At 27.9% G+C, this 62,459-nt stretch overlaps 1 protein-coding gene across 1 annotated transcript; it reads right to left on the bottom strand.

Annotated features, from left to right (window-relative positions):
- Positions 1 to 20,397: 20,397 nt before the first annotated feature.
- LOC127287954 (calmodulin) lies at positions 20,398 to 47,294 on the bottom strand. The gene is made up of 4 exons (XM_051315113.1): positions 47,053 to 47,294; positions 38,666 to 38,840; positions 29,128 to 29,370; positions 20,398 to 21,409 (listed from the first exon to the last, which is right to left on the bottom strand). The coding sequence occupies exons 1-4, from the start codon at positions 47,053 to 47,055 to the stop codon at positions 21,381 to 21,383; spliced, it is 450 nt and encodes a 149-aa protein (XP_051171070.1). The 5' UTR covers positions 47,056 to 47,294; the 3' UTR covers positions 20,398 to 21,380.
- Positions 47,295 to 62,459: the final 15,165 nt, after the last annotated feature.

Raw genomic sequence — 62,459 nt, 5'->3', positions numbered from 1 at the left:
AATTTGTCAGAATTAAAATTTAAAAAATTTACGTCCTTGATTCTGAAATTCCCCAAATAATTTTTTCTTGATAATATTCCTATAGAATTATTATTATAAGGAATTAATAAAGTGAATTTAATATCAAATAACATTAATTATTCAAAGTAAAATACTTATTAACTAATTTTTGTTTCGTATTATATCTTATAATTTAAGTTAATTTGTGTGTACCGGAAGTTCGTTCAAAGTCGAAAGACATGAACTATGAATAATAAATACGAATACTTATTAACTAATTAAATTTAATTAAAATTAAAAAAATCGACTTTTTCGGAATGTAAATCGACTAAAACGACTTTTTTTGCGTCTTAAAGTGGATCCTAGGCCTAAAATAATAATAAACAAAATAAATTAATAACAATTTGACAAGCTAATTTTTTAATCACTTATATCTAACCGACAGAACATTAGTAATTTATGAAGGTTTTATAAATTTCTAAAGATCTTCTACTTCCTTGCTATGAATGTTTTAATAGTAATTTTATTAACTCTTTTATGAGTTTTAGTATTTTCTTATACCAACAGTTTTTCCATTTTAATACGTTATTTTCAATTGTAATAATTACTTGAAATTTCTAAAATATTTTCTTTCAGTGCAACCTATAAATTAACTATTAAAAATAGATTTTTCAAATTAATAAAAATTATAAAAATGACTCAAACTTAGATAAGAAAAGAAGATATATTACATATTTTCAAATTTATAAAACAATAATGGTATTTCTTTGGTTTTTCTAGTCAGAAGTTATTAGTTTTTGAATTTTTCATATTTTTACAGTATAAAATTAAAATGTTATTAATAAAGAAAAATATAAAAGAAAATTGAAGGTATTTAATATTAAGTAGGTAATATTTAATTTAAAAATATTTAACTTTTCAGAAAAATATAATGAAAAGTTCTTTAATTTTAATATTTTTACAGATAAGTTAAGGAATCAAATTTCCCAAAACATTTTAGACTGTTTTACATAATCATAATAATATAATTATAATATATAATATTAGTAATTTGAAAATTTATTTTTCATAGTCAATTTTTGAGGTGTTAAAGCCCAACGGCAGCTGTGGAAATTTTTCGCTGTGGTTTTAAAATCGGGCTGTTCAAATAACTTCTATGAAGTGTTTAAAAATTTTTCAGAAAATTGTCTGCAGCGGCTCTTTTAGTGAAACCTAAATGGACTGACCCATGTGATTTAATTTTCCATTAAAAAATAACGAGTCCTTGCTGTGAAGGTTCGAATCCTAGGAGAAATTCTGTAGTGACCAGGCCAGCTGAGGGGCGATTATCTATTTCCTCGCGTGAGAGAAGTGTGTACCCCTACCAAGCGACTCACTCTTGCTGAGAGGTTCTCGGACCCATTGCGTGCCACGAGCGTCGTTAGCACCATAGGGCGTTAATCACTTTTTCTCAAAAAATAAAAAATTTCTTAATTTCAAACTTTTAATATTGTCCATTATTTATTTAAAAAAAAAAGTTAAATTTTGTAGGAATAAAATTAATTCATACTTTTATGATAATTTCGAATTACTCAATTTTTTAAATTAATTGAAGTTGATTTAAAATATGTTTGGGTCCAACAATATAATTATATAATAATAAATTAAATTTTAATTTCTTGTATTACAAGTAAAAAATTATTACAATTTTATATTTAATAATATTATGAAATTTGTTACAAACAAACCGCAGTTCCTCTATTCAAAATTAAAAAAGAAATTTATAATTGCATTTAGTACACTTTACAAAAAAGTGTTCCCTGATTTTTTTCAAATTTGTTTATCAAGCTGTTTGCGAGATAAGAATTTTAAAAAATTTTAATTATTTAACGTCTTTAAAAATGCATCGATTTAAAAAGTTTTTTTTTTGAAATTGTGTGATTTTGAAAATTCAATACAAAAAATTCTTTAAAAATAATGTACTATATTATTTGCAATTTAAAGGTTAAAATTTCATTTTTAAAACTGTTTATAGGGTAACTGACCGTTATTGTCACCTTAAGCTGAATTTTCGACTTCATGAATTAAATTAGCATTTAAAAGATATAAAAGAATCTATGTCATTTATGATATTATATCGATTCAAATTTTAATGCATAATTCCGAAAACTTATCACTTTTTATTAAAATTATGGTAAAATGTTCAAATTAACAGAAATTTCTTTTGTATTCGCTCTGTTCCAGTTATTGGCACCCCACTTATTAATACCTTTAAATTTTACAAATTAATAATAAAATTTTACTGAAAACTATATTTAGACTTCAAGAACATAATATCAAAATGTAAAAAATATAAAAACAAGTGTGATATTTCTTGTACTAAAGAAATTAGAGTGAAAAAGTTTTTAGTTCTCACTTTTTTCGTAGAAGTTAAAAATCACCTGTACTTGCACCAGTTATTGGCACTGGATAAAAGTTTATACAATTTTTACTATTTACAAATTAAATATTTACTTATGATTAATAAATTATATATTATACAATGCAAAATTTTTAACAGAATTGAATAGAAATACGCAAAACAAAGTAAATAGGAAGAATTTCGTGAATTTTAAATAAAACAATGCAAGGTGCCGATAACTATTGCATGCAGTGCCAAAAAATGGAGCATTTACCCTATCCTTCAATTTTTTTAATTTAAAAAAAACCACTTCCTTTTACAAAAATTTTAAACATGGTCTTCTTTTGATACTACATTTATTACTCACTTGCTTGGTGTAAAAAATGACACCTCGGAATTGTTTTGAAAAAGATGACAAGTCGAAATCGAAATGGAGCTGAAAAACATGACATGTCGTTTTTCGGTTTAGAGAAAATGACACGTCAAAAAACGAAAATTTTTTCATGTTTCGGTTGGTACCACTGATTCAGTGGTATTAAAATGTGCATTAATTTAATCACGTTAAAATTTCCATTTTTTTAATGGGGTTTAAAACTTTAGTTATAAATATGGGTGATTCTACAAACGAAGGACGAAAATGAAGAAAATATGGACACAACATTTTTTTCTCATTTAAGGTCTGAAAAGTACTTTAACTTCAAGTTAATGACACACTAAAAAAGATATCTGAAAGTGGCCAGACAAAATATTAAAAATTACAAAAGTTATGGTTGTTTATAAACAATTTATATCCAGGAAATTATAAGATCGTGTATAGAAAATTCACATTAACACAAAAAATAATGGATGAATTTATACAAAATTTATTACTCGGGGGTTTTCGGGGTCGCTGATTACGAATCCGAGGTCAGTTTTTCAAAATTCAAAATGGCGGATCCAACATGGCGGAGTTTTTTTTAAATCGTTCGGATTTGCTTGAAACTCTCTACTGGGGGGTTTTTGGGGTCGCTGAAAATGAATTCAGTGTCAGTTTTTCAAAATTCAAAATGGCGGACAAATATTTAAACTCACTGGAAATTACTAACTTCAGACGAATATATTAAATTTTTTCAAAAGTTGTCCGCCATATTGGATCCGCCATTTTGAATTTTGAAAAACTGACGTCGGATTCGTAATCAGCGACCTCGAAAACCCCCAAGTAAAGAATTTTACAAGGATCAATAAAAGGTATCGGTTTAATTACTAAATTGTTTACATAATTTGTTTATAACAAATTACGTGTGTTCTACTAGAACATAATTTTACAAATCACAAATCTGTAGGAGTACTTTAAGTGTCTAATAATAAAAAATATTTCGATTTTGTTGTGATATTCGTACGATTAACGCAGGAAAAAGGTGCTTTTTATTTGTTTATTTATATTAATATAATAATATATACAAAATGAAAATTAAAGATTGGGGTTTAGCAATATCTTAAAAATTTAGTGAGGATTATTTTAAGTCAAGAAAGTCGAAAAATGTTAAAAAATTATTAGTTTTACGCTGTTTTTAGTGCTTAATGTATATCCTGTCTCAAAAGTGCCAGACGAATGAGAATTTGGCAGTTTTTTTTAAAAAAAAGGTAGAAACAACATTAAATAAAAAAATAAACAATTCTATCCGATAGAGAATTCAAAGTTGCAATACATAAGCCTATAAAAGGACCTAAAAATAATATTTTTTTCAAAAAAATAGATGCCAGACGAATGAGAATTTGTCTGGTCACAACGCAATCTTGCGGTCACAAATTGAGAAATCTTGGTTAATAGAATAACAAATTAAATAAAACGCGCGTGGTATCACATTTAGTTTAGTTTAATTAACAACAATAACGAACTGTAACTTCATTAGAATGTTGATTTTTAATAATTTTAACGTGTTTTCAACTGCCAGACGAATGATAACAAAATCCAGGGACAAAATTCAAGAAGATATTTTATAAATAAGGTATAGAGTAATGTCATAATTATTTCCATATTAATAATCTACAACTATTCAAAATTACTAATCCAGTATGAATTTTCCGCTAAACACTTGAAAAATAATATTTTTTCACAATATGAACTGTCAATTACACTGCGGGACATGCCAGACGAATGAGAATTTAGCACTTTGATGTGTATTTTTTGCAAGAAATATTTTTTTTCATCGGCTGCTTTTTAGTGCCACAATAGAAACAATTTAAAAAAAATTTTTTTATCAAAATTAATATACAAAATAAGCTTGACCACTCATAATTCCCTCGTTTGTAGAATCACCCATATATATTACACGGAGAGACTAGCAAAATACTTCATAAAACCTGTAGACTATAATAAAATTGCACACAAATTGGAATAGAAATTACTATAGTCTATAGTTTCATCAAGTATGATGCTAGTAGAATTTTCGATTTCCTACAGCAATATTTGACAATGTAACCTTATTTCCGCTACTTGTAAATCTTATTAGTAATTTTTCCAACCGGCAGTCTCTCCGTGGATTAAATTTTACTATTCTCTAAATCTGAATAAGTGAAATTTCACTTAGAATGTTTCAAAAGTCTTCCACGTATATGCACTTAAAAATAAGTGATTTTCATATACATTTATTTTTCTACGTGGAAGACTTTTGAAACATTCTAAGTGAAATTTCACTTATTCAGATTTAGATAGATGTGAAAAATCCTTTAAAAAACACATGTTAAAGCTAGAATTATATCCCTGTTATTTGAACCTTTATTTTTTAGAAAAGTAATTAAATATTTAAAATAAATAATATTATTTTTTTATTATTATTATTATTATTTAATATTTAAAATAAATTATTTAAAATTATTATATGAATAGAGAGCAAGATTTTACTTTTATTATTCTCGATTATTTTAATATCTTATTACGTGTTTTTAAAAAATGTAATATATATATTTCTTTGACAAATGAATTTAAGTTTCGCGCTCAGTGGTACCAACCAAAATTTCATTTTAAAAATGTTCTTTTTTGTCGTGTTATTTTCTTCAAAAACAAAAAACGATATGTCATGTTTTTTAGTTCTATTTCGACGTGTAATTTTTTTCAAAACAATTCCGAGGTGTCATTTTTTTACGCTAAGCATAAACGTTGTATATTTTGATGCTCTTATTACAAAAATTGTAGTGAAAATATTTGCAAATTTGATTTTTATTTTTAAAAAAATTTCAAATTTTGGATTGTTTTTCGTCGCCACAATGAGAACCTCCCCTTAACTATATACATGAAAACAGTAAGTCTAATTATTTTTCTATAACTAATAGTTGAAAGAAGCATTCTTTCAACGCTTCTTTCAACAAGTTACATAAATCCTAAAAATAGCTATTTTCAACAATAGTTTTAACTATTATAATGTTTTAAATATAAGCCATTTAAAATCACATGACAATTATTTCTACTACAAATATTATAGTAATTAAACAAGCTTAATTTAAAAAAGTTGAATCTTTTTATGAGATTACTTTATGAATCTAAAAAATATTAAAAATTATTTTTTTTAAATAAACAATAAGGTTTCATTCTTTGGATATTTCTAAAAAGAAAGAGACTAGTCCGACCAAAAATTATTGATTTTTCTAGATTTAACAGTAAATTTACGAAAAAATATTATTTTTAGCTTTTTAAAAACATGGGAAGTACCTATGAGGGCTTTGAAATATGGTAATATTTCGTTCTTTTGCCTACTTATTTAATCCTAAGGATTGACAGCAAAGAAATTTTGAATCCCTTTCTTTAAACCCTTTTGTCCACGCAGGGCCTTTCCGAAGGTCCTTCCGGCAAGACTGTAACGTTCTGTGGTTAAGTATTTTAGGTACACTGTAAAAAATATTTCTTGTAACATTACCAGTTTCTACGTAGGTCCAAAATCTTACCTACTGTGAAAGTGGCATAAGTACATAAAACAGTATAACAGCATCTAGAATGGGGAATTTTACTTTTAGAATTTGTAAATTTACATCTCGTAGTGTAAAAGTACACCACACGGTAATTTTAAAGATTATACACTCAAAAAAATTCATGGTAAATTTGACTAAATTTTAACTATTTCTCCTAGTTCCACGAGGCGCCTATTAACAAAAAGTAGTTGAGACAACTATGTAAAAACGGTTAAATCAACTGTAAAATTTAGAAAAAAAAACTACTCAAAGTAGTAAAATTATTATTATTACTACTAGTATTGAGATCCATTTTTTCACCCTCTCCCCTACTACTTTCGTTTATATATGCCTTATATTATTTAATTTTTGGATACCTAACAGAGGAAAATCCGTAAACGCTGGGGATTGAACGCACGACCCTAACATTCGCAAGCCGACAACTTAATCATCTAACCACGCACGCACGCTAAGATGGCTTGCATGATATTTGAGGACATTCTTTCAACTACACAAATTATAAAAATAACTATTTTTAATACTTATTTTAATTACATAAAACAGTAAGTCTAATGGTTTTACTGCATCTAGAAAGAAATGGTTTCTTCAACTACATAAATCATAAAAATATCTATTTTCAACACTTATTTTAACTACATGAAAACAGTAAATCAAATTTTTTTCTGCAACTAATAAGAAATGTTTCTTTCACCTACACAAATCCTAAAAATAACAATTTCTAACAGTAGTTTTAACTATTAAAATGTTGTAAAGCCATTTAAAATCACATGACTGTTATTTCAACTACAAATATTAGTAATTTTGAGTAGGTGAAATTGACTACTAAAATTTAGTACCAACAACTGTCTGAGTTTAGTTTAAATGGTTCTGAATATGGTACTTTTAACTGCTTTTTTTAACTACATATTTTCAGTCATTTTTACCAATGCTATTTTTTGTGTGCAATCGTATTAAAAATATTTTAATTGAAATTTATTTTTATATTACAAAATTATTACTTTTCTTCATTGCAATGAAAAATATGTGATACAAATAATCAAATTTATATAAACATTTATTTGAAACAAATTATTATTATTTGAGTTACAATATATAATACTAATATATTAATATGTGTGTGACGAGATATGAATAAAAAGGAATATATTGAGCAAAAAATTTTAGGTTACATTGCGTTTCATATCGGGTCACATAAATATATATATATATATATATTATATTAATAATATTATTAAAAAACGAAAAGTAATTCACAACACCTAAGTATTATCATAACTATTACTTTTAAAGTGACAAATGAGTATACTTACTTTTATATGCAAAAGTGAGAAAATTGTATTTGTTTCATTTTCAAAGTTGAAAAACTACTGGGTTTTTTAAATTTACTATTTTGAGTGGGTTTATTTAATTTTTAAAAATGTAAATTTGCACAAAAAAATGTGACATCACAATTTTGTGTACTTGTACATTATGGAGTACTTTTGTCGCTTTCAAAGAGGGTTCATTTTTTTACCTACTTGGAAACTCACACAAAAGCAATTTAAGCTTGTACTATTACAACGTTCTGTTTTTTTACCACTACGAAAATTGTAAAGTTACAAGTTCGATTGTACTTATTTCTAAATTTAAAAAGTATAAATATCTCACTGAAAATAGTAAAATTAAATAAATTCTAAACTGTAATTTAACTATTTCAAAATGTAAATTATTTTTATTTTTTACAGTGTATATGGTTTCCACAATTAAATTAACTTTGCAGGTATTTTCCTACAATTTTCGTAATTAGCCCATTAAAATACATAAAGGTACAAAGTATCAAAAAAAGCCAGAAAGATTTTAACAGAATTCAAAATTTCAAAAATTTTAAAAAATTCCAAAAATATTGAAAAAATTATTTCTCTACGATCGGAACATTTTTTGTAGAAAATTAAAAAAAAAATTTAACCAAAATTGAAGGTGTCAAAATCAACGATATGTTGGAATGGCGTGGACTCCCATATATACATATTGACTAACGTACCATGGTTTAAGGACAGGTGTGTTTTTGGATACTCATGTCAGCCGTTATAGACAATTATCGACTGTACTGAACAAACAATGTTTAAGAAATTATAATGTGGAATCAATAATAATGAAAGACAATAATAACTCAAAATAAGCATAAAAAGTTTAATAACATGTTTTAGGGGAGATTCGGGTAAGCTTTTTTGGTTATAAATTAGAGAATAATGATAAAAGTATTATTGTATAAGATTTTTTATAGTTATAATAATGTTACCAACACTTCTTAAAACAGTTTATTTTAAAATAAATTAGATGAATTTACGTCAGTTCAACACAAAAAATTTTATGCACTTAAAAAATTTAACTGAGATCTTCAACAACTCACACTAAAAAAAAAAGTAAAATTTTTACTCCAAATTCGGTATAAAAATTAACTGCAACAAATTTTATCCCAGTTAGAGGCGCCATTGTCTATGTGACTTAGCATTGGTTAAAATTATCCGCAACAAAACTTAGCGTCTTTTCTGTGGCTCAAGTAGAAATAATAGTACTGACATATATTACATTGGACCTGTCCTGGATCAAACAGGGCTGGTAACGCTCTTAGCTCCGGCTCACAATAACTGGATCAGTAGTGTAAGGCTTTACTGTTACAGTGCTAAAATTCGTACTAGCCCAGTACTGATTGTCAGTACTGAGCCCAAGTTCAAATCGTTATTAATCAATACTGTGCCATTGCTGATCCAGTACTGATATTTAATATTAAAATTCCTTAATTATTAAGACTTGAATTAAATTTATTGTCAATTTTCAGTAAATTTTTTTTCCTAATTTGAAACAGTAAACAAATTCTGACCAATTCAAATCTTTTATAGAGAGTGGTAAATAATATATTTTTACTATACTATTGTTAATTAAGACAAAATGTGACTATTTAATTGCAATCGCAATTTATTTTCATATATTATAGAAATAAATTACTTTAACGTTTGCTATATAAATATTATATTATATAAAAAATTATTTTTTTAATATAAAATAATATTAATATTTAATTTGACTGATATATATAATTTTTTTTTAAATTAAGGAGGTTCAACTCATTAACCTAACGCCAAACTAAAAAATAGTTCACAGAACTAAAATTTTATTTGTTTTTTAACTTTTGAACAAAATATTTGTTAATAAAATTCAACGTTTCACGTGTACGCACGCGTACGATTTAGCTTATAATTAATCGAAGTAATGCTGCAAGTACGCCCAGTACTATGAGTCATCTGAGAAAGCCTAACTAAAAAAGGAAGTACTGAAACCACCCTTAAAGGTAAGTGTTTGCGTACTTGTTTATTACAAAATACAAAGTGACAAAAGTTAAGTTTCTTTAAATTTTGTTAAAAAGTTACTTATTTGAAAATGTTTATTAAGTGTATAGGTCAAAAAAGTTAATGCGAGTTTCCCATTGAAGCTCTATGTAAAAATTGCACTTACTTTGACCTACCCTTAAGACGTCATCTTTCAGTAATGAATTAGACTTTTTGCCACTTTTCAATATATTCATATTTAACAGAGGTGTGCAAATAGCTCGAAAAGTCGTTTCGAGCTATACCTTTTTTCGAGTCGAGCCGAGCTTCCTCGAAGTATCGAGTACTCGAATGCTTTCTAATTCTTAATTTTACTCGAAAACTCGAAATTTTCGACCGTATTGAAAAACCCTGTACAAGATCTTGTACAATTTCGGCACGAGAATTTGGAACAAGTTCTTGTACGAGAACTTGTACAAGATCTTGTACAAGTAAATATATTTAATATTTGTATACAAGAAAATGTTCTTGTACAAGTTCATTAAAAAAATTTGAGATTTTAATAATTTAGAATTATTAAAACCTTTTACTTAAGCATGCCAAAAATTATTGCGCAGCTGTAAAATACTAAGAAAACTACTGCGCAGCCGTTAAAGTTTTTAATTTTTATTAAACGAAGACATAAATGAACCTGTACGAGAAAATGTACATGTTCTTGTACATTTTCTTGTATACAAATATTAAATATATTTTTGTACAAGATCTTGCACAAGATCGTGTACAAGTTCTAATACAAGAACTTGTTCCAAATTCTGGTGCGGAAATTGTACAAGATCATGTACATGTTCTTACCAGAACAGGTACAAGTTTAGCTACTGAACATGTACATTTTCTTGTACAAAATCTTGTACAGGGATTTTCAATAGGGGAATACTTGATTATATTCTAGTACTCGAAAATCCCGAGTGTTCGAATATAATCGGGTACTCGAATATTCTCAATTACTAAAAATTTCTAAGATCTCTATATATCCACGCAGTATATTTTTTAAATTCGTTTGTACAATTTTACACAAAAACAAGAAATACTTTTTAAATCTGAATTAGTAGTTTTCTCCTGCTGATTTGAGAACACGGAAAATTAGAGTACTTCAAATCGTTTGAGTACTCGAATAAATTCGAGCTGTTGAAACAACTCGGCTCGACTCGATTCGAAAAACTAAAAGCTCAAAAATACTCGATCGAGTTTCGAGCTTCGGCACACCTCTACAGCAATTTTAAGCTGGGAACCACTGAGACTGCAGTACTGATAAAAACAGGTTGGTAGATCTTGCCACGAAAATATGTCAAAGTGTATAAGATTAATTCCCAATGATGAGCAGGCCTTTTTAACCATCAGTTATATTCGCATTGCTCTTTTTTGTTATTTTTAGATTTTTCATTTTTGGTTAAAATAGCCATCACGTATGGCTGTATCTATTCCAATCATTTTGTAAAGTAATTCTGGTAGTATTAAGCAATTATTTCTATCAGTGTGCAAGCTTTAAATATTAGAGGTGCGCAAAAATCTCGTAATTTCTGAAAATACTCTATCGTGTTAACTCGATAGAGTATTTTCGAGCTTTTAGTTTTTTGATTCAAGTCGGCTTAGTTCGAGTTCGAGTCGAGTTGTTTCAACAGCTCGAAGTTTTTTGAGTACTCGAATGATTTCGAGTTCTCGAATCATCAGTAGAAAACTACTAATTCAGATTTAAAGAGTATTTCTTGTTTTTGTGTAAAAATGTACAAACGTATTTAAAAAATATACTGTGTGGATATAGTGATCTTTGAAATTTTCGAGTATTTGAGAATATTCTAGTACACTGAGAAAAAAATTTAGTGTTTGCAACAAAATTGTTTGGTTAGGCAATTTTGGTTCTTGTAGCCAAATTTTGGTTGGCTGAAACAAAGTCGTAGAGTTATCTCAACCAAATATTTGGTTAGGCCAACCAAATTAATTGGTTGAACATTTTTAAATTCCAACCAAAATTTGGTTACGACAATAAAATAATTTGTTTAACACAACAAAATAGTTTAGTCTAAAAAATCAAATGATCGTTTGTTGTCCTAACCAAAATTTGGTTGCGATAACCAAATAATTTGATTCGCTCTCAGCTCATAGCTTAAGAGAACAGTTAGTTTAAATCTCTCACAAGGATGGGTAGTCCAGTGGTCAGAGCTCCCGACCTTCAGTTTTAAAACAGAGGTTCGATTCCAGGCGGAAATGAGATTTTTCAATGTCCACAAATATTTCAGTTGGATAAATATAAATTCAATGTTAAATTGATAAATAAATAATGAAATAAATAAAAAAGATAAAGAGAAAAGAGATAAGGTAGAATAAAATTTTTTATTTTACAAAAAAACTGTTGGTTTGATCAACCAAACATTTTTGTTGACCTATAACAAAAAAATTTGGTTGAGCTAACCAAACATTTTTGGTATGCCAACAAAAAAAATTCAACCAAATAGTTTGGTTGCTTAAATACCATCAGTGCCCATACAGGATTCCATATAGGATCCCATATGGGGTTGAAATTTGAAAAATAATTTTTTTGAATATCTCAAAAACGGTAAGAGATACGTAAAATCGGACAAAATTTTGAGTTCATTTTAAATAAAGCAAAAATATTTTGTGTTTAAAACCTAAAATATGTCTCATATTTTTTTTTAAATAAGTATACTACATATTCCCATGTGGGATCCTATATGAGATCTTATATAGAATTCTATATGGACACTCATGAGATTTGTCTCATGAGTTTCCATATAGGATTTTCGTAAGATCTCATGTAGTATCTCATATGAGAAACCATAAGTGATCTTATATGGGATCTCATACGGGAATTTACAATAGGGATCATATGAAAAGTCTTGTACATGTTCTTAGGTATGATATTGTACCAAATCTTGCACAAGGACCTTACAGTGTAAGCTTACCTTATTAGCTTTACTGTGCAAGTTTACTGTGATGCGGAAGTTTTTAGATGACCTCAAGTTTACTGCAGGCTTACACGGTAACCTTACAAGCTCTACTGTTATTCTTACAGTATAACGTCACAGCAAGAAGGGTAATAAAAAATGTGGGAAATGATGTGGGAATGATTTGGAAAAATTAACGTTATTTGTTTATTGGCTTTTTGTTTTAAAACGGCAGTGTTTCATTCCAACAACACAATAGGGTCAGACCATGCCTAAAAAATTAAAGTTGGTCCCTAGTTCTTCAATTTCGATAAAACTTGACTAAAATATAGCAGAATACATACAAATTAAAAGTCCAAGAGCGATTTTGAAAATAGTAAAAATAGAAAAAGAATATTAACTCTCAATACAAATTATTGATATTTTATTTGATTATTATTGATTATAATAATGTATTATATATATATTAACATTATAATAACATACATTTTTTATGTTATTTTATTCCTTCGAAGGATCGAATTTTTCTCAACTTTTTACTAAACATTCCGGAAGGGAAAATCCTTACTCTATATTGATATTTACGTCTTCAAAATATTCAATAGAAACTGATTTTAAGTTTACATTAATAAAAAGAATCTTTTAATCAAGGTAAAACTCGTAAACATAACCTATAATTCATTTGCTTCTAAGGTCTCTTTCTTTGTCACATTTGTCAAAATTAATATTTTTTATATTAAAAAATTTTTGTTGATAAACGCAATTTTTTTAAATAATGATATCTCGATTTCTTATAACATCATAAAAATTAAAAAAAAATTCATGATGGAGATATTGCATTTTTGTCCTTGCGCTTATCTGTGCACAGCGAGAAGAACAATGTCGCTGCTCGAAAACGAGTGTTCAAAATCACCTACAATTTGTAAATCTCAAGTAAATTTCAATTTTCTTTTTGGAAAATAATGGTACAAATTTGAAGAAAACTATTTTTAAACTTTGTCAATGAAAATCTATGCAATTTAATTAAATTGAATTTTAACTAAAATTCACAACTCATTTCACTAAAACATTTCTACTTTCAGTTAGTGTTTATGCGATAGCAGACGATATACCTAAATTCCAAATTTTCTCAAGAGAAGCACTACGGACGCACTATTAGAGAAAACTTAAATCTGCTGAACACAGAAGTGGGGTTGCTTTGAATGCATTGCGTTACGTCTTTTTATACTACTTCGTGTTAATAAGTAAACAGTTTTACATGAACGTGTTTACAACCTCCCGAGTACTCTTGTAAACATTTAAAAAATCACGTAATACTGGAAAATCTCTATTCCTCAGCTTTTCCGCTAGGGTAGCTAGGACCCAGTTCGACCTTTTCTGATTACTCACAGACCAATTCTAAATGGTTAATTCAACAAAATATTATTGTTCATGCAAATTTATTCTTAGCTGTCGGACTCTACACAGAGTTACTGTTTAATAACACAGGCCTGCGAAATTTAACTTTTTCCAATATCTAAAATAGTTCTAGATGTTGTAGATTTTTTATGCTGAAAATGAATCTGATGTGCTCCAAAATGCTCCATCAAGTCAAGATTTTTAGTAAATGAAGCCTAACGGGTCAAAAAATGGTCATTTATGATTTTTTTTTAAAAGGTTATGCCATTTTGAAATTAACACTTTTAGTTATGCTAATTATAATTCGAGTAGGAAGTATTAAAAATTGAGAAAAGTGCTTATTCCGCAATATTACCAAAAAATACTAAACATAATTCAATTTGAGTGTCAATGGGTAATTGGGTATATTAAGGTTTTTGGGGTCACTGAATCCGAATTTGATATTAAAAAAATGTTTAAAAATTGAAAATGGCGGACACAATTGACCAGATTTATTTGAAAATTTCTTCCTTGCGGGTTTTTGGGGTTGCTGAATCCAAATTTGAAGTCAGATTTAAGAAATTCTAAATTTGGATTCATAGACCCCAAGAAACAATTTTCAAGTAAATCTGACATCAAACTCAGATTCAGTGACCCCAGTAACCTTTATGTACCCATTGACACTCAAATTAAATTATGTTTAGTATTTTTCTTCTAAGCTGGCCATATATGGTCAATTAGCATAACTAAAAGTTTTAAATCGTAAAATAATTTCGAAAAAATGACTTATAAAGTGAAGAGTATTACTATAAGATCCTTTTATCGAAAATAAAAAAAAATTACAAAAAACGGCTAAAATAACCATTTTTTGACCCTTTAGGCTTCATTTACTAAAAATCCTGACGTGATGAAGCATTTTGAAGCTCAGATTCGTTTTCAGTACAAAAAAATTTACAAGAAACGCCTAGAACTATTTTTGATACTCACCCTCGCAGGACTGTGTAATAAAACAGCTTTTAAATGTTCGATTCATCAAAAACTGATTCTATATAAATAAATTCTACGAATGTAAATAAAATATAAATGCTACTATCCTACACGGACCAACTCAACGCAAAGGAACTCTTCAAAAACAAGCAAAAACCATTTTTACTGTGATTTTACACAGTTCGTTCCTCAATAACGCTTGCAGACAGGTCAGAACTATTTTCTAATTGATCGATTCTTCAAAGACTAACTCTACAGTCTACACAAATAAATTCAACAAAAGTATAAAAATACTAAGCTACTATCCTACGTAAACCGACTCAACACAAAGGAATTCTCCAAAATTAAATCAATTATTTTGGTTTCTCCACTGACCGACTCTAAAAAAATGAACTCTCCTAAAATAATTAGTGCTTTACACTTTTTCCATGACTTTTCCATACCAAATAAAATTCCCTGACTTTTTCAGGTTTTCCATGTTCCCAGAAAGCGTAGCTACCCTGCTATCGCATTTCTAGTGGTATTTAAAAAAAATATTTAAAAAATTCGTTAGTAATTCGCACAAATATCACTGTGCAACAAAATTTCATTTTTTTTATATCTGGGATCGCATATGGTGATTCTTACAGGTTTTTTTTGACACTAAACACGAATACGAACTCAGAATTGTTCCATAACCCTAGGTTTTCGAGAAATTTGACCTTACACGGAAAAAATTAATTCAGTAGATTTTACAGAACTATCACGGAGTAGCGGATACAGCTCTTTGCGAAACTGAGTGTTGTAAAATGTCACGAAATATTCAGGATAAACTCCAGAAATATTCAGTATAAACAACGAAATTTTTGTAGTTTATCCGAAAATATCCATCACATTTTACAAAACTCAGTTTCGTAAAGAGCTGTATCCGCTACTCCGTCACAGTTTTGTAAAATATACTGAATTAATTTTTTCCGTGTAAAAATAGAAAAAATAACCTTCTTAGGATAATTTAGATTTTTATAACGATACAAATTTTTTTGAACTTTTCATGATATACATTTGAAAGCTCATATCTTCCTGAACAATTTACAATTTAGAACTTTTAAAAATATTTATTTTTGTATGAGATATCCTTGTTTGAAGTTTGTGTTTGAAGAAATTGATAGGTTTCGTTGTAACTTGTCTCTCGGGGGTTTCAAAGGTCAGTAACACAGGTGTACAAGGTTTTTTTTAGACATCACAGTGGTTTCCAATGTATTTTTGTGTGCATGTAAAGAACATACTAATGTAGTAAAACGCTAGTGTGGAAGTAAGAGCATGAACTTTATACTAATCACTAACCTTGTCATACTAGTTCCAAATGTTCCCGAGCTACAAAAGGTTGTTGCGTCTCTTCTATTAGAAACAAGTTCATGTCCTAATAGTACAAATTTCTTGTGATTATTGTTCCATACTCTGACGTGGTACAATTGCTCCTGGCACATACTATTATATTGCCAACGACGAGCAAAAAGATATCTATCTATCTTTTTGCTCATAGTTGCCACTATCGCATAGTATGTGCCAGGAGCAATTGTACCACGTCAAGGTATGGAACTATAATTACAAGACATTCGTACTATTAGGCCATGAACTTGTTTCTAATAGAGGAGGAGCAGCTATCTTTTGTAGTTATAGAATATTCGGAAGTATTATTTGATTTTAAGCATTTCTATTAACAGGGTAGTCATACTATAAAGTATGTAAAGTATGCAAGTATTCCTACTATAAAAGTATGAAAAGTATGTATTTCAGTGTGTGTTACTGACCCTGGAAACTCCCGAGAGACAAGTTTCAACGAAACCTATCAATTTTTTCAAACGCAAACTTCAAACAAGGATATCTCATACAAAAATAAATATTTTTAAAAGTTCTAAATTGCATTTTTTTTGGGTATATTAGCAATAGTTCTAGAGTTCTATAAATTTTAAAACAATTGGCGATTCAAACAGCTACACTAGCGCCACAGTTGAACTAATTTAGGTGTGACTCGCTCTAAAGCAGTCTCTGTTTTGACAGTTTATTTCAAATTATTTAATTATTCTGATATTTTTATTGCGTTTGTAAAATTATTTTTAAGCGTTAAATAAAAAAAAATAATTTAAAACACATGCAGTGCTACAGAGCGAGTCACGCCTAAATTAGTTCAACTGTGGCGCTAGTGTAGCTGTTTGAATCGCCAATAGTTCCGTAGATTTAGACCAAAAAATACGATATTAAAAAAATAAGGTTCTAACTTCAACCAGCACTATAATTTTTGCAAAAAATTGTTCTGACATATTATTCCGGTAAAAAATACAGAGTTCTAGAGTTCTCTTATTAAACAAAAAATAGTTCCGCAAAATTTAAAAATTTTTTCGAAAATTTCAATGTTCAGCAATTTTTTTGATTTTGAATTTGGAGTAAAATGTCATAAAAATAATTTGTAGAACTCTTGATGAAGATGCCAGAACTCTAATTAGAACTCATAGAACCTCAAATTTTTGAAAAAATAAAATTTTGAAAATTTCAAAGTTCAGCACTTTTTTTGATTTTGAATTTGGAGTAAAATGTCATAAGAATAATTTGTAGAACTCTCGATGAAGATACCAGAAATTTGGTAAAATCGACTAAAATTTAAAATTCTTAAATAAATTTTTAAATTTTGCGGAACTATTTTTTGTTTAATAAGAGAACTCTAGAACTCTGTATTTTTTACCGGAATAATATGTCAGAACAATTTTTTGCAAAAATTATAGTGCTGGTTGAAGTTAGAACCTTATTTTTTTAATATCGTATTTTTTGGTCTTAATCTACGGAACTATTGTTTTAAAATTTATAGAACTCTAGATCTATTGCTAATACACCCAAAACTTATTGTGGATTTTTCATTTTTTAAGATTGTGGTGCCAACTTCACATGACTGAATAGTAGCTTTGTTTTGTTTTATACTTTTGTTGAACTTATTTGTGTAGAGTCAGTCTTTGAAGAATCGATCAATTAGAAAATGGTTTTGTCCTGGGCGCAAGCATTGTGGAGGAACGAGCTATATAGAATCAGTAAAAGTGGTTTTTGCTTGTTTTTAAAGATTTCTTTTACGCAGATTCGGTTTGCGGAAGATAGTGACATTTTATTTCACCTTTTTTCGTAGAATATGTTTGTTTTCAATCAGTCTCTGAAGGATCGAGTATTCCCCACATGATTTTGTGGGGATTTTATGCGCAAGCGTTGTAGAGGAACCAGCTGTGTAGAATCAGTAAAAATGGATTTTGCTTGTTTTTGGAGAGTTCCTTTGCGTTGAGTTGGTCCTTGTAGGATAGTAGCATTGTATTTCATTTACTTTCGTATACTGAAAAAATTTTGGAGCAGCAGCTGCCCCAAACGAAAAATTTCTATATTCAGTTAACTTCATTCGTATAAAAAATCATGGTAAATATCAAGTATGAAGTTAATTGAATACAGAAATTTTTCGTTTGAGGCAGCTGCTGCACCAAAATTTTTTCAATGTAGAATTTATTTGTTTAGAGTAAGTTTGTGATGAATCGAATATTTAGCATCTGTTTTATTATTAAGCAGTAACTCTGTATAGAGTCCGTGAGATAAGAATAAATTTGCATGAATAATATTGTTTTGTAGAATTAACCATTTAGAATCGGTCTGTGAGTAATCAGAGAAGGTCGAACTGCGTCCCTGCCTCCTCTATCTTTTTGCCAAGTTTCATCGAAATCGAAGGATTAGGGAAAAACTTTGCAAAATATTCTTTTTTTTCATCAAAAAGGTCATATTATCCAGGGCGGGTTGATAAAAATGATTTCAAATTTTTCTCGTAGTATTTCAGCAACTCCTTCAATAGTGATGAAGAAATATTTAACTGCTTCTCTGAAATTTAAAATTTTCTTCAGACTTTTTGTCGTTATAGCTGAAAAATGTTGATTAAAAAAAGAATAATTAAAAATTAATAAAGAAAAAAATGGATTTTAATATTTTTATCATTCCATTGGTTTCATTAGATCTAGATACGTTTGCATAAAAAGTTTCAGATTATTTGATCAAATTATAAGTTATGTTTCTTAAATTATTATTTAAAAAAGTTTTCCATTGTTTGCATATAAATTATTCATTTAAAAAAAAACTTTGAGAAAAAAGTTGCACATTTGTTTTTGCTGTGAGATGGTCTTTTCGAAAAATTACTTTTGAGTTTAAATTTTTTTAACTTTTTGATATTCCTGACCACTTTGAAACAGTCAACGTAGATCGATTTATTCGATCCACAGCCTAAATAAATGAAAATATTTTTATTATACATTAATGATAAATTTAAACTACTTAATTTTTAAATAACTAAAGTTTTTAATTTGAAAAATTAAAAGAAACATATTTGTTTAAGGAAATAGTAAAGCACAGTGCTCTGACATAAATTTATTGTAGTTGTTATAATTTTTCGTCAAATAATTAAAATTAGTTAAATTATTAGCAGTATAATCTTTTAATATTATATATGTATACCTACAATGTATAATTTTACTTTTGCTTTACTATAACTTAAAATATGAAATAAGTTTATTTAAGTCGTTTTTATACATATCTGATTAATAAATGTGAAAATGACAAAACACTGACTTTTTATACAAATCAATAATATTAAATAATGAATTCTTTTTTTTTTTTGTTAAACACTTTTATAAATTGTTTTAAATATGACTAACAATTGTAACTAGTTAAAGATATTTTACTTGACAATAAGTCAAATAAAAAGTGTTTTTTTAAACACATTTAAACTGTGCTGAGGAAAGTATAATTCAAAAACTTTTACGGATTAACATCAAAAAGTTTTAGACATTATTATAAATATGTATTTTTCATAGTGCATAAACAAAAATAGATTGAAAAAAAAATTCGCATTATCTTGTCCCTTTAAGCAAAGTTTTAGTGGTATAATGATTTATTTATTTTTTTAGACTCTTGTATGAAATTTCTAGCTAAATATAAAATTTTTCTTGTGCAATGAATTCAATTTTTCCACATATTATATTTTTAAAAATTGTAAATCATCGTCATGTAAGATTCAACAATGTTTTGTTAATGAATTCTGATGCTAAAAGAAATACCAAACTGGATCCCAAATAAAATTATAAAAAAAGTTTAATTGATACTTAAAGGAAGGTTTTATAGACTGACAAGAAAATGATTCAAATTTAAAAAATACAAATTTTAAAATAATAAATTTTTGCTAGGTTTGTGGACTATTAAAAATGTTAAGAAATTAAAATTCAAGAATTTTCAAAGAATTAAAAATACTTTTTCTAAACTAACGTGAATTTGACTTAAAATACAGACTTTATCGTTTAAAATATACGATTATTTTTTTTTTTTAATGAAGGATCTTAAAAGTAAGTTTCTGATAATATTAACCGATAATAAAAATATGTACAGATTAAAAAAGTGCTGTATGTACCTCTTTAAAGGTTTTTATAATATCCCAGAAAAAGATTTTTATACACTTTGTTGCACAGTACTTATACAAATTAAATTAAGAAACACTACATATTTTTACTAATTATAAGTTTAGGAAAAATCATCAAATAGACAATCGTACCAAAACATTCATACTCAGAGAGGTAAGATCCTTATTAATTGATTGAACAAAAAAAATCAACTGTAATGCAAGAATCCTAAATTTGGTAAGCCACGCATAAAAAAGCATCATCATCATCATAATCATTGAAGCTGAACTTTGAAAAAGAGAATAATTATTGTGAAATTATACAAGTATATATCTTAAGAAAGTATGCTTTTTATAGGAACTAATGACAGTAGTGAACAAGATTGAATGTAGCAATAAATTTTCTTTGGTTAGACTCTCTAATCGATTCCTGACATGGAATTACCATGAAAAAGGTGGACAAACATTCGCTATAATAGGCGTTGCTAGGCTTAGTATTTTCTGCGCAGAGAGAATCTGTCATTCTCAAATTTGAATCTGATATACACTAAAAAAGGAGTGTAAACCTGAAATCCATTATTCGCGCGCTAATCACGTACGTGCACATACTTAGTTGCGAAAGTAAGAGAATTTATTCTAACGAGTTTTTTTTTCGCGCGCATAGTGTTTATGTGTATATATGTGTTTATTTGTTTGTATGTGTACACGCGCACGCAGAGATAAATACACATGTTGAAGAAATGGTCGATGGCAAATCTTTTCTTTTTTTTTTCTTTTTTTTTTTTTTTTTTTTTAATAATTAACCACTCAGGTTACTTATCATTAACGCTGATTAATACAAGACGTACGGTGCACTGATATCTCGCGTACGACATTACTTTACATTCTGATACGAGTTTTCACTTGTCTTACAGTCATTTTATTGTTGCTTAATATATCAACATCACTCCAAAACGCGAGAATAAACAGCAAGAAAGTTGTATTCACTTTGATGTCATCATCGTAACGAATTCTGAAAAACAGAAAAAAATAATCATTAATAATTTACATATTTTTATATTTCAGTTCTGTTTTATTCAATCGCTTATATTGTTGCCTTTAACATATATCTGCCATGCAAAACTAAAATACCGTTTTTTTTCTTAGGTTATGTTACCCATTATGTTTCTTCTTTTAAGGAGGGCGTCTAGCTTTAGAAGGACAAAAATATATAAATTTCAGGAATTTTTTTCTCAAACACATTAAAATAAATCGATGCGAGATTTAGTGGCTGTTTTCTTATATATATTTGAACCATTAAAATATAATTTTTTTATTAAAAAAATTTAAATCTATAAATTTATAAATTTCTTAAATCCGCATGTGCGAATCCATACAAAAACAAGATTGAAAAACTATAAGTAGGAAAATAATATAATGACAGGTTCATTACCTCCTGCCGCCGTCAGATGGCAGATATCAGATTACTTTTCTACTTTTCGTTTTGCAATCGCGTTTTTCTATGGATTCGTACAGTCTTTTGGATTTAGGAAATTTATAAGATGAGGATTTTGGCTGATTTTGTAAAAAGTGTCCGTGTTTCGAGAAAAAAGTATTTTAAAATCAATATTATTTCACGTTCAGAGCGATAATAATTGAAGCTCTCTTCTTGCCAAAGAATTTCAGATACCGTTCGACACTCTTAACGCATAAATATAAAAACGAAACAAGAAAATAACTACATTGTTAATAAATTTATATGAACACAAATCTAAAACATCTATTATCTATACATATATGTACATTTAATAAATTCTGGTTCCCCATGAAACACTATTTATATGAAAAGTCAATTTTTTTTAAATCGGGCACATAAACTGATTTTAAAACCTATTGAGAAATGTTTTTATTCATCTAAGAACCATAATCAAAAAGAATTATAATTAGGTTTTTTGTCTCAAAATCAGAGTTTGTAATTGGAAATTTATTAGACTAAATGAAAAACATTTGTTCAATATTCAGTTTTAAAAATCAAGGAATTCATGCACTAGATAGCAAAAAAAATTTCAGGTTGCCTGAAATCTTGAAAACCTCAAAGGGCTAAATAGCAATGCCCCAAATGAAAAGACACGCCTATTGTGGGCTTATTTACAATGCCACTACTCACTGTGGGAATACAGCGAAGTTTCACTTCCTGTATCTAGTCTTTTTTAATTTTTTAAAAGAAACATAATGAGTAACATAACCTAAATAAAAAAAACAAGTTGCCGAATTTCAGTTTTGCACGGCAGACATTTCTGCCAAATTTTAAAACAAAATTTACTTTTGGCAATAGGCGACCTAAAATGGCCAGGAAGTTAGAACAGTAAAGTTAAAATTTTCAAAAAATAAATCTTTTCCTAAACTGTCCTCGACTTGTGCTCTTTTGTACACAAACTCATTTTTTTTAAAAACTTAAAATTCCGAGCAATAAAATAAAAAATATGTTTTGGCAAATTTTTGGCACAATTGAGCTAAAAACCACAATTGGACACAATATAATTTCTTTTAATTTTTGACTTTTTTTAGGGTTCCGTACTCGGTTCGGAACCCTATTAATATCGGTTTTTTTGAAATCGTGTACCCCCCCCCCCCCTAGCGGCCACATAAATTTATCTGGAGGGCTGAAAATTAGTACACATATGTATTTTCGCGTGTAGATTACAGGAAAATTATAGCGAACTTGATTGGAATTGATTAACATAGCGTTGTCAAGGAAAAACCATGAATTTTTACGAAAAATGCCTAAAAATGACTATGTACCCCCCCCCTAGCGGCCACATCTTCTGACATAAAGAGCTCAAATTTGACACACTTACGTATTTTTACGTGAAAATTACAGGAAAATTATAGCGAACTTGATTCGGATCAATTTACATAGCGTTGTCAAGGAAAAATCAAAAATTTCGAAAAAAATAATTTATTCTCCCTAGCGCACACAATATTCAACCCAGACAGATCATATTTAGTATACAAATGTATTTTTACGGGAAAAATACAGGGGAAAAAAAGCGATCACGATTAGAGTTGATGATTAACTTTTTATCAAGTTTTTCAAGAAAAAATGACAATTTTAGGAAAAAAATGTATTTTTCCACCAAAAACGAACAAAATTTTATTTAAAGGAAATTAAATTTATATATTTTAACGTATTTTTACGTGTAGATTACAAGAAAAATATAGCGAGCATGATTGGAGTTGATTATCATAGCGTTGTCAAGGAAAAACCATGAATTTTTACGAAAAATACCTAAAAATGAGTATGTACCCCCCCCCTAGCGGCCACATCTTTTGACATAAAGAGCTCAAATTTGACACACTTACGTATTTTTACGTGAAAATTACAGGAAAATTATAGCGAACTTGATTCGGATTAATTTACATAGCGTTGTCAAGGAAAAATCAAAAATTTAGAAAAAAATGATTTATTCTCCCTAGCGCACACAATATTCAATCCAGACTGTTCATACTTGCTGTAAAACTCAATTTTTGCGTGAAAAATACAGGGAAAAAATGTAAGCGCGATTGGAGTTGATGATCAATTTTTATCAAATTTTTGAAGAAAAATGATAAATTTCAGAAAAAAATGTATTTTTCCGCAAAAAACGAAAAAAGTTTTTCTACAGTGATTCAAATTTATATATTTTGACGTATTTTTACGTGTAGATTACAAAAAAAATATTGCGAGGATGATTGGAGTTGATTTTTCTGGAATTAATAAACAAATTTTATTTTTTAGATAACTTTCGATTTTTCCTTGACAAGCAGCTACTAGCCTTATATCAATATCTTAAGTTTTATCTCTTTTTTACTTAGAAAGATAAAATTTAATATTCAATATATTTTTAAAATGTAAATACAATAAAAATATTGCGAGTTGAAATAAAATTATGTTTCTTATATTTTTTTAGTAAAATATTTTTTAAAAAATAAAATCGGACAAGTGCGAGTTACACTCGCACTGAAATCGAGGGTTCCGTACTCGAAGCGAACTTATTTGGTATAAAAACAAATGTTTAAAAAATATGTGTTGTATGACAACTAATATAAGTGATACAAAAAGGAACAATTTTGTAAAATTCAAGAAAATTGTTCCTTTTTGTATTACTTATATTAGTTGTCATACAACACATATTTTTTAAACATTTGTTTTTATACCAAATAAGTTCGCTTCGAGTACGGAACCCTCGATTTCAGTGCGAGTGTAACTCGCACTTGTCCGATTTTTTTGATTTAATTTCTTAAAATTTTTTGAAAAATTTTTTTCCCAGTATTTTGAGTTTTTTAAAAAATGAATTTGAGCTCAAGATTTGTTTGTTGAAACATTTAAAAATGTTGTTTTTTTTGCCCGGAATTTTCAGTATTTCAAAAAATAAATTTGTGCACAAGATTTGTTTTTTTTTTTGAAATTTTAATTTTAAACGTTTTAAAAATGTTATTTTAATCTGTTAATGTTATTTTAAAAATTATTTTTACAAACTTTTAAGTATTTCGGAAAAACACAAGTCGAGAACAATAGGATACAATATTTATTTCTTGAAAAAATTTACTTTCTTGGTTTAACTTCCTAGATATAGATCGAAATTCTAATTCTAAATAGATTTTTATATGTTAAAATAGTACTAAATGCTTAAGAAATTGGTCAATGTCAAAATTATCATTTTATAGAACTTTTAAAACGTCGAATTTCCATTTGTTAGAACTTTCCGACGTCAGATAAATTTTTAATTTTGTCGTCCGCCATATTGGATCCGCCATTTTGAATTTTTGAAAACTGACATCAGATTTGTAATCGGCGACTACAAAATTCAATCGAATTCGATTAATTTTGAAAATTTCAAACCCTAGATTCGGATTTTTAAAAAGTTTTGATTTTGACAGCCATTTTACATTTTTTGAAAGTACGTTCTACCACCTTAAAGCTAAAACATTAGGGCACGCGATATGAGATTTTACGTATTTTCAAAAGCGAAATATCTTCGAAAAATATTCATTTCAAAAAAAAATTCAACAAACCGTGTTTTTTCAAAAACAAGGCCTTAAGTTTTTGGTTTTTAAATTTTGTTTGCGGATTTGGAAAGAGCGATATCAAAAAACATAAGGAACAAAAATCTCATTGAAAATTGCTTTAAAAAGACATAAATTCTGTGAAATGGATATTTTATTAATTGAAAATTCGATGTAAAAGAAAATTTGCTACTTAAAAGTTCGATAATTTTTGTATAAAAACCTTTTTTATTATGAGGGAATAATATATCGTTGCAGCCAGAAGGCGCTTTGGTCACCGGAAGTGAAAGTGTAAGCAAAACTTAATATTAGCCGTTTACTCGAAGAAACACTTTATCCGGTTTAAGTGGTTTATTAAAATTTTGTTATCAATATACATATTTTAGAACATATGTAGAATTAATTTATTAAGTTTCCTAAGTTTATTGGATATTATTTATGATTTTAGAAGGGGGTTCTTTTGGGTTATGGACACCAAGTGTGTCCTTTGTGCCTCTATATTTCATGCCTAGGAGCTTGGCGCCACCGTTGTTGATAGAGAGGAACTACCAAAAGCTTTTGGTTTTTGGAATAAGAACCCTTTTTTTCGAGAAACCAGATAGAAATATTCAGAATGTTAAATTAAATTCAATGATAAGAGTAGTTGATCCAGAGCGAAGAAAATGCAAAGATGAAAATTCATCGAAGAAAAAAAGGACGATTTCGATAAGTTTATATTTGAAAAATGAAAATGGAAAGCAGATACAAGTTTGTCAAAAATTTTTTGAGTGCGCTCTCAGTATAAAAATGGCTCGCATCCGTACAGTTTCTAGGTTTATACATAAAGGTTGTGTTCCGAAAGAGACAAGAGGAGGAGACCGCAGGGGTCACATTTTAAAAAATGAAAAGGAAGCTGTAAAAGAATTTATTGGTAATTTGCACGGAATTGAAAGCCACTATTCGCGAAATAAATATAATCGAATTTATTTACAGGCAAATTCATCTATATCCAATCTCCATTTTTGCTACAATCAGATTATTCCAGATTTACAAGTGAAGTATGATATGTTTCGAAAAATATTCGTCACAGACTTCAATATTGGATTTTCTTCACCTGCAAGTGATTCTTGCACTACTTGTACTCGATTGAAAAATTGTATTAAAGTCGAGACTGATCAAGCAAAGCAACTCAATTTAATGACTAATCAAATAATCCACAAACTGCGAGCATCAGCCTTTTACGAACTAGCGAAGGAAAACCCAGATAATACATATTCCTTCTATTTTGATCTGCAGCAAGTTCAACAATTGCCGAAAACTCCAATCCAAGAAGCTTTTTACTCTCGTCACATTAGTTTCTACAATTTCTGCTGCGTGTCTATGGATACGAAAGATCCTACTTTTTTCACTTGGGATGAAAGTCAAGCAAGTCGAGGTTCCGTTGAGATAGGGTCAGCGTTATTGAATTATTTACAATCTCTTGATTTCGAAAAAATAAATCATCTTCGCCTTTTCTGTGATGGTTGTCCCGGACAAAATAAAAACTCTCACGTAGTTCATGTTTTGTTGAACTGGCTTCAAAACCACTCACCTGCTAACATACTTGATATTACGATTGTATTTCCAGTTAGGGGACACAGTTTTCTTCCTGCCGATCGAGTATTTGGTAGAGTCGAAAAAGTGTTACGCAAGCAACCTACGATTACTCTTGCAAGCGAGTATGAAACATTGCTTTCGGAAATCGGATATGTAAAAACGCTTTGAGTGAAATGGGAACTATACGATATAAAGTCTCTTCTAAACATCTACAAAAAAGTTGAAGGAATATCAGACATGAAGAGGATTTTAATAAAAAGTTCCCCAATAAGGAGGAAAACGTTCGATGTAAAGTCACCTGTTATCAATATTACAAATATGAACGAGAAACTGAAGCACCGAAAATTTTATTAAAACGCGGAAAATCTGATGCGAACGTCGAGATGGATAAAATAAATTTAAATCACCCAATTTCTAAGGAAAAGCTAACGGACGTGGAAAATTTGCTAATTAAGCAATTCGGAGCAAATTGGGAACAATTACCGAATTTAGAATGGTATCGTACTCTCTTGAATAATCAGAACAACAATACAGCGACATTTTACGATGACCAGGAAATCGATCAAGTGTGAAATTGTTTAGATGAAGACTGCGGCTTCCATGTTTAGAAGGAACTCCAAAATAGAAGTTTATTTTATTGTATAAATACTAAAAGTTATAGACCGCAATATGTAGTTTAAAAGAAAAATTATTCATTGTAAAAAGAAATAAATGTTTTGTTATCAGACACTTTAATAATATTGAAGTAAATTTTTTGTTATCATTGATATTTTAATTTGACCAATAAAAATGCATAAATAAATAATAAATAAACAAAATACATCTATTTTTACAAATTTTATACTTTAAATTTTATAGTTTTTTCTGTTTTTGGTTTAAAAACTAAAAACATAAACCATTCTCGCTTTTATTACATGATAATGAGAATTATTTGTATTTATTAATAATTATTCTGTTCAATTGACAAATTAAATTTGTGCATAAACATTAATGAATCAACGTTTCATTAAACGATTAGAAAAAATAACATTCCCACTTTAAGGTTAAATTTAAAAATAACTGTCAGTAATAAAAATTTGTTCAACTCAATCCACTGAAACAAAACAGAATATATCCAAACCTATAAGAAAACAAAACTTGATAAATCCAGTGTCCTGAATCAAAACTAAATAAATCCATTTTTGTTTTTTAAATATTATCAATACTGCCTTACGAAACAAAAACTCAGTTAACTCAGTTTGTCGTTATGGGCGACAATCATTCAACAGGATAGGCGAAAATCTACCTTAACGACAAACTGAGTTAACTAAGTTTTTGTTTCGTACGGCAGAATAATAAGTAACATAAAAATTTTGTATTTACCGTTTATTAAAATGGACGGTAGCATCTATACAAAGTATTTTTACTTTTTTTACCTCTACTGATTTTAAAAATACAACGTTTGTCGCTTTATCTCAAAATTACTTAAAATGGATTTATCAAGTTTTGAAAAATTGCTCCTCAAGGTCAAGATTCGGTTTGGTTTAGTTTGAGAAAATATATTAAATAAATGGAGGGGAAACATTTTTATATTTTCTCTTTTATAAATTTTATAAAATAGAAAATATGAAAATGTTTTCCCTCCATTTATTTAATATATTTTCTCAAACTGAACCAAACCGAATCTTGACCGGATCTTAACAGTGCTCGGTTAGATCTCGGTTCTAACAATCCGCCATGCACCCTGGTTTAGTTTTTAACACGAAAGAATCCTTCGAAAATGTTCCATTTTGTCCCCAAATTTATAACAGTTAATTTATGAGTCAGTTTTCACCGAGTGGGTTGATACATTTGCATTTTACATTGATACATTCGTAAATCTTCGTACACATTTACGAATGTTGACGAATGTTCTGCGCAGACGCAAATTTATCCTGTTCCTTTAATCTGCGCGGAGATAAAATTTAACCTACACGGTGATAACCGACTCAATGTTAAGTATAAAAATAGTTAATGTTATTATAAAATATACTTATATTTGCTTTTTAATGCCTAGGCGTTTAAGCTCCTGATCGGATATCTTCATCACCACATTAATAATAACAATACGTATTGATTGAATTGATATATTTTATTAAAAAAAAAACATACCTTCATAATTAACTTGTCCGTCTCCGTCAATATCTGCTTCTCGAATCATCTCGTCAACTTCTTCATCAGTAAGCTTCTCCCCAAGATTTGTCATAACATGTCTTAATTCCGCAGCTGATATAAATCCATTTCCATCTTTATCAAAAACTCTAAAAGCCTCTCTAATCTCTTCTTCACTATCTGTGTCCTTCATTTTTCGCGCCATCATCGTCAGAAATTCTGGGAAATCTATAGTACCATTACCTAAAAGAAAATATTATTAGAACATGTAAATATTTTTGGTTTTTTAAAAATTACACTAATAAAAGAACATTAAATCACGTAATAGTTTTTTCTATAATGTATTATAAAAAATACTACTTTTATTATAAAAATAAGTAATAAGTTTTTTTATTACTTGTCAGTATAATAGACATTAATTATCTGTTTGGACAGGTAATTAAACAAGCCTTTTAGCAGAAAAAAGATCCAAACTCTAAATTGAAATTCCAGGGCTGGGCAGCTGAAAGAATTTTAGAAGTCTATTTACATGTCTTCGAAGCGTCTGTTATGGCCTTCTGGCAGGTTAAAGTTAAGCACGGAAAGTGTCTGTCCACTTGGCCTGCCAGAAACGCGGGAGGATCGTACCCTTCTCACTAAGTACCGTTTCAGTTGGGACACGTACACTGAAAAAAATTTGGTGTCGCCCATAACGCTGCAACTCTCTTGCTTTAGATAGTCTGCTGCTTCGTTGTCAGAGTGATGCATTGCCAAAAGAAGAGCAGCGATCCCGATTTTCAAATGGCTGCTTGCTTTTTTCAATGGGAATGCTACTAGCAGAAAAAAATTGTCGCTGTCATTTCCTTCGGCACACCAGCGCTGGTCATAAAAATGGCAGATATTCAAAAGCGAGAGAGGCGCTACACTCTGTTTAGCACAGTAGCGACACTCGCAGGTAACGCAGCGAAACTAAAATTTTTTCAGTGTAGTTGGGACAAACCGATTATGTGTAAAAGTACTACGCCATGGGCTCCCCATCGTGTGTAGGACAGCTGTGGAAGACCGGTCGAGAATTTGTCTTCCCATAACCCATCGCGTGTCGTAAGAGGCGACTAACGACCAGTTTCACCAACTCCGGTTAAAAGTTAATCAGCAATTAAATCCTTAACCGACCAATCATGAGGGGTTAAATTGGCTTTAATCGCTGATTAACTTTTAACCAGAGTTGGTGAAACTGACCCTAAGTCCTAAGGAGGGAACTTTGAACGCACTACGCCTCCTCTTCAAGAGGAAAGGTGAGACTTCGGTTTAGAAGCAGAACATCCGCGTGATTACCGCTGGAATTACACGATTCTTGTCGTTGCTAACTCACACTCACTCCTGTTGGAGTGTTATCGAGACCAAGATGACTGTAACTAACAGCTTCACCATTTCATTAGGCACCCTTTTCTTGCACTCTAGACATCGTCTATTTTGTGGGGTAAAAATAAGGTATCGCAAGGAATTGTATATCGTAAGAGGCGTTTTCCATCCCCTTGTACCTTCTGGTCAAAGTAGGTAGATAATTCATAGTTTCATGTAATATCTGAGATTATAATCCTATTGTTTTATGAAGGACCCGGGCATTCCCAAAAGACCTCCGTCTTTTTTCCTATAAGGGCATGAGCACTATTACCTTCGTCTTAAAGAATCTTAAAATATTCAAATTTTGAACCATTGATTTCGTAAAAATTGTGATTTTATGATAAAATAGAGATCGTAAATTGCTCGGAACCTGTTTACTTTTTATCAAACTGATTGAAGAGTATGAATAAACAGCTGCCATGATGTCCTTTTGATAAAACGTGGAGAAATTCCTATCTTTTACAATTATAATGATAATTCATAAGGTGGATTTAGATCAATTTTATTATTTTTATTACTAGAACAGGGGGATATATATTTCGCTGTATCATCGTTAGGATCTTCTTGAATGAGATGAGTCGATTTCTTGTCTTTTTGGACAATCATCAATTTGATACGTCATGTCTTCACACATCTTTTGTGCACTCCGAAGCAAGATGACTTGGTTTATTAGTTATAACACTAAGCAATGCTTCATTTTCCTCCGACGTCGAAATTGTCCCTTTGGACTCTTTGCTTGGTTTGACCTTTGTCGGTTTTCTTTTAGGTATCGATGATCTCCTTTTCTGTAATATTTTCTCTTTTCAAGAGTTCAACTGTAGTCTTCAACCTATATATTTGAGCTTCAGTTCTTATGTGAGAATCCGGTATACGACGTAATCGATTAATTCATCTTCAGGTATAGATGCTTAGTTACTTTTATCATGATGATAACTTTAGTGCACAAGTCCCAATGAAACGTTTTCTCGAATCCTATAATATCATTAACTGATTCGCTGAGTCCTTTTAATGCTACGTTTGATAAAGATGGTTTCAAACTGCTAACACTGCTCCCACTAATCTAATTTCTGGAAAATCTTAAGTATTGCCCTTCGAGTTTTAAATCTCCTTTTTCCCCTTTACCAATTCTAATTCACGTCTTAATAACAGAATTTAAGGCGTTTTGAAATTGCTTGGAGCTGATGAAGTATAAATCATATTTATATGTCGAAGTGTCATAAGATGATTTACTAGAACCCGTCGCGAGACTCTGTTAGCCTTAGTACCAACCGTGAAATTTCTCAATCATAAAAGTTCTTTTAGCTTCTGCATTGTGTTGCTTGGGTGCTATGTAGAACATAAGGCTTCATCTACATATTACATCACACTTCAAAGGGAAAAAGAAGACTAGATATTTGTGATAACCTGCAGAAAAACTGGCGGTAATATATCAGGGTGTCCAGCAAGAAGTACAAAAAAAATTCCCTGACTTTTTCCTGACCGCTGGACACCCTGTATATGTATCGATGAGTGAAATTGGGGCGGAAGGGGGTAAAAAATTATAAAAGTGACGTAATATGTGGACTAAGTCTAATTATTATTGTAAATAATAATTCGGAGATATACAACATGGCTATTCCACGAAGCGCATCGATTTACGATTTGAATAAATCGTTGTATGACGCATTATCAGGAATTTCATTCGATTAATCTAATAGAAATAGTATTTATCAGAAATCTATTTGCCAGAATATGTGTATAGCAAAACTATGAGCCAATTTTCACCGTGTGGATAAAAATCATCGGAGAGGTTAAAGGCAGTAGATACATTCTGCGTCTGCGCAGAAGCTGTATACAAACATTCTGCGCATATGCAGAGAATATCTACTGCCTTTAACATCTCGGAAGATTAAGGTTATCCACACGGTGAAAACGTTTATAAATTATTTCCTTAAATCAGCGATTAGCTGAAGATTTTAACTAGAACTATTGATTGAGAACTATTATCCTTCCCGCCTTCATGGGGGTTGAAAATCTTTAGAGGTGTGTAAGGGTACAGTTACATGGAGCAGATTAGCAAAATAAATTTTAGCCAATCAAAATTAAGTCTATAGTGGAAAACGTTACCTTCCGCTAGAGACTTTTTTTTGATTTGTCAACGCATAATCCGCTATTCCACTAATCTGATCCATAAAACTGTACCCTATAAACATTTTTTTTTATTTCAAAAAAAAGGAAGACAAGGGCCAGAACATTTTTGGATCTAATTTCTAAACTTGCACAAACAACGGTAAATGGTATCGTTTAGAAAGCTAAACATTTTGCCACATATTATGGTAAACTGCAATACAGCTCAGTGTAAAAAGAAAGTTCTAAGTTAGAGCTGATTTCAGGTATTAAATCAAAAGTAAATGACGATTTAGTACTCAAATTGCTTCTAAATTAACACTTTCTTTATACTGTGACGAAAAAATTAAAAAATCATTTGGATTTGATTAAAAATTGTTTCTTGTGGGTTTTCGAAGTCGCTGATTACAAATCCAATGATAGTTTATCAAAATTAAATATGCTAGACAAATATTTTAAATTCATTGGATTTGTTGAAAGTTCTTTCTAGGGAGTTTTCGGGGTTGTTGATTGCGAATGCAATGTTGGTTTTTCAAAATTCAATGTAGCGGATTTAATGTAGCAAATAAAATTTTTAAATTGATTCGATTCGCTTAAAACTAATTAATCGGGGGGTTTTAGTGACACTAATTACAAATTTAATATCAAATTTGTTATCAGTGACACTGAAAACCCCCCGAGAAACAATTTTTAGTGAATCTGATGGACTTAAAAAATATCAGTCATTTTGAATATTAAAAAATCTGATGTCCGATTCATAATTGATAAGAATTTAACTTGTGCAAGTCGAACCAAAGTTGCAATGACAGCAAGTCTTGAAATCTTATTCAAACCTAAAAATTGCTTCGTGTGAGCCGCAAACGGTATTTTTCCGCCACTGACATGAAAAAGTGAAACCTTTATTACAACTGCCGTAAAAAGTCGTATTTGGACAATAAACAGCCATAAAGTCTTTTTACGACAGTTGTCAGGAATCGACTTAAAAAATAATATTTTATCGGACCAAAACAGGTAGTAAAAAATCACTTCTTCAAAAACCTCAAATGAGAAGTTGTTCATTAAAATTGATTCATTTTTGCGATCGCTACAGTTTTTTGAATGTCAAAACTCGCCACAACACCCCACTCTACTCTTGTAAGAAAAGATTAACTTTTAAAAAGGGGAAAATAGGTAGACTGACATCTACCGTGTGAAACGCGCGGCTATCATTATAAGCAATATAAAATGTTGGTAAAATCACTTTCAAATTCACAAAATATTGTCAATTTGATATTAAATCATTGTTTTTTATACCAATTTTACAATAATTGAAGAACCATATTTTATGTGTTTATAAAACTCACAAGCTTCTAAAATCAGAGTAATGCAGAGATCGCAATTTTCAACAAAACTTAACAATTTTTTTTTTAAATCAAAGGTAGATTTATTTAGAACACAAATATGGTTTAGAATTTTGCAAAAAAATATTTTATTGTAAAATAATTAATAAAAAAGATTAAATATTCTCTTAATTTATGGAAAACGCTATTTTTTATAAAAAAGAAAAAACTTTATTTTAAAAGTTCTTCAGTCACTATAATAACAATTATAATATATAATTGAGAAATATTAATGAATTTGTTATAAACAAATATTGTAAAGTTAAAAAATCCGGCTGAAAATACTTACACGGGGGTATTGTTTGAATTGATCGGATTCGCTTTCCATAAATAGAAGAAAATGTTTTTTTGTTAATTAATTATTGTACAATAAAATGTTCTTTTTTTCAAAATTCTAAATCGTATTTGTGTATTAAATTAATCTAACTTTGATTTTAAAAAAATGGTAAAGTTTGGTTCAAAACTGCGATCTCTGCATTACTTTAATTTTAAGGGCTAACTCTACATCGCTAGTGAGTTTTATAACCACTTATAGAATGGGGTCCCTCAATTATGCTCAATAATGTTTGTATTTTAAATTATAGATATTTAAAAATACAATTTCATTAAGTTTCATTCACTATAAGCACTAATTTACTTTGTACAAATATTAAAATATTACGCACTACTGCACTGACTAGTAAACATCTTAATTTACAAGTACGGTACAGTTGTAACAATTTTTCGGGTATGGTTGTGACATGGAGTATAAATCACACAAATTCATTTTTTGGAAAATATTTACTACATGTAAGATATAATTATAATTAATTATTGTATTATTAATAGATTATAAATTGAGCGTCACATTTTCATAACTCGTTCGACGCTCGGACGCACGCTCTATTGGTAGTCGGGTAGCCGTGAGCAGCAATGGCTCTCCCATTGCTACCCGACTACCATCAGAGCGTGGGTCCGAGCGTCGAACGAGGTTCGAGGTTGTCCGCTTGGCGTAGAATGACCCATGTGAATGATTCTTTTAAAAATGTCCATTTAAAATCTTTAGGGGAGAATAGGGTAAGTTTGACTATCGGTTTAGACCGTTTTTATTAATAAGTTTTTCAAAAATTAATATAAAATCAACCTGTTTTTAAGGATGAATTATCATGTGGTAATAATAATTTTTATGAAGATTTGTAGTAATCAGTTTGTTATTGATGATATTAAATAATTTTTAAAACGATACTTTCAAACGATAATTTTTTCAATCTTGAATTTTTAAAAATATACTTATCATTTACAGATATGGATAATTTTTTTTTACTAAAATATACCATTAGTTTTTAATTTATTTATAACCCACAAATAAAGGGGGAAATTTTTAAAATACCATTTACTTAAATAATTTTTTTTAGGCCTACATAGCAAAACCGGTAGCCAGTTATGAAATACCGATTTAAGTAATAACATAAATATGTTCCAAAACCCAAATAAAAATTTAATTTTTCATAAAACATTTCTCTGGGTGTAGGCCTACTATTTCATATTATCCTTAAAAGGAGAAAACATCAACTGTGGCTAAAAAAAGTAAATAAAAATCATTTCGACGTCAAAATGGTCACTTCGATGGATCCTAAGTAAAAACGTATTATTCGCGAGGGCAGTTTTTTTCGCTACAAAAAATTTTTTTCCGTGTGTACAGTAGACAAATTTGAAAGACTTTACATGGAAAGAAAAAAATTCAGGGAAAATCATGGAACTCAGTTGAGTAACTTTGGATATCGGGACCATTTCGGGATATTATCAAACTTAACTGTTTAAATAAGTAATAAAATATTTTGGACATAGTCTAAAATATTTTCTCATTTTCTGTTAAAATGAACATTAATAATAATTCAAGAAGAAATCAAATTAGAATTTGCTTAGTCCATTTCAGAAATGTTAAAGCAACTTTCTTACTTATTGATGAGTTACTACTTGAATTTCTCATAAAACCTCATATGAAAAATTACGGAACTATTAATTTCTGAAAATTCTTAGCTAAGACGAAAAAAATTTTGTTCTTTTTCTCCTTTCAGCACTCACATTTTTTTGTAAACACACGCGTACACATAACTATTACGTCACAGTTGACAATTTATATATAGCGATCAAATACAAACTCATATATTATTAATATAACACACACATGAAACAATTTTTATTAAGGGTATGTGGGCTAAGGACGTTTTATCGTGGTTTGAAACTTTCTCTGAAATAAAAAATGATTTCGGGTTAAAATTTTGGAAAAATGATTTCGTTTGGTGTAAGGAATCTCGCTGTTCTTCACATTTACTATAACATAACGCAAAAATAATTAAAATGAAGCAATAAATAGTAAAGTAATGTGTTTTATCATAGTTCATTCAGTGGCCACTCGCTCGAATTGGCGCTGTTCCCTGGAGCACTGACACACTCACGCAACGTCTGTGTATGCGCCGCAATCTTTTTTTCATTTTCGTTTAAAAATGCCACTTTTTAAACTTCATTTTTTAATAATTTAACACAAAATTATGTATTTTTCGGAGAACAGCGAGATTCCTTGAACCCAAATCTATTATCCCTCAAAATTTTAGACAAAAATCTTTTTTCATTTTAGAGTGAAATATATACTACCAAAACACATTTTTCCATACTAGGTCACGTGGGAGGTTGCCACATACTCTTAAGAATCTAAAGCAGAAAATTTGACTGCAGGCGGATTTGAACAATGGCAATGATTGCGATGCGCAATGGTTAACTGCGCATCAGAGTCCGTTCCGAGTTCCGTAATTTTTCAGGTCCAAATCTTGAAGTCTTCCATAACGAGCAAAATGAAAAGTTATGAATGTAAATAGAAATATACATTCGAACTTTTATAAGATCTTGAGAACTTTTCAGAAGAAACTACTAAATTTATTTGGAGAAAGTACTGAATTATTTTGAGATTTTGCTAAAATTTTTCGGACTTTCAACTGAACATTCATGAATATCTCTGAATTTTTCCCTCGTATCCAGAGTTACTGAATTATTTCAGGAATTTTTCCTGAACTTTTTCTTTCCGTGTAAGTCACGGTTTAATATTAGTTTATAAAAATCAGGGACCTTCACGAAATTCGAATTTTGATTTCGTATCGATACTTGTAACGATACGAAAGTAGAATGTACTTTTAATTCTGTTTGGTAAACACGAGGGGGAATTTACTAGTTAAAAACATGTATACTTGACTACGGGTAATACACCTCATATTACCCTTATTACTAAGTACTACACGTTATTACAGTTTAGTATACATTATTACAGAGATATTACAGACTTTTTTGCGTTATTACAGCACCGTAATAACGCATTATTACACGGTATTACACAAGTATTACAGGAAGAGTGTACACTTGACTACTTGAGTAAATTCCCTCTAGGGTAAACATAATGAAAGTAGAATAGAATTTTGATTCGGTTAGGTGAACGAAATTAAATTAAAATATAATTTTGATTCGGTTTGGTAATCGAAATGAAATTCGAACGGACTTTTAATTCGATTTGGTAAACGAAACGAAAGTCGAATGTACTTTTGATTCCGTCTGGTAAACGAAACGAAAGTAAAATGTACTTTTGATTTGGTTTGCTAGATCGAAACGAAAATATAATATTGACATTTTATTCCGATAGTATCCGTCACTATGTGACTCTAAACTTGAGACTTAAAACGTAAGACCTAATAAATTAAGACATATGACATAACTTTTAATTCTGATTTCGCAATCAAATCCGAACAAACTTGACTTTTGATTATGTTTTCGGAACCAAAACTTAAATTAACTAGACTTTTGATTCAGGTACCAGAATCAAAACTAAATATAGCTGACTTTTGATTCTGATTTTGGAATCAAAACTAAATAGAGTTGACATTTGATTTTTTTTTTATTTCGTAAACGTCTCTGATAAAAATAAAAAATAAGGATATATGTTTCTTTGACACACTTCCATCCCAGGGGGTAAGAGCAAAAGAATTCCGACTCTTTTTACTCTAATGTATTTTTAAACCACCTTAATGTACAGGGTAAGTTAAATGTTATTATTTTCAAAAGGGCATTATTTAAAAAAATATTATACTTTACAAAGTGTCAAAATTACCAACATATAAATTTTAAAGGTATTTTTCTTGTTACATACAGGCATTCAGAAAAAAGAATTATATTACCCTTCGAAGAATTAAAATATTTTTCTAAATTACATTCTTTGTAAGAAAAATTATCGATTTACAAGGGGAAAGTTTTTACGATGGCTTATTTTTTACATAAATAGATTATCTACAACTTCACCCAAAAAAAATTGTGAAAAAAATAATTTTCATTATTTGTTAAACAAAAGTTAAAGTGAAGTTGTACATAATCTATTGTAAAAAATAAGTCATCGTAAACAGAAATTGCATCACTTAAAAAGTTTTGTAATAGCGATATGAAAAAAAGTTTGATTGCCTAAAAATGTGTGTAAATAAACAAATTTTTAGATTAAGAAATGACATTTTTTATTCTAAAATATATAATTTAAAAAATATTTTAATTCTTAAAAGAGGAAATTTTTTTCTGAATACTTGTATCTAGCAAGAGAAATACCTTGACATAAATGATAAATATTATAATTTTTAAAATAACTAATAAATTTCACATACCATCTGCATCGACTTCATTTATCATATCTTGCAATTCGGCTTCTGTTGGATTTTGTCCGAGAGAACGCATAACAGTACCTAGTTCTTTTGTTGTTATTGTGCCATCACCATCCTTATCAAAAAGGGAAAATGCTTCCTTAAACTCTGCGATTTGTTCCTCTGTAAGTTGATCGGCCTGCGAAAAACGTTTAACTTAAATTTTTTTAACTATTCCATAAAGAAAAAAAGCATGAGGAAGAGAAGATCAACTATCAGAATAATCGGTTTTTATTAGAGAAAGGTATATTCGCAAGCAAACACAGACACGTCGTAGATGGAGTTGCAGTTTTATAAATAATTTTTGATTGGTTGATTTTAAAAATCGCGCTGAAATTTTTCTGTTTATTCGGCCATTTGTAATTTCGTACAAATGAAAATTCTATCAATTGAAAATTCTGTAAAATGATTTTTCGGTTAATTATAAATTCTGAAGTATGAAAAATCGGTTATATGAAAATTCTATCAAATAATAATTCGAAAAAATAAAAATTCGGCTAAGAGACAATTCTAACTAATCGTCCTTTTTGATATAAATATTCCTTATATAATAATAATATTGAAAAACGAATCAAAACCGAGGTTGCCCGCTTTTTGTAGAATGCCATATTTATAATTATATAAGGTAGCTTCCATAAATTATGTCACAGGTTTTTTATTTTGGTTATTTTAGACCTTTTGAAGTACACTGAGAAAAATATGCTATTGAATCAATAACATTTCTGCCAAAGGTATAAAAATTATTGATTCAAAAGCATATGCTATATAATCTATAAAATATTTTAAAAATTTTATAGCATATGCTTTTGAATCAATAATTTTTATACCTTTGTCAGAAATGATGTTGATTCAATGGCATATTTTTCTCAGTGTATGACATCACTTATGGAAACCGCCTAATGTAAAATTTAACTCAGATTTTCAAAAATTTTTAAAATTTTAAGTAGAAACAATACTAAAAGCAAATTTATGAAATTTTTACTTTTTAACAACACAATTATTTAATGGGTAAACAAGACTAGACAAGGAATTGGATGGAGTTGGACAAGGACAAAGGTAAATGGAACCTATAACATCAAATTCAGTGCCGTGCTCTCTAAATTTGAATCAGTGGATTTCACTGAACCAATCAGTCAAATTTCACTGTTTTGGTATACTTATAACTGGTTAGCAGTGAAATTCACTGATTCAAATTTAGAGAGTGAGTCGTTTATTTTTTTAATATTACCTAGAGAAACAATAATAATTGGTTCCGTGTAATAAGCCTACTTTTTTAACTTTAAAAAAGCACAATGTATGTCGAAAGAATTGATAAATCAGTAGTACAACATAAGTGATTGGACATATTATTTGAATAGTATGAAAGTAGAACATAACCTAGAAAGTTAATTATTACAATACCCATATAATAATAATAATTAAGTATAATAGTAATAATAATCTTCATTATTATTATTATGACAGAGGCCACAATGAAATTTTGTTCAATTTTAGGTAGGAGAAAGGGATCTTCAAAATCAAAAAAATGAAGTATACTAAATTAGAACATGTCAAGTTTAATTTTAACAATTTTTTTTATTTCAAGCAGGTTTTAAATAGTATGGATTCGTATTAGCTAATTTTTTTAACTGAATTTTAATTTAACAAAATTTTTTTTTGGTTTAACTTTTATATACTAGATTCTCTAATATATAGAAATGTTATTTAATTGAATTTGTATTTAGTAAAATTTTCATAAAAATAATTTTAATTTAATTTAATTCATCATGTCAATTAAATCTACTAAAGAGAATTGCCCATTTTGGACTAACTAAACAGTCAGTTAAATGGACTATTCTGTTCAGTAAAATGTAAGGGAGCATTTAAACGTTTGTTAAAAGAAAAAAAAAATTACAGACAGAAACGAAATTCACATATCCATTTTGAAAAATTCAAGATGGCGGATTCAATATGTTGAATGATTTCACAAATTGGCGCATGAATATCCCATAAATTAAATTAGTTAGAATTTTCATTTCAAAGAATTTTGTTAAATAGATCATTCCTTTCGACAAATTTTAATTTTTCTAAATAGCATTTCAAAGAATTTATTCTCTTTATCTGACTGTTTATTTTTAAAAAATTATCATTTAATCGAATTTTAATTTTCCAGAATTCTTATTTAAAATAATTTTAAGTGAGTCGATATTTAAATGCAAGAATTTCTAATTCCCTAAATCTTTATTTCAAAAAAATTTTATTTGGTGAATCATTATTTATAATAGAATTCTTAAAACATAGAAATTTGTATTTAATAGAAATTGAAAATGGCCAAATCAACAACCGATAGAAAAATTCGCGCGAAATTTTTCTGTTGGTTGTTAGTTCGGCCATTTGCAATTTCTATTAAATAAAAATTTTATGTTTTAAGAATTCTATTAAATAACGATTCGCCAAATAAAAATTTTTTGAAATAAAGATTTAGGAAATTAGAAATTCTTGCATTTAAATATCGACTCACTTAAAATTATATTAAATAACAATTGTGGAAAATAATAATTTGATTAAATTATAATTTTTTAAAATAAACAGTTAGATAAAGAGAAGTTATTTAAAATAGAATTCTGTTAAATGCGCAAATTATAAAAAATAAAGTATAACATATTCTCATTATTATTCACATCATAAAAAAATACTATTACGCAATGCGCTAGTAAATCAAAAAAATCTATAATATTACATAAACTATTTATACACTAAAAAAATGGCTAGTTAATGCAAATGTTTTTTTTCCAAAAGTTTAAATAAGATAGAAATTTTTTATGTAAAATAGAATCATAATTTTAAATAATATTGTAAATATCGGTTTGTGAAAATTTGTAAGTAATAAAATTTTTAAGAATAAACATTAACATTTTAGAAAACGTAATGTGTTGCTGTTGGAGACTTGCAACGAGTATTATAAACAAATGATGCGAATCAATGTGAGCTGATGTTATTTTTCGTGACAGGCAATCGATATTGAAGTGATAATAAAACTATTTAGTGGAAATAAAATTGATATGTTATTTAATTTTAATAAAAACTTCAAACGATTCTTTATCATAAATGATTTTCACTTAACCTGAAAATAGATTTTTATTTCAACGAATTTCTATTTAGAAAAATTCTCATTTAATAAAATTTTCTACTTAGTCGAGTTTAAATTCAGTTAAAAGTTTTATTTTTAACTAATATACTGTTTTTTAAATTTTGAGCCATTTCAATAATTTTAAATTTATTAATACATAATATTATTTATTCACTTCTACACTTTAATTTAATTTAACTTTTACTAAAAATTTATCAAAACTATTACTATTAATACTTTAGAACAAATGTCCTTTGCACATTTTTTTGAAACTTTTTGGTTTAGAACTTTTGACTCCCAACGGATTTCAGGTATGTTAGATAATTTTTTTCTTGTTTTCTGTTATCATATATTTATTTAAGACCATTGAGTAAAAACTGTATACTTACACCGAAAAAAATTCTGAAATTTAAAATATAAATACTTGGCACCTATTTTGGAATATTTTATACATAAATTCAGTATGTAAAATTCAAATTTTAAGAATATTACATACTGAATTTAAGTATAAAATATTCTAAAATAGGTGCCAAGTATATATACTATGATTACTTTGATTTTATGCATTTATTTAAAATACCCTCAATCTTATCGATGTTTTTATATAATTATACTGATTTGTTTTTTTTGTTCCGAGTTTTAAATGGTTATGTAGACTGTTCTGAAATATTGTCAAACATTAATTTTTACGCTCCTGAAAAATTTATCAGAATTCAATCATTGTTTAAAATTAATCGTCACAGTACCAATTATGGTATCAACTCAATTTATACTAGAATCAGTAGGGTAGCAAATCTGCATTGTTCTATACATTAGATTTCTTGTCAATTCACCACATCGCTACGTAATTTAATTTTCGATTATAATACTAGCGCCACCTAGTTTTTTTAGTTCTAGTTATGAAATCTATAAAACTACGTTACATTGGTTAACTAATTCTATTTTTATATATAAACTAAAGTACTTTTAGTACGAAAGGGCATTCTTTTTCTTTTTGTAAGCCCGATTATTTGTTAAATAAATAAATGAATGTTTTTTTTCGGTATAAACTTTTTTCTCATTCCTCTTGAATGTGTTTATAAGTCATTTAAAAACCGAACTGAAAATGATCTATTCTTATGGAATTATTAACATTTATTGAAATAATTTTTTATACAGTCAATCCTCCACAATGACGGATCAGCCTGCAATTTCCCCTTCTTTCATCCTTTCCTTTACCCCTCGATTACTTCACCAGGACTGTCCCTATACATATTTTGTTTTGAACTCACTGGGAGACTTTTCGTAGTAAAATTTAATAAACATTATTTATTTAAACATACTAATTATTAAATTAATTATTTGTCCGGTGTAAATTATAAATATTCATATTAATGTAATTAAGATAATAATTATATTAATTATTATAATAATTAATAAAATAAGTAGTGAGGATGGTAATTTTGTTTTTGAATTTTAATATTGTAGTTAAGATGGTAAATAGGTGTCTTCTATTAAGTATTTCATTAACCTAATCATATCTGATAAGGTAGAAATTTAATTGACCAACAGTCAAATTTTTATGTACGAAACTCGTACAAATATTTTTCGTACATGGTTTCTGAATTAATAAAAGAATTTATTATTTTTATTATAATTAAAATATTGATAAAAATTTATAAAAATTTTCGTTTTATTGTTCAGTTAATAATAATATGTTTATTTTTTAAATTATTAAATATGATAAGAATATGAATGAAATAATTGAATTTATTTATTTATCAAATTTATAAAATTTAAATAATTAAAGTTATCATTAAAATTATTAAATATGATAAGAATAAAAATTAAATCATATATATTATCTTTGTTTATTTTTCGTTTTTTAACTTCCAAAGAATACCCCTGGCGGGTTGTGAAAACCGAATCGCAACCGAATTCGGTTGGGATTCAGTTGGGTTTCAGTTACCAGTGAAAAAAGTAGCGAAAAACGTGAAAATTGCTGGAAAAAACTATTGGAATGAATAAATGAATGATTTATGAGTTTATTCATGCAATAGTTTGTTTAAATTAAGCTTTAATTAATTAATTATTAATAATAAAAGTCAAAAGGTGCTCACCTGTCACTTTAATGTTCGTGTTATTTCCTAAATTTTGGAATTGAAAATGTGAAAATTACGGAAAAATCATATACCTATTTTTTAATGGATATTTAAATTGTCCAGATTTAAGTTTTTTTGTTCTGAATATTGCATATTAACAATAAAAATAGTACATTTTGTACTAAAAGTTTATTGTTTGTTTTAAAGCAAAATACTGCTTTACCTATAATGACAAATAAAAAAATTGCCGCACGCATTACACGCTAGATGTCACGTCTTGTTTTTTCTGGTTTTAATATTTTATCATTTTTAAAGTTTTCATTTATTTTTTAACTTAACCCAAAATTTTATTCTGAAACTAAAATAAGTTTATTAATAATTGTTAATAAAATACTTTAATTTGTTTTGAGAAATAAATGACACATCGGTAAATTTTCGTTTCCTAATGAATAACAGCGCCCAGTGGCGAAAAAAATTACTATCGATAGTAATTTTTTTCGCCACTGGGCGCTGTTATTCATTAAAGTATTTTATTAACAATTATTAATAAACTTATTTTAGTTTTAGAATAAAATTTTGGGTTAAGTTAAAAAATAAATGAAAACTTTAAAAATGATAAAATATTAAAACCAGAAAAAACAAGACGTGACATCTAGCGTGTAATGCGTGCGGCAATTTTTTTATTTGTCATTATAGGTAAAGCAGTATTTTGCTTTAAAACAAACAATAAACTTTTAGTACAAAATGTACTATTTTTATTGTTAATATGCAATATTCAGAACAAAAAAACTTAAATCTGGACAATTTAAATATCCATTAAAAAATAGGTATATGATTTTTCCGTAATTTTCACATTTTCAATTCCAAAATTTAGGAAATAACACGAACATTAAAGTGACAGGTGAGCACCTTTTGACTTTTATTATTAATAATTAATTAATTAAAGCTTAATTTAAACAAACTATTGCATGAATAAACTCATAAATCATTCATTTATTCATTCCAATAGTTTTTTCCAGCAATTTTCACGTTTTTCGCTACTTTTTTCACTGGTAACTGAAACCCAACTGAATCCCAACCGAATTCGGTTGCGATTCGGTTTTCACAACCCGCCAGGGACGGCACTGAAATTTGCTTAAATCATGTAACGCCATCCACCATTGCGGGGGAGATTCAAACTAAATCGAACCGTCATTTTGAAGGATCCGTCATGAAAAACGTCATTGTGGAGGTTTGACTGTATTTGAAATATAAAATAAGACACATGATCACTTAGTAATGTGCCTTTAAAGTTATTGTTACGGCCCTGAATGTTGACGTTTATGAACAGTGCAGCCCACACCCGTGGACTGCGTTGTTCACAGGTTTGCCTGTACTAGAAATCAAAAGAAATCGATTAGTCGTATTTTACACTATAGAAGCCAAAAAAGACAAATTTTTTTTTATAAAGAAGTATAAAATAGTCCAAAAAGTCGTAAATTTCAAGGAAAGAGTCTTATTTAAAGACTAAAAGAAATTTTTTTTATAAAACCATAAAAATTAAAAAAAAAAATTAGAAAAATGTTCGTCAATGTCAAATATTCACAATAGAAAATTATATTAATATTTATAATAAAAAATTATATTTAATTTTAAATAAGTTGTATTCATATTGATTAAAATTTAAATTGTTGAGTTATAAAATTGTTCTTTTTATTTACAAAAAAAAAATTTTTTTATGTGTAAAAATGAAGATACTTCGTTTTCTAATAAATTAATTCTAAATTTTCTTCTCATTATCGTATAATCTTAACTAGATTACAAAGTAGGGTATTCCAATATTTTTTATCATTTCGTAAATATCTTTACCTTCCGTATGCCCCACCATTGTCCGCCATTAATCTCATATTTTAGGTAAATCCAGTGATTTATGGATTCTTTTAAGGCGATATACAAATTTATTCGAGATAAACATTAAATTTAAATTAGAATTTTTTTTTAATTTTATTAAAATATATAAATTAAATTTTATTTCACACATAATTGGAAATTCAAATTAAAATATACATGTTTTTATTCGTATTTATATTACTGTAAAGAAATTTTTTCTAAACTTGGAAACGTATTTGAAAAAAAAAAAATAATGCCTCCATTATTTTGATAAAATAGACTTAAACCAAATAGGTATAATTACTGTCAATATAGTATAGTATTAACCGTCAAATACTAGTCTCTAAAAACAGATAATTTCAAAATGTTGGTATTTTTTAATTAAAAAAACCAATTTCAATAATTTTAAAACCAACCAACTTTGAAAAATTCGTGAATCTTAAAATACGAGGTGCGCCGCACCTTAAGATAATAAATCTTAAATATCACGATTACTAGATAAATTATCAAAATCTGCTTTTAGTCTTCTAAAATCAATTTTTTCACATTTTTAATATATTTACTAAGAATTTCTAAAAACGTAAATTTAAAAAAATGAAAGTTTTAGTTGCAAAAAATCTAAATTTCAAAGGGGAAATTTCTCAACAGGAAATTAATGTGAAAAAATCAAATAGTAAGGTTAAGTTTAAATAATTTTTAAAACTCGTGTATAAATTAAAGGTTAAAAGAATAAAACTCGATATCTGTCAAAGAATTAATGTTTTCATTATTACAAATCCCAAATAAACAAAAGTAATTGTCTCTTATCGAAATGAAAATAAGTGCTAACAAAAACAATAAATACTTATTAATATATTTTAACCTCGCGTGGAAAATATTTTATTGCGATGAAATGATCAATTTCAAATATATACATACACTAATTAAAGTCTATTCCACATACTCACACATACACACAGTCGCGTATATATATATATATTTTTTTTTTCAAAAAAGAATTTTTATTCAGCATAGAAAAAATTGAATCGAAAATTGGACTAACCGAAAATTGAATATTTTAATCATCGAATAAAATATATATATGTGAATGTGTGTATGAAAAAAGAGGGAGAAAAATAAGTGAAAAGCAAAAGAAAATGAAGCATTCAACAAAAAGTTTATCACTTGATTGTATATTGAAAATTTGCAAATATTTAGGGTTGAAAATTTGTTTAAAGGCAGTTTGTGCGCTGCACGTGCACAATCTCGTCATTTTTAAACATATAAAAAAATCGATAAAGCTTTTTACTCACCATGACGAATGATTGAAAAGTTCCTTAGTAAATGGAAGTTAAACACTTTAACTTGCAAGAATTTTTAGCCACTTAGCAAGCACTGCACAATCCACGAATAGGAAAAAATACTTTTTTGGTTGATATTAAGAGCGCGCAAAATGAAGGGGCGGCCGACAAGATACACACTGTGATCAGCAATGGAGTCCTTGATGGTGCTTGAGTTGAGCTTGTATCCCTCCGCGGTGTCTACACAGCATATGCGCCGTGTGTGCGACGCGTTCTCTACTGCTGTGAAAAGAGGCGCGCGCATGCGCATAGGTATTTATAATGTCAGCCGCAAACTGCAAGCATTCTCACATACAGTAACGATTGTGTGAGTTCGGTAAGAATGTGTGCGTGATTACTGCGGTAGGCAACGGGTGAATAGGGAGTTTTGGCGGGGATGGGTTCGTTTAGCTGACTGCGGACTGCGAAGGGGGAGAGATATGAAACGTCGAACTTCTGCGGGTGCAACGCGTGCTCCTACGCCTCAACAAAATAAACACACCAACATTTTACATTTATTAAATAAAACATTTTTAATTTCACCATTATTTCATCTTATTTAGTTAATAATTGTCATTTTAGAATATTTATATCATTTCTTTATTAGTCAATAATGACATAGTATGGGTGCGGTCTCGTTTTCAGAACAGATTCCGCCAAGTCAAAAGGATCTGCGATTGGTTCTCGCTCACCTGCAATGCGTCAGCCGAACGCGCGACTGCCGCCGGCTACCGGGTCACAACTTTCTTGTCATCACCATTTCAATAAAGAATATTACATTTTACTAATAATACATTTCCCTTTACAAAAAATCTATATTTTATATCCTACAATTGTTTATTGTAAACATTAATAATTATACCTTATTTTCAGCTTATCAAAAAAAAGCAAATTTCCAAAAAGAAAATTACTTTCTTTTTAATCCAGATTTTATTCGCAAAAACGATTTCAAAGTTTAAAAAAATCAATTAATAAAAAGAATAAAAATGTAAAAAATTACAAATTTAGATAAATTAATGTATTGATTTATTTAAAAATTGTAAGTCGCATTAAAATTTAATTTTAATTTTAAAAAAAGATAAAATAAATTTTTGGAAAATTTATTTTATTTTACTTATTCGTTATATCATTTTGAATTGATTTAATAACATATTATTATAAGTAAGCACGTAGTCAGGATACCCCCTCCCCCCTGAATTTACTTTTGTCCTGAGTGTGAGAGAAAGAGGAGATAAAAAAGAAATGTGCCCCAATTACACAACGTATACTATTGTTCAGTTTGCGCTTGTCTTACGCATGCAGACATAATGCGTAAGACAAGCGCTAACTATCATTTCCAGTTATATATGTTTACGTTCATCTGCAGTGGACTTTTCACACGGAAATCCGTGTGTTGCATTTTGATGTTTATTTTTTAAATTTTCATTCAAAAAATATTTCATTTTGCTTATCATAATTTCTATTACTTTTCATTGCTAATTTATTTTACTTTTTTTTCCTATTCTGAACAATATCGAGATTTTAGTCCCGATTCTCATTTCCCTAAAAATTTATACACTTCAGAATCAGTGAAAAATCGCTAGGTAAATTTTATTGATGGTAGAAAATTCACAAGCTAAAAGTTCCCTCATTTAATTTATACTATTAAATTTTTTTTACATTTGTTACTTCCCACTTCCACTTAATTTGATAATTATTATTACAAATTAACAAATATTGTACTTATAACACTTAAAATTAAGAATAAAAAATCTTGCATGCACGGGGGATCGAACCCTAAACCTTCAGAACGCAAAGTTTGCATTTAGAGCGAGGAGAATGCTTTTACGATATTTCAAAAATTTACGATTTTAAATATTTTTCTTTTGAAAAAATTAAAAAAAAAAATTTTTTGTATAATTTTTCTTGACTACAACTGTGATATTCGCTAACAAAACAGTAGGAAAAAGGTTAAAACCCAAGGAGCACATAATATTACAGTAATATTACTGTAATATTACACGTCTATTTGAAATACATTAAAAATTTCAAAATTTTATGATAAAAACACAAAAAGATAAGAATTATTTAGGCCAATATTTTTAAGAGTTTTATCAATTTTTTTGTAATATTACTGTAACATGACCAGATAATATTACTGTAATAATAATTAATAATTAATTATTGTAATTTGTAATATTACAAAAAATTTCAGAAAACAATTAAAAATATTTGATTAATTCTAAATAAATAATAATATAAACTTTGAAATTTTTATGTATTTCAAATAAACGTGTATAATATTACTGTAATATTAACCTGTAATATTACCACACTGAAAAAAAAAATTATTTGATCCAAATACACGATTACTTGACTATTATCAAATAAATATTTACTTGAACCAAATACTTTTTATTTGAAATAAATAAATTGTATTTGAACCAATAATTTCTGTATTTGAAACAAATACCATTTAATTGTCTCAAATAATAATTATTTGATACAAATTAATATTTATTTGATAATAGTCAAGTAATCGAGTATTCGAACCAAATAAATTTTTTTCAAAACATGAGGTCGGCATTTTAATATTAGGTACTGTAATATTACAGTAATATTAAAATGTTCGCCTCATGGTGATATTACCGCATATAATATTATAGTAATATTAACCATTAATACTACCATGAAGCGAACATTTTAATATTAGAGTAATATTTCGTGCTACTTGGGTGAAATCTATTATTTCTTTTATGTTCTTGAGCACTATTTCGCATAAATTAAATTAAAAAGGAAATTTTAATTTTCGATCGTTTTAGAATTTTTTTTTTAAATTAATATTTTTGAAAATCCATTCGAGAGATTCTAAAGAATCATTAAAAAAGCATGGAAAAAAATTGCTGATGAAAAATAGTCAAAATTGTGAAAGAAGATAAATATCTAAAATAATTATTTATTTAAGACTTTAATTTCCAAAATGGTCCCAAATGATGCTAGGAAAAAAATATAAACTCGTTTAATAATTTAAATTTATGTGGGTCAAAATTTGAGTTGGTGCCTCCCCTTAAATATGTATTAAAACGACTTATTATTACAATGAAAACTAAAAAACTGCTAAAATTACTAATACTACCTACAGGGCCGGATTTATATGTAAGCAAATAAGCAGTTGCTTAGGGCCCCGGCTTGCCGGGGGCCCACAAATTTTTTTAAATGCTAAATTCTTTTTCCAATAAATGTTTTTTAATAAAAATTAATAAATGTTTATATACAAATTATTATTTTAACAAAATTAAAATACATATGATGTATTCCTCGCCAAAGTGAAAGTCCATCTACAACTGCATCTACGAATTTTTTTGAGAATTTTTTTCTATTAGTACTAATTGAGACTAACTTCCATGAATTTTTTCAAATTTTTTTAGCAAGCCGATTTCGAGTTATAGAATTCTAAAAATTAGAGAATTTTCATGACATTTAATTTTAGAATGCTCATAACTTCCTTAAAAATGCATCAATTTTAAAAGTCTTTTTTTCAAAATGTGTGTTTTTGAACGTTCTTTTCAAAAAAAAAATCGAAATTTTTTTTATACGATATTACTATTAAATTTTTGAGTTTTAATGATAAAAAGTCATTTTCTTCATTTGACGTACTGATCGATCTTTTTCAAATTATTTTTCCCGATAATGGTCAAACAATTTTTACAAAATTTTCGGAATTTTTCAACAATTTTTGAGTTTTGAATTTTTTAAAAATGTTTTTGGTTTTTTTATAGTATAGTATAGTTTTTATAGTAGAGTTAGTTATATAGTATATATAGACTTTTTATCATTAAAACTCAATAATTTGATTGTAATATCGTTTAAAAAAAATTTCGATTTTTTTTTAAAAGAACGTTTAAAAACACACATTTTGAAAAAAAGACTTTAAAAATTGTTGCATTTTTAAGTAAGTTATGAGCATTCAAAAATTAAAAGTTATAAAAATTCTCTAATTTTCAAAATTCAATAACTCTAAAACGGCTTGCTAAAAAAATATGAAAAAATTCATGGAAGCTAGTCTCAATTAGTACAAACAGAAAAAAAATCGGAAATGCAATTGCAGATGGACTTTCACTTTGGCATGCAGTACATCATATGGGCAAATCCACTAAACTTTTAACTTTAAAGAAAAAAAAATTGCTTTTTTTAATTTGCAGGCACATTGATGTCACTTTGTATACACGTTTAAAGCACTACAAATTCAAATGCGTGATTCATTTTTAGCTCACGCCGTCAATGTTTAACTCTTTAAACACTTTAATGTTAATAAATTACATATAAAATTGAAAAATTTAACTTTTTTTATTTTTGATATCGGAGTGGTTTCCAAAGTATTTTCGTCTTCTGAACACGATTCTGGCACCCAAATTTGTTTAGCACGTCAAAATTTTGAGAAAAGAGTGGGTAAAGACTCCAAAAAATTTTTTTCAGCATATTCATAACTTAATAAAATTTATTTCACTCAAAATCCTTAAGCGGCGTTTTTGTGTTCAAATATAATATGAAAATGTTTCGATGACACCATAGATTGACCCTTTTAAAGCAAAAATGCAGTTGTGCCTTTCAAAAATGTATAAATTTAAATGAAATCACGATTTTTATTATCATCTTTAAATTGTTGCCACAGGAATACAATTAGAGGCACATCATTGAAGAAGGTCTTAAAAGTTTTGTTTTTTCATCACCTTTTAAGAAATGCATTGAACTTTTATTTTTATCCAACGCCGTAATAGATATTTTCATAAGAAGACGTTCAATTGAATTTTTTTTAAAAGTGCTATCACTCAATCAAACCTTTGTATTTTTAGGTTTAGTGGTGATACACTAATGAGATAGTGAAATTTTTTTGGCAAAATATGTCTGTTAGATATTTCCATAGTAGCTGAAGTGATATTTTACACGCCGCAAAAATAAAAACGTTAAGAATATAAACTTTTTCAAGAAATTCAAATGAAATTTAAGCATTTTTTCACTTTTTAACTTATAAAACTAATTGTCAAATAAATATTTTGTTCTAATATTGTACATAAATGTTCCTTTGTATATAATTTAGCAAAAAAAAATGATACCCAAAGTTTTAATTTAAAATAATTCAGATTTTTAAGTGTTCGATTCGAAAATCACAAAAATTAAAAGTTTCGTGGATTTGCCCATATATATTAAAATTTGAGTTGTCTAATTTTTTATCTCAAATTTCAAAAGGACTGAGTGCTTAAGGCCCCTTTTTCGGTAACTCCTGTCTAGAGCTTAGGACCCCCGTAGGTCTAAATCCGGCCCTGAACATGTAGCAGTTATAGAACCAAATAGTAACAGTGTTCTAGAACAATGTTCCTAATATGTTACATAACTGTTCTATTTTTTTGTTCCAGAACTGTTCTTAGATATAAGTTTCATAAGTGTTATAGAACATTTAAGTCACAAATGTTTTAGAAATTTTGTACTTTTTTTGTTCTAGAATTGTGATATAACAATATTATGTCACCTTTCTAGAACAATATTCTCTTTTTGTTATAGAATAAATCCGGAAATTTTTTCTTAAATTATTCTGTATCAAATGTTCTATAAAAGTTCTAAAACTGTGCTGAAAGACTATTACATGAAATTTCTACAACAGAATGCTTGTTTTATTCTAGAAATTATTAATAACTATCTGTTCTAGAATTATAACATTATGTCAGATTTACAAATATTCTGTAATACTTCAGTCACAAATGTCATTAAATGTTTGATCCTTTTTGTTGTAACCCTGGCGGGTTGTGAAAACCGAATCGCAACCGAATTCGGTTGGGATTCAGTTGGGTTTCAGTTACCAGTGAAAAAAGTAGCGAAAAACGTGAAAATTGCTGGAAAAAACTATTGGAATGAATAAATGAATGATTTATGAGTTTATTCATGCAATAGTTTGTTTAAATTAAGCTTTAGTTAATTAATTATTAATAATAAAAGTCGAAAGGTGCTCACCTGTCACTTTAATGTTTGTGTTATAAGATAGAATGCTACTTTATCGTTAGTGAAATTGCCGCGCGCCAAACACGATAGATGGCAGCACGTGATTCTTCTCTTTTGACAATTTTATCATTTTTAAAAATTAGAATGCAAAATTTTGTTTTACCTTTTCTATTTTCAGTTATTATTAAATTAATCGAGATTAGATTTTATAAAAATTGTTATTATTATTAAAAAAAGGTTTTTTAAATTGTTCAAATAAAAATGCATTTACTTATATTGCAAAACAAACTTAGTATATTTATACCAATGGTAAAATAGAAATTGATAAAAAAATTTTATTAAAAAAATCACTTTTATATTAATGATAATAATTATTATTTTTATCATTATATTTTTCTAAATAAAAATTTCTTGAATATTTAAATGACAAATAATTGTAGGAAACAGTGGGGTGAAAATTTCCCAACTGGGCCACCTAAAACTGACTTTTCAAATTTAAAATATTTTTTTTCATAATCTATTGCAGGAAGCCGAATTAAAAACATTCCTGAAATGCGTTTTTAAAAAAATTAATTTTTTAATTATTTATTAACAATTGAATATTTTGTTACCTTTCCACTAAATTTGCAATTACTCTGTTGCTTGTTAATGAAATTTAATAAAATTTGGTGAGCATATAGAAAAATTAAATCTCTTTGAAATGCAATAGAAATTTCAATTAATCTTTATTGTTTATGCAAAAAAATTGTTTATTTAATAAACAAATGAATATTTAAACTATTTCTCATATGTTTAGGAAAAAATTTCAAAAACGACATAAATCTACACTTTCTCAACTTTAATTTAAAAAAAAAAATCTTAGTACCTTTAAAAAATGAGTAAATTATGCGAATTTGAAGAGCGACGTGCAAGCGCTGGAACAGTCATTACTGCCGCGCGCGGCGCGCTACTACGCGTTGAAGCCCATTCTCTGTTATCGAATTATTGACTAGAATTCTTGAATATCAAATTTTTTCTTTTTTTTAGGGTTCCGTACTCGGTTCGGAACCCTATTAATATCGGTTTTTTTGAAATCGTGTACCCCCCCCTTAGCGGCCACATAAATTTATCTGGAGGGCTGAAAATTAGTACACATATGTATTTTCGCGTGTAGATTACAGGAAAATTATAGCGAACTTGATTGGAATTGATTAACATAGCGTTGTCAAGGAAAAACCATGAATTTTTACGAAAAATGCCTAAAAATGACTATGTACCCCCCCCCCCCTAGCGGCCACATCTTTTGACATAAAGAGCTCAAATTTGACACACTTACGTATTTTTACGTGAAAATTACAGGAAAATTATAGCGAACTTGATTCGGATCAATTTAGATAGCGTTGTCAAGGAAAAATCAAAAATTTCGAAAAAAATAATTTATTCTCCCTAGCGCACACAATATTCAACCCAGACTGATCATATTTAGTATACAAATGTATTTTTACGGGAAAAATACAGGGGAAAAAAAGCGGTCACGATTAGAGTTGATGATTAACTTTTTATCAAGTTTTTCAAGAAAAAATGACAATTTTAGGAAAAAAATGTATTTTTCCACCAAAAACGAACAAAATTTTATTTAAAGGAAATTAAATTTATATATTTTAACGTATTTTTGCGTGTAGATTACAAAAAAAATATAGCGAGCATGATTGGAGTTGATTATCATAGCGTTGTCAAGGAAAAACCATGAATTTTTACGAAAAATGCCTAAAAATGACTATGTACCCCCCCCCCTAGCGGCCACATCTTTTGACATAAAGAGCTCAAATTTGACACACTTACGTATTTTTACGTGAAAATTACAGGAAAATTATAGCGAACTTGATTCGGATTAATTTACATAGCGTTGTCAAGGAAAAATCAAAAATTTCGAAAAAAATGATTTATTCTCCCTAGCGCACACAATATTCAATCCAGACTGTTCATACTTGCTGTAAAACTCAATTTTTGCGTGAAAAATACAGGGAAAAAATTCGGTTAAATAAAAATTCTGCTATTAAAAAATTTGGTTCTACGTTAAATTAATTTTCTAAAATTCAAACTTAGTACACATTGAGCGTTGCAATTAAAATCTTTTTGATAAAATAACAAATTCATAAAATTAAATTTGTTCTTATAAATATAAGAACAAATTTAATTTAATTTTAATTAATTTTAATAATTAATTTATTATAATTTAATAATTTAATTTATAATTACAAAAAAAAAATTTATTTCTTATAAATATAGATAATAATTTAATTTAAATTTAATTTTATGAATTTGTTATTTCATCGAAAAGATTTTAATTTGGACGCTCAATGTGTACTAAGATTGAATTTTAGAAAATTAATTTAACGTAGAACCAAATTTTTTAATAGCAGAATTTTTATTTAACCGAATTTTTTTTAATAGAATTGTTATTAAAGCCTAATTTTTATTTAACCAAATTCTTATTTAATTAAATTTTCGCTAAACCAAATTTTTATTTAGCTAAATTATTATTACTATAAATTATATTAGTATAAATTAGTATAATTCGATAACACTCTCTAAATTTGAATCAGCGATAAGTATACCACTGTTACCAATTAGCGTATGTACGCTGAAAAATCAGTGAATTTTCACTAATTTATCAGTGCATATACGCTGATTGGAATCAGTGGTATACTTATAGCTGAGAATCAACGAGATTTAGCTGATTCAAATTTAGAGAGCAGAGAATGGGCTTCAACGCGTAGTAGCGCGCCGCGCGCGGCAGTAATGACTGTTCCAGCGCTTGCACGTCGCTCTTCAAATTCGCATAATTTACTCATTTTTTAAAGGTACTAAGATTTTTTTTTTTAAATTAAAGTTGAGAAAGTGTAGATTTATGTCGTTTTTGAAATTTTTTCCTAAACATATGAGAAATAGTTTAAATATTCATTTGTTTATTAAATAAACAATTTTTTTGCATAAACAATAAAGATTAATTGAAATTTCTATTGCATTTCAAAGAGATTTAATTTTTCTATATGCTCACCAAATTTTATTAAATTTCATTAACAAGCAACAGAGTAATTGCAAATTTAGTGGAAAGGTAACAAAATATTCAATTGTTAATAAATAATTAAAAAATTAATTTTTTTAAAAACGCATTTCAGGAATGTTTTTAATTCGGCTTCCTGCAATAGATTATGAAAAAAAATATTTTAAATTTGAAAAGTCAGTTTTAGGTGGCCCAGTTGGGAAATTTTCACCCCACTGTTTCCTACAATTATTTGTCATTTAAATATTCAAGAAATTTTTATTTAGAAAAATATAATGATAAAAATAATAATTATTATCATTAATATAAAAGTGATTTTTTTAATAAAATTTTTTTATCAATTTCTATTTTACCATTGGTATAAATATACTAAGTTTGTTTTGCAATATAAGTAAATGCATTTTTATTTGAACAATTTAAAAAACCTTTTTTTAATAATAATAACAATTTTTATAAAATCTAATCTCGATTAATTTAATAATAACTGAAAATAGAAAAGGTAAAACAAAATTTTGCATTCTAATTTTTAAAAATGATAAAATTGTCAAAAGAGAAGAATCACGTGCTGCCATCTATCGTGTTTGGCGCGCGGCAATTTCACTAACGATAAAGTAGCATTCTATCTTATAACACAAACATTAAAGTGACAGGTGAGCACCTTTCGACTTTTATTATTAATAATTAATTAACTAAAGCTTAATTTAAACAAACTATTGCATGAATAAACTCATAAATCATTCATTTATTCATTCCAATAGTTTTTTCCAGCAATTTTCACGTTTTTCGCTACTTTTTTCACTGGTAACTGAAACCCAACTGAATCCCAACCGAATTCGGTTGCGATTCGGTTTTCACAACCCGCCAGGGAAAGTTCCATTTTTCTCTTAATTCTGGTCTCTCCACAATTTATTTAACCTTTTTATTAATAAAAGGTCACTTTTATCCCAATTAAAACGTTTTTTCATTCGTTTTAACGCTATTTTCAATCGAACGTATTGGACTAACTACACACAACGGATTCGACCTAACATTCCAATATGTTAATATTCAAATAACGGATTCAACATACCGAGCTTTTACTTCAATAATAAATACTAATTAACTGTCACAAAAAGGTATACGTACTTTGATATTCTAACTAACATCAGCCCAGCAAACACGAATACGTAATGGTTATATATTTGTTATATAGGGTGTCCCAGTCATGGGTGTACATATTCTACGGGGAAAAATAAGACAAAAAGCCCTCTACATTTTTTCAAAATTTTTTTATAGTTTTTGCGTAAATTGCAATTGAAAATTTAAAAATTACGCGTGGTGATTGGCCGCGCGAGCTCAGTGGGCCGGTGGGCGGAGCTTGGCGCGCCGGAACTTTCCTGATTTTCCAAGCGTGAGCATGTAGAGTTTACGCGATTAGTTGAAATAATCTTTTGAAAAATTCATACATTATGTATTCTTCAAAGGAAGAAAAAGAGTAGTTGAAATATTCTTTTGAAAAATACATAACGTATGTATTTTTCAGAGGATTATTTCAAGTAATCGGGTAAACTATACATGCCCACGCTTTGAAAATCAGGAATGTTCCGGCGCGCTACGCCCCGCCCACCGGCCCACTGAGCTCGCGCGGCCAATCACCACGCGTAATTTTTAAATTTTCAATTGCAATTTACGCAAAAACTAAAAAAAAATTTGAAAAACTGTAGAAGACTTTTTGTCTTATTTTTTTCGTAGAATATGTAACTTTAATATGTACACCCATGACTGGGACACCCATAATAAATTAGAGTTCGTTACATTTTGTTTTTATTTGACGTTAATAATATTAATAAATTTAAAAAAATGTGTATTCATGCAATATTTCAGTAATGAAGATTATGAAGGTTCATCAAAAAGAGCTCAGTACTTGTGCAAAAGCAGACAAAGATTTTGCCAATCATAAAAATAAACCAGAGATGGCAACCGAAAACAGAAGAAATAGAAATTTTTAAGAAACCGAAACCCTTATTATAAAAATTTAAAAACCGTTCTTTCGGATTCTAAATTTTGCTTTTTCAGTTCTTTTCGGTTTTTCAACTTAAAACAAATAGGAATGAGACTGTACAATCATCAAAACAAATAGAAGAAAATTTAATCAACAATGTTTCGATTTCTTACAATTCTTCACAAAAAAGAATTTCTAAAAAATTTTTTGATTTTTGGAAGTCCTAACTTGCGAGCTCTAACTGATCAAGTACTATAAGTTCCATCAACCTAAGTAAGCGTAGAATGCTTATTTTCAAGTCATAAGTTAGTGTTATCTCACCAATCTGTCTTCAGATCTTTTGAAAAATGTGTTACTTATTCGTAAAAATAAATTATTTGCTGCAAAAAATTAATAAAAAATTTCAATAAATAAATAATCTAAATAAATAATCTCAAAGCCACGTATCCCGAAGTAAAACCCCTCCCCCCTCTCGTGGTCAAGAGTAGCATTTTACTGACACCCCCCTCCCCCTAAATGGGCCACGTGGTTTATGGAAGACCCCTTATCAAAATGCAACATTTTTCCTAATCAAAAAGAATAAAATCGACTTGAAACTCGTTACTCGTGGGTTTTTGGGGTAACTGATTAAGAGGCCGGTGTTAGTTTTTCAAAATTCAAAATGGCGGATCCAATATGGGAGACAAAATTTCAAAAATCGTTCGAATTCGCTTGAAATTCTCTACTCGGGGATAAAAGGTTCAAAAAATTAATGCTCTCTTTTTAGCGATTCTGATAGAAAAAACACGCTGTTTGAGAATCCTTAAGACAGTTTCAAGAATTTCAAATTTAATATGGTAAATGAATTTCTTACAATACATCGAATTCATTTGAATTTTTGAGGTCGTTGACACCAGATTTGTAATTAGCAACCCAAAAAACCTCTGAGAAATGAGTAGTAGAAAAATACTATAATCCCTCACAACAAAAGGATATTCAGGATATCCTTGGGACGTCCTGGGGATATCGATTTGTTTTCGGCGGTTTGGATATCCCTGGGATATCTTAGAAATGTCCATGGATATCCAGAGGATATCTTAGGGATATCCGAATCGCCAAAAGCAAATGGATATCCCCAGGACGTCCCAGGGATATCATGAATATCCTTGTGTTGTGAGGGATACATTAAATCTAAATAACAAAAAATTTAAATTCTATATTTTTTTTGTTAAATAATTGTGATTATAATTATAATTTAAAAAAATTCAACAGGTGATTGTTGGTTACGCTAAAAAATAATTAAAATAAGTTAACTTAGCTCTTAAATTTTTCCGTTTTTTTCTCGATTCTCTTTATTAATTTTTTTTCTCAAACATTTGATCTTTTTCGAATAATTTCTTTTCGTCCATTTTTGATGTGTTAAAAAACACTACAACTTAACCATAAATTTTCAATAAATGACAGTTGCTTTACAAAAAATTGCATATTTCATTTAATAATCAGCAACTTCATACTTAATAATGTCTTTCCAATGAATTACGATCGACCGTAATTATTGAAACTTTTCGCATTACCTCTTCAATAAGCTATTTTTTTGAAGCACATGCGCAAATCATTAAATAGCAACCGTGAAAATGTAATATGTAAGCACTTTTGAAATACTTTAATTTAAATTTCGCAAATATCACCCGTATTACGGTCATTTTCAAATTTTTTACACACATGTTTTCCATTATTAAAATTACAATAGTTTTTATAGAGCACGAAGCACATCAATTTAGTATGTCTGAAAATAATTTTAATAACATGAACTTTGATTTCTTACAACTTATTTTGGTGTGCCAATTGTCTTATTAAAGAAAAACTATAAACATGAGGATTAAGGTTGAAAAAGTTAAAAGTGAGGGACAACTTTTGAAAGCTTATAATTTTTTTAACAATTAACAAAATAAAAATTTTCATACATAAATGAGTTTTTCGTTTAATAAACTTTAAATTAATGTATCTTAGAATTAACAATTTTCATTCTTTACAAAGTTTAATAATTTAAAGCGTGAAAAAGTATGGTTGAGAAAAAGTAGACATTGTTGAAAATTACACATAAATAAAATAATTCTGTGTCTACATAATAAATTCATACCAAATATCTCCAACAAAAATTAGATAAAATCTTCTTATAATTAAGAAAATATATCAGAGGGACATAAAAGTCAAAGGTTCCAGAGATAAGCCCATATATTTAAAGCAAATTTTTTCAGAAAATTTTAAAAACTTGTTAAACTAATAATTTATAATGAATCAAATTTGTTTGCACTGGAATATGTATTGTTAAATTTTAAACTAACAATGTTTATTATAACACAATTTTTATTTTTATTTATTTTGATTATTTTATTTTATAAGATATTTATAAACTGAATGTATGTGTATAATATTGAAAACAATAAAATTCTTAATTGCTACAAATCCTTAAAGTTACCGAAATTTTATTTTGGGTACCATAAATATTCACTTGAGATTTTGCTCTACACATTTATGTGCGAAATTTAAAGTCATTTAATTTATGAGTGAAAGAGTAGTTGAAAAATACAATAATTACTTTATAATTTCAAAATTAAATTAATTTGAAATTTGCGCATAAATGTACAAAGTGCAAATTTAATATAAAATATAAATTAATTTCATTATAATCTCATTGTTAGCAATAATTATAATTAAAAGATAATCTAATAATTATTAGCAATAATTATAATTAAAGAATAATTTAATAATCTATAAAATATAAATTACTAGATTTACAAATGTAATTTAATGTAAATTTTGTTAAATAAAAATTTTGCATTCAATTTATTTTTAAATTAATATACGTTATATAACATAATAATTCTATTCAAAAATGTATTCTTTAAAAAAAAGTCATGATAAAAAATTATTTTAAACATGTATATATTAGTTTTTTCTTTTTGTAAGTACTCATACATGTTAATAAATAAATATTCAGTAATTTAAAAATACTATTAATAACAGTATTCATAAAAAAAATATTTTTTAAAATAATAAGCAAGTTTAAACAACATGCAGCAAATAAATATTATATTAAATATCATACTTACTTATTATAGGTTTTTTGAAGGATTTTTATATATTTACAAATGAGAAAATAAGTTTCTTCAAAAACAAAAAAGTTAAACCCCATTTTTTCAAAATTAACCCTTATTTTTCATTTTCCCTCTTTAAAAGTGTTGTTATTATTACTGGAAAGTTGAGATTTTTGGTAATTGTTTTGCATAAGTAAACAATTACCTGATTTTTTTACAACAAACTATGTAAATATTTACCTCTTCTTACTGGGTTCCCATATTACATATGGTACATTCTACGTGAGATTTTCATTAAAAAATTTCTTTTGACTTGAACATTTTTTTCAAAATCTTTATGAAAAATAAAAAAAAGGTATTTTTTTATTTGACAAAAATTATAGAAGTTATGATTTTTTGAAGTTTAATGTCGTCAGAAGCAGAGTACTTTTGAAATGTATTTTTGTCTATCATGGTAAGAGATAAAAAATAATATTATGTATGAAATTTGTTGGATTTTTGCTCAATATTTTAAATATGAAATAAAAATTAACGTAAATACTACGGAAGCATATAAAAAAATGAAATTAAATCTAAAAAGTGACTTTTCTCAAAAACGAAATGATCGATTTTTGATTTTTTTTTTCAAATCCATTCTCAGATAAGTAAGGAATTTTTTCCTTGTTATGACAACCTTAAATTTAAAAAAATCATAACTTCCATAATTGAGGCTCCGGATCTTAAATTCAATTAAAAAAAGACAATTCACAAAATACGTAACGCCTTTAATATTGTTCTATCTTTTTCAAATCATAAATTAAAGATCTAATATTTTCCAGAAAACTTCCTTACATATTAATAAAGATTTTTGTCACTAGAAGTTTTTCTAATTCGAAAATTCCTAACTCAACTTTTTCAATTGAATGTAAGAGAATCAGTTTTCGAGAAAAATTATTTAAACAATAAATACTCGGACATAAAATTTTTTGAAAATTTTTCAAACCAGCTGTCACTTTTAGAATAGTTTGAAGAATATTGTGTAAAAATATTCATATTTATCGAAATAATCGCGAGTTGAACACAAAAAATCATTAAAATTTTCGATTCTTAAAAATGACGTTTTTTGTAAATAAATAAAAAACGGTAAGTTATAAAAAAAATTTATTTTGGAAAAAAGATGTGCAATAAAATTCTCTTCAAAAAAAAAAAACAATAATTTAAATTTAATTTTGAACAATTTCAAAATTTTACCTCCAGGGCCCAACGTTTTTCACGAAAATCGCCACGTGTGCCCTTTTAAGATCCGGAGCCTCAATTTTTATCA

This window comes from Leptopilina boulardi, unplaced genomic scaffold, assembly GCF_019393585.1.
Source record: "Leptopilina boulardi isolate dan_hultmark-lab unplaced genomic scaffold, ZJU_Lbou_2.1 LbouV2_377, whole genome shotgun sequence".
In the NCBI taxonomy this organism is placed as follows: Eukaryota; Metazoa; Arthropoda; class Insecta; order Hymenoptera; family Figitidae; genus Leptopilina; species Leptopilina boulardi.
Note: the sequence above shows the minus strand (reverse complement) of the source record. Positions and strands in the feature narration are given on the sequence as shown.

Excerpts from the sequence above, each read along its gene's own strand:
- LOC127287954 (XM_051315113.1), bottom strand. Across the intron at positions 29,371-38,665 it reads AAATGAAGTCGATGCAGATG|GTAATGGTACTATAGATTTC; the intron begins GTATGTGAAATT and ends ATTTTCTTTTAG. Across the intron at positions 21,410-29,127 it reads CGGACAAGTTAATTATGAAG|AATTCGTTACGATGATGACA; the intron begins GTATGTTTTTTT and ends TCTGTTTTTCAG.